The sequence below is a fragment of the Triticum urartu genome, chromosome 4A (genome assembly GCF_056163025.1).
Source record: "Triticum urartu cultivar PI428250 chromosome 4A, HENAU_Tu73, whole genome shotgun sequence".
NCBI classification, from domain to species: domain Eukaryota; kingdom Viridiplantae; phylum Streptophyta; class Magnoliopsida; order Poales; family Poaceae; genus Triticum; species Triticum urartu.
Genome location: NC_141876.1, coordinates 365,314,901 through 365,386,989, shown reverse-complemented (window position 1 = coordinate 365,386,989; position 72,089 = coordinate 365,314,901).

Here is a 72,089-nt window from a genome sequence, read left to right as displayed (position 1 = left end):
AGGCTCTGGTGGTGACGCCGTCTCGGGATCAATGGTGACCTCCGTCTTGCCGTCCTGCTGGTCTTGGTCTCGTTGCATCGATATGGAAACCTTTCCTTGATGCCTCAGAACTCCGCGCCTGTGCTTGTCCCCTTGGAACCAAAGAGGAAACAAGGACGCTGCGCGCGCTGGTGCCCGCCTGGTCTCGATCGTCATGGCTCACGTCACGAGGACCTCGCGAGGTTTGCCTTGCTTGATCTCTCCGCCCCTCGTGAGCCTGCCCGGCGAGGTCGCTCCTGAGGAGATCTTGCGTCGTCTGCCTCGTGAGGCTTGGCCCCTCGCGAGGGTCTTGAATACCTCGTTGATGAAGATGGGCCGTACAGTCCTGCTAGCCCAGCCACGCCGTGGGCCTTAGTGATAACCCGCAAGTATAGGGGATCGCAACAGCTTTCGAGGGTAGAGTATTCAACCCCAATTTATTGATTCGACACAAGGGGAGCCAAAGAATATTCTCAAGTATTAGCAGCTGAGTTGTCAATTCAACCACACCTGGAAACTTAATATCTGCAGCAAGGTATTTAGTAGCAAAGTAATATGATAGTACTAGTAATGGTAGCAAAAGGTAATGATAACAAAAGTAATGTTTTTGGTATTTTGTAGTGATTGTAACAATAGCAACGGAAAAGTAAATAAGTGAAGAGCAATATATGGAAAGCTCGTAAGCAATGAATTGGTGATAGAGAATTATGTCGGATGCAGTTCATCATGTAACAGTCATAACCTAGGGTGACACAGAACTAGCTCCAATTCATCAATGTAATGTAGGCATGTATTTCGAATATAGTCATACGTGCTTATGGAAAAGAACTTGCATGACATCTTTTGTCCTACCCTCCCGCGGCAGCGGGGTCCTAGCAGAAACTAACGGATATTAAGGCCTCCTTTTAATAGAGTACCGAACCAAAGCATTAACACATAGTGAATACATGAACTCCTCAAACTACGGTCATCATCGGGAGTGGTCCTGATTATTGTCACTTCGGGGTTGCCGGATCATAACACATAGTAGGTGACTATAGACTTGCAAGATAGGATCAAGAACTCACACATATTCATGAAAACATAATAGGTTCAGATCTGAAATCATGGCACTCGGGCCCTAGTGACAAGCATTAAGCATAGCAAAGTCATGGCAACATCAATCTCAGAACATAGTGGATACTAGGGATCAAACCCTAACAAAATTAACATGATTACATGATAAATCTCATCCAACCCATCACCGTCTAGCAAGCCTACAATGGAATTACTCACGCACGGCGGTGAGCATCATGAAATTGGTGATGGAGGATGGTTGATGATGATGATGCCTACGGATTCCCCTCTCTGGAGCCCCGAACGGACTCCAGATCGGCCCTCCCGAGAGGTTTTAGGGCTTGGCGGCGGCTCCGTATCATAAAACACGATGAATCCTTCTCCTTTATTTTTTTCTCCCCGAAAGTGAATATATAGAGTTCAGGTTGAGGTCGGAGGAGCTCGAGGGGGCCCACGAGGTAGGGGGCGCGCCCCCCACCATCGTGGCTAGGGTGTGGGCCCCCTGGCCTTGATCTTTTGCCAGTATTTTTTATTATTTCCAAAAAGACGCACCTAAAGTTTCAGGTCATTCTGGGAACTTTTATTTCTGCACATAAATAACACCATGGCAATTCTGCTGAAAACAGCGTCAGTCTGGGTTAGTTCCATTCAAATCATGCAAGTTAGAGTCCAAAACAAGGGCAAAAGTGTTTGGGAAAGTAGATATGAGGGAGACGTATCAACTCCCCCAAGCTTAAACCTTTGCTTGTCCTCAAGCAATTCAGTTGACAAACTGAAAGTGATAAAGAAAAACTTTTACAAACTCTGTTTGCTCTTGTTGTTGTAAATATGTAAAGCCAGCATTCAAGTTTTCAGCAAAGATTTTGAACTAACCATATTCACAATAACACATAGGTCTCATGTTTACTCATATCAATGGCATAATCAACTAGCGAGCAATAATAATAAATCGCGGATGACAACACTTTCTCAAAACAATCATAATATGATATAACAAGATGGTATCTCGCTAGCCCTTTCTGAGACCGCAAAACATAAATGCAGAGCACCATTAAAGATCAAGGACTGACTAGACATTGTAATTCATGGTAAAAGAGATCCAGTCAAGTCATACTCAATGTTAACTAACAGTAATGAATGCAAATGACAGCGGTGCTCCCCAACTGGTGCTTTTTAATAAGAGGATGATGACTCAACATAAAGGTAAATAGATAGGCCCTTCACAGAGGGAAGCAGGGATTTGTAGAGGTGCCAGAGCTCGGTTTTGAAATAGAGGTGAATAATATTTTGAGCGGTATACTTTCATTGTCAACATAACAACCAAGAGATGGTGATATCTTCCATGCTACACACATTATAGGCGGTTCCCAAACAGAATGGTAAAGTTTATACTCCCCCTCCACCAACAAGCATCAATCCATGGCTTGCTCGAAACAACGAGTGCCTCCAACTAACAAGAGTCCCAGGGGGAGTTTTGTTTGCAATTATTTTTATTTGATTTGCATAAAGCATAGGACTGGGCATCCCGGTGACCAGCCATTTTCTCGTGAGTGAGGAGCGGAGTCCACTCCTCTTGAGAATAACCCACGTAACATGGAAGATACGGACAACCCTAGTTGATACATGAGCTATTCGAGCATACAAAACAGGATACTTATTTGAAGGTTTAGAGTGTTGCACATATAAATTTACTTGGAATGGTAGGTAGATACCGTATATAGGTAGGTATGGTGGACTCATATGGAACAACTTTGGGGTTTATGGAGTTGGATGCACAAGCAGTATTCCCGCTTAGTACAGGTGAAGGCTAGAAAAAGACTGGGAAGCGACCAGCTAGAGAGCGACAACAGTCATGAACATGCATTAAAATTAATCAACACCGAATGCAAGCATGAGTAGGATATAATGCACCATGAACATAAATATCGTAGAGGCTATGTTGATTTTATTTCAACTACATGCATGAACATGTGCCAAGTCAAGCCACTCGAATCGTTCAAAAGAGGATACCACCCTATCATACCACATCACAACCATTTTAATAGCATGTTGGCACGCAAGGTAAACCATTATAAGCTCCTAGCTAATTAAGCATGGCATAAGCAACTACAATCTCTAATTGTCATTGCAAACATGTTTATTCATTATAGGCTGAATCAGGAACAATGATCTAATCATATTTACAAAAACAAGAGAGGTCGAGTTCATACCAGCTTTTCTCATCTCAGTCAGTCCATCATATATCATCATAATTGCCTTTCACTTGCACGACCGAACGATGTGGATAATAATAATAGTGCACGTGCATTGGACTAAGCTGGAATCTGCAAGCATTCAATAAACAGGAGAAGCAAGGCAATATGGGCTCTTTTGTCAGATCAACAATAATGCATATAAGAGCCACTTCAACAATTTAATTATGGTCTTCTCCTATCGACCCCCAAAGAAAAGATAAGGAATAAAACTATTTACACGGGAAAGCTCCCAACAAGCAAAAGAAGAACAGGAAATCTTTTTGGGTTTTCTTTTTAATTACTACTAAAAGCATGGAAATTAAAACTAGCTAAAAGCTACAGCTAATTTTTTGGTTTTTCTTAAGGTTTATTAAACACACAAGAAGAAAGCATAAAAAGAGAAAATAAACAAGCATGGATATTACAAAGAAAAAGTATGAGCACCGACATCTAGCAATGAGTGTGTGAACATGAATGTAATGTCGGTGAGAGATACGTACTCCCCCAAGCTTAGGCTTTTGGCCTAAGTTGGTCTATGGCCACGGTTGGCCTGGCGGATATCCATAGTAATAGTTGGGCTCGTATTGCGAAGAAGAAGACTCTGATTGCCACTGGTTGGCAATCATCTCCGGATCCCACTGGTAATTAGACTGTCGTGGAGGATCAATATGTGGTTTCTGACTCAGGCTCTGTGGCTGATGTAGGGTTCCAGTAATCATGAATGTCCTCCCGCGAGACGAGGTACTGCCCTATAGATAAATCAAACAAGGAAGGAGCAGGCAATGTGATAGTCTCAGGATGACGTTTATCAAAGAACAATTTGTATTTAAGCTCCCCTTCCCTATTCTTTATAATAAAATCATGCGCTACCATACTCTTATAATCTAAATAAACAGTAGGCAGCAAAATGAGCTTGGAATCGGGATTGAACTGGATAATGGTGTTTGTGGGAGGAAGAAGGAGTGTGTGGGTGCAGGAATAAGTGGAGGAGGCCTACCGTGGGCCCACGAGGCAGGGGGCGCGCCCAGGGGGTAGGATGTGCCCTCCACCCTCGTGGCCAGGTGGATGCCCCCCTGCTGTGTTCTCAGTGCCAAATATTCTCAAATATTCCAGAAAAAATCATATTTAAATTTCAGGGCATTTGGAGAACTTTTATTTTCGGGGTATTTTTATATTGCCTGGATAATTCAGATAACAGACAGAAAATACTATTTTTACTTTATTTAATATGAATAACAGAAAGTAAAAGGAGGGTACAGGGGGTTGTGTTTTCTAAATTCATCCATCTCATGATCATCAAAAGGAATCCATTAACAAGGTTGATCAAGTCTTGTTAACAAACTCATTCCGCATAACATGGAACCGGAGAATTTTCGAATAACACTAGGTTACCTCAACGAGGATATGCACATCCCCAACAATAAGAATATCATATTTCTTCTTGACAGTAGGAAGAGGAAATTCAAAACCTCCAAAAATAATCGATGGAATTTTTCCAATAGAATTGATATTGTGGACTTGAGGTTGTTTCCTCGGAAAGTGTACCATATTCTCATTACCATTAACATGAAAAGTGACATTGCCTTTGTTGCAATCAATAACAACCCTGTAGTATTCAAAAAGGGTCTTCCAAGAATAATGGACATACTATCGTCCTCGGGAATATCAATAATAACAAAGTCTGTTAAAATAGTAACGTTTGCAACCACAACAGGCACATCCTCACAAATACTGACAGGTATAGCAGTTGATTTATCAGCCATTTGTAAAGATATTTCAGTAGGTGTCAACTTATTCAAATCAAGTCTACTATATAAAGAGAGAGGCATAACACTAACACCGGCTCCAAGATCACATAAAGCAATTTTAACATAGTTTCTTTCAATGGAGCATGGTATAATGGGTACTCCTGGATCTCCAAGTTTCTTTGGTATTCCACCCTTAAAAGTATAATTAGCAAGCATGGTGAAAATTTCAGCTTCTGGTATCTTTCTTTTATTAGTAACAATTTCTTTCATGTAATTAGCATAAGGATTCATTTTAAGCATATCAGTTAATCGCATACGCAAAAAGATAGGTCTAATCATTTCAGCAAAGCGCTCAAAATCCTCATCATCCTTTTTCTTGGATGGTTTGGGAGGAAAAGGCATGGGTTTCTGAACCCATGGTTCTCTTTCTTTACCATGTTTCCTAGCAACAAAGTCTCTCTTATCATAACGTTGATTCTTTGATTGTGGGTTATCAAGATCAACAGCAGGTTCCATTTCTATATCATTATCATTGCTAGGTTGAGCATCAACATGAACATTATCATTAACATTATCACTAGTTTTAGGTTCATTACCAGATTGTGTTTCAGCATTAGAAATAGAAATATCATTTGGATTCTCAGGAGTTTCAGTAATAGGTTCACTAGAAGCATGCAAAGTCCTATCATTTTTCTTTTTCTTCCTTTTAGAAGGACTAGGTGCATCTATATTATTTCTCTGAGAATCTTGCTCAATTCTCTTAGGGTGGTCTTCAGGATACAAAGGTTCCTGAGTCATTTTACCAGTTCTAGTAGCCACTCTAACAACAAAATCATTATTCTTACTATTCAATTCATTGAGCAAATCATTTTCAGCTTTAAATAGTTGTTCTACTTGAGTGGTAACCATAGAAGCATGTTTACTAATAAGTTTAAGTTCACCTTTAACATTAGCCATATATTCACCCAAGTGTTCAAGCATATCAGCACTGCGTTTTAATTCTCTACCAAAATAAGCATTGAAGTCTTCATGCTTAACCATAAATTTATCAAACTCATCTAAGCATGGGCTAGCAAACTTAGTAAATGGGATTTCAACTTTATCATATCTATAGAGAGAATTTACCTTTACTACCTGTGTCGGGTTATCAAGACCATGTATTTCTTAAATAGGAGATGGATTAAGATTATGCATTTCTTTGACACGCGGTAAACTAAGACCATGTATTTCTTCAATAGGAGGTAATTCTTAACATCTTCAGCTTTCATACCCTTTTCTTTCATGGATTTCTTTGCCTCTTGCATATCTTCAGGACTGAGAAATAGAACACCTCTCTTCTTCGGAGTTGGCTCAGGAACTGTCCAATTATTTTCATTTGTCAACATATTATTCAATAGAATTTCAGCTTCATCTGGTGTTCTTTCCCTGAAAACAGAACCAGCACAACTATCCAGGTAATCTCTGGAAGCATCGGTTAGTCCATTATAAAAGATATCAAGTATTTCATTTTTCTTAAGAGGATGATCGGGCAAAGCATTAAGTAATTGGAGAAGCCACCCCCAAGCTTGTGGGAGACTCTCTTCTTCAATTTGCAAAAAATTATATATATCCCTTAAGGCAGCTTGTTTCTTATGAGCAGGGAAATATTTAGCAGAGAAGTAATAAATCATATCATGGGAACTACGCACACAACCAAGATCAAGAGAATTAAACCATATCTTAGCATCACCATTTAATGAGAACGGAAATATTTTAAGGATATAAAAGTAGCGAGTTCTGTCATCGTTAGTGAACAGGGTGGCTATATCATTTAATTTAGTAAGATGTGCCACAACAGTTTCAGATTCATAGCCATAAAAAGGATCAGATTCAACCAAAGTAATTATATCAGGATCAACAGAGAATTCATAATCCTTATCAGTAACACAGATAGGTGAAGTAGAAAAAGCAGGGTCAGGTTTCATTCCAGCATTAAGAGATTGCTGCTTCCATTTAGCTAATAACCTCTTTAGCTCATATCTATCATTGCAAGCAAGAATAGCTCTAGCAGATTCTTCATCCAGAACATAACCCTCAGGAACAACAGGAAATTCATATTTATTAGGGGGAGAGTCTTCATCATCACTTTCATCAATATTATTAGTTTTAATAATTTCATTCTCTCTAACCCTAGCAAGTTGTTCATCAAGAAATTCACCAAGTGGCGCAGTAGTATCAAGCATAGAAGTAGTTTCATCATAAGTATCATGCATAGCAGAAGTGGAATCATCAATAACATGCGACATATCAGAATGAATAGCAGAAGCAGGTTTAGGTGTCGCAAGCTTACTCAAAACAGAAGGTGAATCAAGTGCAGAGCTAGATGGCAGTTCCTTACCTCCCCTCGTAGTTGAGGGATAAATCTTGGTTTTTGGATCTCTCAAGTTCTTCATAATGATAAACAGATATAAATCCCAAGTGACTCAAAGAATAGAGCTATGCTCCCCGGCAACGGTGCCGGAAAATAGTCTTGATAACCCACACGAATAGGGGATCGCAACAGTTTTCGAGGGTAGAGTATTCAACCCAAATTTATTGATTCGTCACAAAGGGAGCCAAAGAACATTCTCAAGAATTAGCAGCTGAGTTGTCAATTCAACCACACCTGGAAACTTAATATCTGTAGCAAGGTATTTAGTAGAAAAGTAATATGATAGTAGTGGTAACGGTAGCAAAAGGTAATGATAACAAAAGTAATGTTTTTGGTATTTTGTAGTGATTGTAACAATAGCAACGGAAAAGTAAATAAGCGAACATCAATATATGGAAAGTTCACAGGCAATGGATCGGTGATAGAGAATTATGCCGGATGCGGTTCATCATGTAACAGTCATAACCTAGGGTGACACAGAACTAGCTCCAATTCATGAATGTAATGTAGGCATGTATTTCGAATATAGCCATATGTGCTTATGGAAAAGAACTTGCATGACATCTTTTGTCCTACCCTCCCGTGGCAGCGGGGTCCTAGCAGAAACTAAGGGATATTAAGGCCTCCTTTTAATAGAGTACCAGACCAAAGCATTAACACATAGTGAATACATGAACTCCTCAAACTACGGTCATTACCGGGAGTGGTCCTGATTATTGTCACTTCGGGGTTGCCGGATCATAACACATAGTAGGTGACTATAGACTTGCAAGATAGGATCAAGAACTCACATATATTCATGAAAACATAATAGGTTCAGATCTGAAATCATGGCACTCGGGCCCTAGTGACAAGTATTAAGCATAGCAAAGTCATAGCAACATCAATCTCAGAACATAGTGGATACTAGGGATCAAACCCTAACAAAACTAACTCGATTACATGATAAATCTCATCCAACCCACCGTCCAGCAAGCCTACGATGGAATTACTCACGCACGGCGGTGAGCATCAAAAAATTGGTAATGGAGATGGTTGATGATGACGATGGCGATGGATTCCCCTCTCCGGAACCCCGAACGGACTCCAGATCAGCCCTTCCAAGAGGTTTTAGGGCTTGGCGGCGGCTTCGTATCGTAAAACATGATGAATCCTTCTCCTTTATTTTTTCTCCCCGAAAGTGAATATATAGAGTTGGAGTTGAGGTCGGAGGAGCTCCAGGGGGCCCATGAGGTAGGGGGCGCCCAGGGGGGCAGGCGCGCCCCCCACCCTCGTGGCTAGGGTGTGGGCCCCCTGGCCTTGATCTTTTGCCAATATTTTTTATTCCCAAAAAGACGCTCCGTGAAGTATTAGGTCATTCCGAGAACTTTTGTTTCTGCACATAAGTAACACCATGGCAATTCTGCTGAAAACAACGTCAGTCCGGGTTAGTTCCATTCAAATCATGCAAGTTAGAGTCCAAAACAAGGGCAAAAGTGTTTGGAAAAGTAGATACGACGGAGACGTATCACGCAGGCAGGCAAGTCTGGGGACCCCCGTTCCCGGAACACCGACAGTAGCCCCGGGGCCCAAGGCGCGCTCGGGCTTGGCTTCGAGGCGAAGCCAAAGGTCAAGTACACAGTGCCGCGGGCCCCAAAAGCCTACAGCCTCGGTCGACACGTGGCGGTTGATTGGACGTGGGCGTCTCTGCTTCCCCATGCTGCCTCGGCAAGTGCCCGACTTGACAAAAAGGCTGACGCAGACAGTGCTTGCCTTCATTGCTTCTTCCTCGCCTTGCTCCAGATCCCCTTTCTCGCTCCTTGCTACTGAAACCTCCAGATCCGCTCCAATCCTTGCTCCGCATCTGCGACCAATGGCGCCACGCAAGGTCAAGTCCTCCTCGGCGCTAGCTTGGTTCGAGCCAGCCCTCGATGCGCCCAATGTCACGGAGAAGAACCTAGCTGCCACGCGCTTGCTAACGGCGGGGGAGAGCAACGAGAGGGGAAAGACGGAGCTCTGGCTTGCCTCCGACGAGCCGGAGCTAGAGGGAAGCACCTTCATCCCTTTCTTCACGAGCAGCAGCGCCGCCGGGTTGGTTCCCCCCTTTTCTGATTTCTTTTTCGAGGTCCTCGACCACTTCAGGCTGTAGGCGCTGCATCTCCACCCCAACTCCATTCTTCTCTTGTCTATCTTCGCCTACTATTGTGAGGCATACCTGGGCGTGATGTCGTCCGTGGCACTGCTGCGCCACTTCTTCTTCCTCCGCCTCACCGTCGGCCATATCTCCGGGTGCGCCAACTTCATCGCGGCCAGCCAGGCCAACTCGATCTCGAAAACTGGGAAGAGGGTTGACAATACCATGGCCAAATGGGTCATGCTGAGTGCCAAGTGCGTCCATCCACGCTTGGAACTACCGACGGAGGCGCCCCAGTCTGACAAGGGGTGGTCTCATGTAAAGCTCACCGACGAGCGGGCGTCGTCGGTGTTGGAGCAGATGAAGATTGATTTGAAGCCGGGCAATGCCAAGGCGGCCAAGGTGATGGGGGCCATGCTCCTGAAGGAATTGTTGACGATGCGTGTTGCTCCACTTCAGGCGCGTGCGCGCCCTTTGTGAAGCTTGGAGATGAAGAAGGCAAGATTCGTCTGAGCCCGGTGGCCTTGCCTGATGACGAGCTGACTGCAGTTCTGCGCCTCTTGGTTGGGGATAACTAAGAGTACCCGCCGAGCGCCTTTGTTCCTTTGTTCCATCGCAAGGACTGGGAGCAACTCGTTGCCTCCAGGCCGACCTTTGACGCGTGCGGGCTGGCGCCGCTGGCGCTCGCTGGGGCCTCTGGAACACCGAAGCCGGTGGAGGTGTCTTCTGACGAGTCCCAAGGGGAGGAAGAGGGGGAGGAAGACTCGGAGGAGACCCCGAGGAGATGGGGGAGAACTCCCCCTTGTGCAAGGCTGACATCATCCGCACTCTGCCAGACGACGCCAAGGTCGACGCTCGCCAGGAGGATAGGGAGCTGCCCCTCTTCCCGACAAGGGGTAGATCGTCGCTGGTCTCTCGAGATGCTGCCTCCGACTTGGCACCGCCTGAGGCCGGCTTCGGCCCTTCTGTTGCGCCGTCTTCTGCCCCCAGAGCCCGTGTGCCCACTCCTATGGCCCTGATGCTTTTGGGTTTCATGCTCGTCAAGCGGAAGGTGGACTATGTCGCAGTGGATCAGTAAGTGCTTCGAGCTTCGTCTTGTTCCTGCTTGTACTTGCTATTTTATGACATTCGCCCTTGGTTGATCAGGCCGGTGTCTTCAGCGAAGAAGAGGAAGGAGGATGCCGTGGCCGTGCCCCCCTCTGCGGAGAAGAGAGGCGACAGCACCCGCACCTCCCTAGCCCGATCACCCTCGCGAGGCCAGGAGGAGCATCGGCAGGATGAATCAGCCCCGTGGCCCCGCTAGCTCCGGAAGTGCCGGCACCCGACTCGGCTGATGAGGTCCCAAGGGCTCTGGAGCCCTCGATCTTCCAGACTCTGGTAACGACTTCGCCTCCTCCTCCTGCTGCGCCTCTGGCCCCGAATTCTTCTGCTTCCTCCGTAGTCTTGGAGCGTGTCTTCTCGGGGATGGCCAAGCTGCGGGAAGACCCCCTAGGTGCGGACCCGCACCTAGTCGCCGGGCGCCTGGAGCTGGCCTCAGGCTGGCTTCACTCCGACTCGGTAGTTCGAGTGTCTCTGAGCCAGGCCACGGCAGCCTCCGAGAAGGAGAAGCAGGCCGCCACCAGAGCTGCGGCCAATCGCGAGGCGGCACTGAAGGACATCGAGGCCGCCCGCGGCCGCTGCCAAAAGCTGGAGGGTGAGCTGAAGAGCCTGTGCGACGAGCGCGCAAAAGATGCACGTGACGGCAAAGCGAAGGAGGAGGAGATGAAGGCTCAGAAGGATGCCATCAAGGGCCGCGATGCCGAGCTGGGGAAGCTGTCGAAGGCACAGGCCACGGAGCGCAGCCGACTAGAGGAGCTGGAGCAGAAGGCGAAGGTGAGGGAGGCCAAGCTCGACGCCAAGGCGAAGCTCCTGGCCGAAGACCGCATGGCCTTCTCGCTTCTTGAGAAGAGGTCCAGTGTGGCGCTGAAGTCACTATACGAGAAGGGCCTGGAGAAGCTGTTGACCACCGACGATGATGGCCCTGCTCAGCTGTTTCCCCACTTGGTGAAGGCGCTTGAGGAAGTCATGGAGGGCATTGGTCCCATGGCTAAGGCAGAGGCTCATGTCCTTTCTTCAGCTGCGCTGACGTGTGTCTTCAGCCATCTGTACATTCGCAACCCCAATGCTCGTCTCGACGAGCTACTGGAGCCTGTAGCTGATGAACATTGTCCGGCCATCGCCGCAGCCATGAAAGGTCAGGTGGAGGCCCTGCTGAAGAAGTTCCGCGTCTTCGTCCTCGCGCCCTTGACCGGCGATGCCACCGATCCTACAGCTGGCGGTGCAGGCGAAGACGATGCTACCAAGGGAGGAGCACCTTCCGTAGGCGATGGCGGTGTCCATGGGTGACCTGCGGCTGCTTTCCTGTTTCATTCCTGTAATACGCATTAGGCCTCGTGGAGGCGTTAAAACTTTCATTTGATATTGTGAGGACAATATGTCTTGTAATATTTGCTTCGAGATTTTGTGGTTTTCCTCCTATTTGCTTTGTGTTTTGCGTCGGCCTCAACCGCCGTTGGGCCGGCTGGAGACCAGGACGGACCAAGGAGTGAGGGGCTACGTGACCAGTTAGGCTCCTGAGTCGCGATGCTCAGGAGTCCCCCTTGACGCGCAAACAGCTTATAGGGAGAGTACGCGAGGATAGGTTAGTGTTCTACATCCACAGAGCCCGGCCCCACGCATACCTCAACCGCCGCTGGGCCGACCGGAGACCAGGACGGACCAAGGACTGAGGGGCTACGTGACCAGTTAGGCTCCTGAGTCATGATGCTTAGGAGTACCCCTTGACGTGCAAACCATCTCTATACCTTTGCCCTCGCCGAGGCTCGGCTCGGGAGCGTGCTACCTCTTGAGCACTGCGTTGGTTTTCCCTTGAAGAGGAAAGGGTGATGTAGCAAAGTAGCATAAGTATTTCCCACGGTTTTTGAGAACCAAGGTATCAATCCAGTAGGAGATCACGCTCAAGTCCCACGCACCTACACAAACAAATAAGAACCTCGCAACCAACGCGATAAAGGGGTTGTCAATCCCTTCACGGTCACTTACGAGAGTGAGATCTGATAGATATGATAAGGTAACATTTTTGGTATTTTTATGATGAAGATGCAAAGTAAAATAAACAGCAAAAGAAATAACTAAGTATTGGAAGATTAATATGATGGAAGATAGACCCAGGGGCCATAGGTTTCACTAGTGGCTTCTCTCAAGAGCATAAGTATTACGGTGGGTAAACGAATTACTGTCGAGCAATTGATAGAATTGAGCATAGTTAGGAGAATATCTTGGTATGATCATGTATATAGGCATCACATCCGCGAAAAGTAGACCGAAACGATTCTGCATCTACTACTATTACTCCACACATCGACCGCTATCCAGCATGCATCTAGAGTATCAAGTTCATAAGAACAGAGTAATGATTTAAGTAAGATGACATGATGTAGAGGGATATACTTATGCAATATGATATAAACCCAATCTTTTTATCCTCGATGGCAACAATACAATACGTGTCGGTTCCCTTTCTGTCACTGGGATCGAGCACCCCAAGATTGAACCCAAAGCTAAGCACTTCTCCCATTGCAAGAAAGATCAATCTAGTAGGCCAAACCAAACTGATAATTCAAAGAGACTTGAAAAGATAAACCAATCATAAAGAATTCAGAGGAGAATCAAATATTGTTCATAGATAAACTGGATCATAAACCCACAATTCATCCGATCTTGACAAACACATCGCAAAAGAAGATTACATCGAATAGATCTCCAAGAAGATCGAGGAGAACTTTGTATTGAGATCCAAAGAGAGAGAAGAAGCCATCTAGCTAATAACTATGGACCCGTAGGTCTGAAATAAACTACTCACATATCACGGGAGAGGCCATGGAGTTGATGTAGAGGCCCTCCGTGATCAATGCCCCCTCCGGCAGAGCTCCGGAAAAGGCCCCAAGATGGGATCTCTCGGGTACAGAAGGTTGCAGCGGTGGAATTAGGTTTTCATGGTGCTCCTGGATGTTTGGGGGGGGGGTACGTGGACTTGTATAGGAGGAAGAAGTGCGTCAGTGGAGCGACGAGGGGCCCACGAGGGTGGAAGGCGCGCCCCCTGCCTCGTGGCTTCCTCGGTTGTTTCTTGACGCCTACTCCAAGTCTCCTGGATCATGTTTGTTGAGAAAATCACGTTCCCGAAGGTTTCATTCCGTTTGGACTCCGTTTGATATTCCTTTTCTTTGAAACCCTAAAATAGGCAAAAAAAAACAGCGATTTGGGCTGGGCCTCCGGTTAGTAGGTTAGTCCCAAAAATGATATAGAAGTGTAAAATAAAGCCCATTAACATCCGAAATAGATAATATAATAGCATGGAGCAATCAAAAATTATAGATACGTTGGAGACGTATCAAGCATCCCCAAGCATAATTCCTGCTCGTCCTCGAGTAGGTAAGTGATAAAAGAAGAATTTTTGATGTGGAATACTTTCTAACATATTTCTCAATGTAATTTTTCTTTATTGTGGCATGAATGTTCAGATCCGAAAGATTCAAGATAAAAGTTTAATATTGACATAGAAATTATAATACTTCAAGCATACTAACTAAGCAATCATGTCTTCTCAAAATAACATGGCCAAAGAAAGTTATCCCTACAAAATCATAAAGTCTGGCTATGCTCTATCTTCACCACACAAAATATTTAAATCATGAATAACCCCGATGACAAGCCAAGAAATTGTTTCATACTTTTGATGTTCTCAAACTCTTTCAATCTTCACACAGTATATGAGCGTGAGCCATGGATATAGCACTATATGTGGAATAGATGTGTGGTTGTGGAGAAGACAAAAAGGAGAAGATAGTCTCACATCAACTAGGCATATCAACGGGCTATGGAGATGCCCATTAATAGATATCAATGTGAGTGAGTACGGATTGCCATGCAATGGATGCACTAGAGCTATAAGTATATGAAAGCTCAACAAAAGAAACTAAGTGGGTGTGCATCCAACTTGCTTGCTCATGAAGACCTAGGGCATTTTGAGGAAGCCCATCAATGGAATATACAAGCCAAGTTCTATAATGAAAAATTCCCACTAGTATATGAAAGTGATATCATAGGAGACTCTCTATCATGAAGATCATGGTGCTACTTTGAAGCACAAGTGTGGAAAAAGGATAGTAACATTATCCCTTCTCTCTTTTTCTCTCATTATTTTTTTTATTTGGGCCTTCTTTCTTTTTTGGCCTCTTTTTTTCTTTTTTTTTGTCCGGAGTCTCATCCTGACTTGTGGGGGAATCATAGTCTCCATCATCCTTTCCTCACTTGGGACAATGCTCTAATAATGATGATCATCACACATTAATTTCATACAACTCAATACTTAGAACAAAATATGACTCTATGTGAATTCCTCTGGCGGTGTACCGGGATGTGCAATGATGCATGAGTGACATGTATGAAGAATTATGAACGGTGGCTTTGCCACAAATACGATGTCAACTACATGATCATGCAAGCAATATGACAATGATGAAGTGTGTCATAATAATGGAATGGTGGAAAGTTGCATGGCAATATATCTCGGAATGGCTATGGAAATGCCATAATAGGTAGGTATGGTGGCTGTTTTGAGGAAGGTATATGGTGGGTTTATGGTACCGGCGAAAGTTGCGCGATACTAGAGAGGCTAGCAATGGTGGAAGGGTGAGAGTGCGCATAATCCATGGACTCAACATTAGTCATAAAGAACTCACATACTTATTGCAAAAATCTATTAGTTATCAAAACAAAGTATTACACGCATGCTCCTAGGGGGATAGATTGGTAGGAAAAGACCATCGCTCGTCCCCGACCGCCACTCATAAGGAAGATAATCAATAAATAAATCATGCTCCGACTTGATCACATAACGGTTCACCATACGTGCATGCTACAGGAATCACAAACTTCAACACAAGTATTTCTCAAATTCACAACTACTCAACTAGCATGACTCTAATATCACCATCTCCATATCTAAAAACAATTATCAAGTATCAAACTTCTCATAGTATTCAATGCACTTCTATGAAAGTTTTTATATTATAGAAAATTTCCATGTTGTTCTAAAGGACTCTAAAAATAATATAAGTGAAGCATGAGAGATCAATTATTTCTATAAAATAAAACCACCGCCGTGCTCTAAAAGATATAAGTGAAGCACTAGAGCAAAAACTATATAGCTCAAAAGATATAAGTGAACCACATAGAGTATTCTAATAAATTTCAAATCATGTGAGTCTCTCTCAAAAGGTGTGTACAGAAATGATGATTGTGTTAAACTAAAAAGCAAAGTCTCAAATCATACAAGATGCTCCAAGCAAAACACATATCACGTGGTGAATAAAAATATAGCTCCAAGTAAAGTTACCGATAGACGAAGACAAAAGAGGGGATGCCTTCCGGGGCATCCCCAAGCTTAGGCTTTTTCGTGTCCTTGCATTTTACCTTGGGGTGCCATGGGCATCCCCAAGCTTAGGATCTTGCCACTCTTTGTTCCATAACCCATCAAATATTTACCCAAAACTTGAAAACTTCACAACACAAAACTTAAAATAGAAAATCTTGTGAGCTCCGTTAGCGAAAGAAAACAAAACACCACTTCAAGGTACTGTAATGAACTCGTTATTTATTTATATTGGTGTTAAACCTACTGTATTCCAACTTCTCTATGTTTTATAAACTCTTTTACTAGCCATAGATTCATCAAACTGAGCAAACAACACACGAAAAACAGAATCTGTCAAAAACAGAATAGTCTGTAGTAATATGTAGCTAACGCAACTTCTGGAACCCCAAAAATTTTAAAATAAATTTCTGGACGTGAGTAATTTATCTATTAATCATCTACAAAAATAATTAACTGAATAGTACTTTCCAAATAAAAATGGCAGCAATGCTTGTGAGCGCTAAAGTTTCTGTTTTTTACAGCAAGATCAAAAAGACTTTCCCCAAGTCTTCCCAACGGTTCTACTTGGCACAAGCACTAATTAAACACAAAAAACACAACGAAAACAGAGTCTAGATAAATTATTTATTACTAAACAGGAGCAAAAAGCAAGGAATAAAAATAAAATTGGGTTGCCTCCCAACAAGCGCTATCGTTCAACGCCCCTAGCTAGGCATAAAAGCAAGGATAGATCTAGGTATTGCCATCTTTGGTAGGAAATACATAAGTGGCTCTCATAATAGATTCATATGGTAATTTAACTTTATTTCTAGGAAAGTGTTCCATGACTTTCTTTAATGGAAATTTTAATTTAATATTCCCTTCCTTCATATCAGTAATTGCACCAATCGTTCTAAGGAAAGGTCTACCAAGAATAATAGGACATGAAGGATTGCAATCTATATCAAGAACAATGAAATCTACGGGCACATAGTTCCTATTTGCAACAATAAGAACATAATTAATTATTACCATAGGTTTCTTAATAGTGGAATCCGCAAGGTGTAAGTTCAAAGAACAATCATCAAAATCACGGAAACCTAGCGAATCACACAAAGTTTTTGGAATCATGGAAACACTAGCACCAAAATCACACAAAGCATAACACTCATGATCTTTAATTTTAATTTTTATTGTAGGTTCCCACTCATCATAAAGCTTTCTAGGGATAGAAACTTCCAACTCAAGTTTTTCTTCATAAGATTGCATCAAAGCATCAACGATATGTTTAGTGAAAGCTTTATTTTGACTATAAGCATGAGGAGAATTTAGCACGGATTGCAACAAGGAAATAAAATCTATCAAAGAGCAATTATAATAATTAAATTCCTTGAAATCCAAAATAGTGGGTTCATTGCAACTTAAAGTTTTAACCTCTTCAATCCCACTTTAAACAATTTTTGCATCAAGATCTAAAAACTCCGAATTTTTGGAATGCCTTCTAGGTAAAGGTGGCTCATATTCAGTCCCATCATTATCAAGATTCATATTGCAAAATCAAGATTTAATAGGGGACACATCAAGAAAATTTAGATCTTCATCTTTATTATCATGAAAACTAGAAGAACACGCCTTCACAAAGCAATCTTTCTTAGCACGCATCCTAGCGGTTCATTCTTTGCACTCATCAATGGAAATTCTCATATCTTTGAGAGACTAATTGATATCATGCTTAGGTGGAATAGATCTAAGTTTCAAAGAATCAACATCAAGAGAAATTATATCAACGTTCCTAACCAATTCATCAATCTTAAGCAATTTTTCTTCAATCAAAGCATTGAAATTCTTTTGCAAAGTAATAAATTCTTTAATATTAGATTCAAAATGAGAGGGCATCTTATTATAATTTCCATAAGAATTGTTGTAGGAATTACCATAATTATTAGAGGAATTACTAGGAAACGGCCTAGGATTAAAATTACCTCTATACGCGTTATTACCAAAATTGTTCCTACCAACAAAATTCACATCCTGAGATTCATTATTATTCTCAATCAAAGTAAACAAAGGAATATCATTAGGACAAGTAGGAGCACTCTTATTAGCAAACAATTTCATAAGTTCATCCACCTTTCCACTCAAAACATTAATGTCTTCTATCGCATGCACTTTTTTACTAGTAGATCTTTCGGTGTGCCATTGAGAATAATTAACCATAATATTATCTAGGAGTTTAGTAGCTTCTCCTAAAGTGATTTCCATAAAAGTGCCTCCCGCGGCCGAATCTAAAAGATTTCTAGAAGCAAAATTCAATCTGGCATAAAATTTTTGTATAATCATCCATAAATTCAAACCATGTGTAGGGCAATTACGTATCATTAATTTCATCCTCTCCCAAGCTTGTGCAACATGTTCATGATCAAGTGGCTTAAAATTCATAATATCGTTTCTAAGAGATATGATTTTAGCGGGAGGAAAATACTTAGAGATAAAAGCATCTTTGCACTTATTCTATGAATCAATACTATTTTTAGGCAAAGACAAAAACCAAGCTTTAGCACGATCTCTAAGGAAAAAAGGAAATAGCTTCAATTTAACAATATCATTGTCCAAATCTTTCTTCTTTTGCATATCACACAAATCAACAAAGCTATTTAGATGGGTAGCGGCATCTTCACTAGGAAGGCCGGCGAATTGATCTTTCATGACAAGATTCATCAAAGCAGCATTAATTTCACAAGATTCAGCATCGGTAAGAGGAGCAATCGGAGTGCGAAGAAAATCATTGTTTTTGGTATTGGTAAAGTCACACAATTTAGTATTATCTTGAGCCATCGTGACAAGCAAGCAATCCAACACACAAGCAAACAAGAACGGACCAAGGAGTGAGGGGCTACGTGACTAGTTAGGATCCTGAGTCGCGATGCTCAGGAGTCCCCCTTGACGCGCAAACATCTTATAGGGAGAGTACTTGAGGATAGGTTAATGTTCTACGTCAGCAGAGCCCGGCCCCGCGCATACCTTAACCGCCGTTGGGCTGACTGGGGACTAGGACGGACCAAGGAGTGAGGGGCTACGTGACTAGTTAGGCTCCTGAGTCGTGATGCTCAGGAGTGCCCCTTGACATGCAAACCATCTCTATACCTTTTCCCTCGCCGAGGCTCGGCTCGGGAGGGTGCTACCCCTTGATCACTGCATTGGTTTTCCCTTGAAGAGGAAAGGGTGATGCAGCAAAGTAGCGTAAGTATTTCCCTCAGTTTTTGAGAACCAAGGTATCAATCCAGTAGGAGATCACGCTCAAGTCCCACGCACCTACACAAACAAATAAGAACCTCGCAACCAACGCGATAAAGGGGTTGTCAATCCCTTCACGGTCACTTACGAGAGTGAGATCTGATAGATATGATAAAATAACATTTTTGGTATTTTTATGATAAAGATGCAAAGTAAAATAAATGGCAAAAGAAATAACTAAGTATTGGAAGATTAATATGATGGAAGATAGACCCAGGGGCCATAGGTTTCACTAGTGGCTTCTCTCAAGAGCATAAGTATTACGGTGGGTAAACGAATTGCTGTCGAGCAATTGATAGAATTGAGCATAGTTATGAGAATATCTAGGTATGATCATGTATATAGGCATCACGTCCGCGACAAGTAGACTGAAACGATTTTCCATCTACTACTATTACTCCACACATCGACCGCTATCCAGCATGCATCTAGAGTATTAAGTTCATAAGAATAGAGTAATGCTTTACGTAAGATGACATGATGTAGAGGCATAAACTCATGCAATATGATATAAACCCCATCTTTTTATCCTCGATGGCAACAATACAATACGTGTCGGTTCCCTTTCTGTCACTGGGATCGAGCACCGCAAGATTGAACCCAAAGCTAAGCACTTCTCCCATTGCAAGAAAGATCAATCTAGTAGGCCAAACCAAACTGATAATTCTAAGAGACTTGCAAAGATAAAGCAATCATACATAAAAGAATTCAGAGGAGAATCAAATATTGTTCATAGATAAACTCGATCATAAACCCACAATTCATCGGATCACGACAAACACACCGTAAAAGAAGATTACATCGAATAGATCTCCAAGAAGATCGAGAAGAACTTGGTATTGAGATCCAAAGAGAGAGAAGAAGCCATCTAGCTAATAACTATGGACCCGTAGGTCTGAAATAAACTACTCACACATCACTAGTGAGGCCATGGAGTTGATGTAGAGGCCCTCCGTGATCAATGCCCCCTCCGATGGAGCTCCGGAAAAGGCCCCAAGATGGGATCTCTCAGGTACAGAAGGTTGCGGCGGTGGAATTAGGTTTTCGTGGTGCTCCTGGATGTTTGGGGGGTACGTGGACTTATATAGGAGGAAGAAGTACATCGGTGGAGTGACAAGGGGCCCACGAGGGTGGAAGGCGCGCCCAGGGGGGTAGGCGTGCCCCCCTGCCTCATGGCTTCCTCGTTTGTTTCTTGACACCTACTCCAAGTCTCCTGGATCACGTTTGTTGAGAAAATCACGTTCCCAAAGGTTTCATTCCGTTTGGACACCGTTTGATATTCCTTTTCTTCGAAGCCCTAAAATAGGCAAAAAACAGCAATTTGGGCTGGGCCTCCGGTTAGTAGGTTAGTCCCAAAAATGATATAAAAGTGTAAAATAAATCCCATTAACATCCAAAATAGATAATATAATAGCTCTCCCGAGGGGAGGCGTTGCGGTGAGGCCGGACGCTGAGCTCTGGGGCTCCCTGAGGTTGGTACGACCGTGAAGCTGCCATCAGTTGTTTATCACCAGCGCGGAGCATAGTGCTTCCGCTTGTGCACGGGCATAGCCGCTCCTCGGCAGTGTCGACGGCCAGCACGGAGCATGGTGCTTCCACTTGTGTGTGGGAGGGGGGCTCCCTCTGCGGAGAGCCCCCGGGGCGTGTACAGCCCCGCTCTGACATGTCGCTTGCATGGCAGGGTTAGATGAGGTGTATCTGGGCACTCGTGAGCCAGCGCGGGACTCACGGGGCCCTACCTCAAAGCGGGTTGCGCCTGGTCTTAGTTCTTGTTTGTTGTGCTGGTCCTGCGAGGTGGTCAGACAACCTGCGCCGAACGAATCTCCTGAGGTTATCACGTGAGAAAGCCAAGCACCAACGGCCCCAGGAGGTGACGTAAGCGGGGCCGGCCTGCCAGACAGAGCTCAGCCGTTGGATTTATCAACGCTGCAGGGAAGGGCCCGAGCACAGACGTCGTGCTCAACTTACTCACGCGAAGGATCCTGAAGAAAGATGGCCGGCGCGCGGTCCCCATGATGGGTGGCGATCGAACAAGTAGTAATCATAGGTAGATTAAACATGAGAGTAGCAGGCTTAAGTAAGTGCATGGGAGATACGTGCCACTTGGTCAGGCCAGAGCGGCTTGGGGATGATGCAGCCCGAGGGGCGCTCCCAACAAGGTAAATTGAAGACATAAAAAGGGATACATGCCACAGGGACGGATCCACGCGGCCTGGGAATGATGCAGCCTGAGGGGCGCTCCCAGCTAAATGAACTTGGAAAATGTCACCTGGTTATGTTGACGAAGGAGAGTTGGGGCAGCTGAAGGTGCGAAGCGAAGGGGTTGCTCCTCACAAGCCACTGGGGCCCTGAGCCTTAGGAGGCTCTGGGGGCTCAGGTGGTTCCTTGAGAACCATCTCCATCTCCATCAGGACGGCGTGGTGCCAGGCCTCCTGAGCTGCTAGGATGCGCCGCAAGTTGCATTGGTAGGCGGACGACACGCTCGACAGGCCGAAGGGCATGCGAATGTAGCTGTGCGGTGGGCCCTCGCAGCGTCCCACACGCGAAGGCCAAAAAAGCTCCTGAGAAGCGGCCGTTTTGAGCCCTGGAACGTCGATGAAGATGCGCAGCCCGGCATCCTCGCCTGGATGGGAAGCTGCGCCTCCTGAGCGGCGGTCGCCGCGCATGGCCCTTGCATCTTGAAATTCCTAGGTGGTCTTGGTGATGAACTCCTGAACGGTGGGCGATCCTTGCCCTGTGCCCTCCTGAGGGAAACGTGCCGTGAAGCACGCCTCCAAGTGGTGCCTAGGCACCTCCCTCGTGATGCGGGCAAGGTCTGAGGCCTTCCAAAAGAAAGCCCCCGAGCCCTGCCCGAGAAGAGCGCCGGGCGCGCCTTTCTATGCGATGGAGGGAGTGATAACCCTCAAGTATAGGGGATCGCAACAGGTTTCGAGGGTAGAGTATTCAACCCAAATTTATTGATTCGACACAAGGGGAGCCAAAGAATATTCTCAAGTATTAGCAGCTGAGTTGTCAATTCAACCACACCTGGAAACTTAATATCTGCAGCAAGGTATTTAGTTGCAAAGTAATATGATAGTAATGGTAACGGTGATAAAAGGTAACGATAGCAAAAGTAATATTTTTGTTGTTTTGTAGTGATTATAACAATAGCAATGGAAAAGTAAATAAGCGAAGAACAATATATGGAAAGCTCGTAGGCATTGTATTGGTGATGGAGAATTATGCCGGATGCGGTTCATCATGTAACAGTCATAACATAGGGTGACACAAACTAGCTCCAATTCATCAATGTAATGTAGGAATGTATTCCGAATATAGTCATACGTGCTTATGGAAAAGAACTTACATGACATCTTTTGTCCTACCCTCCCGTGGAAGCGGGGTCCTATTGGAAACTAAGGGATATCAAGGCCTCCTTTTAATAGACTACTGGACCAAAGCATTAACACATAGTGAATACATGAACTACTCACACTACGGTCATCACCGGGAGTGGTCCCGACTATTGTCACTTCGGGGTTGCCGGTTCATAACACATAGTAGGTGACTATAGACACTACAAAAAAAACACTTCTGTGATGATACATGTTTGTCACGGTAGGTCGCGTTTTTGTCATGCATGTACATCCATGACAAATTTATGACAGAATCAAGATAGTCATACCTGTGCTGTCGTAGAAGTGTTCCATGACATTACCAAAATTATCATCACGGAAGTGTCCACTTCCATGACGATAAATCGCGCGTCACAGAAGTGCTTTCGTCAAGGGTGACCGACACATGGCATCCACCGTAACGGAACACCGTTAAGCTATCGGGTCGGGTTTTGGATCCGATAACCCGTTAACAGCCCTGACCAATGGGAAATTTCCACCTGTAAAATTCTTATTGGCCGGACGAAACACGTGTCAGCTCGTCAGTGGGTCAGATAGGCGCCTATGATATGTCGACACGTGGCACGGCCCAACAGAGGCCCATTCCTATGAAAAGGCCAGCCCGTTTGACTTGGTCAAAAGGTGGCGGGCCGGGCCATGTAAAGCATATTAACGGCATGTTCGCATATAGCCCATTTACAGCCCGCTAACCCAAGGCATGTTACGCCCTATCCGAATTAGGCCCAGTAGCGTCATCTGGGCCATCCAATATGATTCCAGCCCGTTTTCAATTCTGGCCCATGTATGGCCCATGATGTCTTTCGTCCCATATGAGGCCCTATGTAACTCTTGGCCTATTAACGGTCTGTGGTGAAACTGGCCCGTAATGAACAGTGTATCACTTTACACCCATTAACGACCCGTGGTGAAACTGGCCCGTAATGAACAGTGTATCACTTTATACCCATTAACGGCCTGTTATTCCATTGGGCCGTTTCCAGCCCATGTTATCTTTCGGCCTTCTCAGAGCCCATTAATGCTTGGGCTCATTTCCAGCATTCGTTACTTACGGCCCGTTACTGTCATTTTCTGCTTGTGGGCCAAATTCAGCCCGTGGTTATAGTCGGCCCGTTTGTGGTCCGTTAATACGTTGGGCCGTTTTCATAGCGTCATCAAATACGGCCAATTAGCGATGGCCCATTACGGTCGGCCCATGAATGGATGATTCCAACTCTAGCCCGTTTACAGCCATAATGCGGCCTGTTATTGGCCCATGTTTGGCCAATCGATCATACGGCCCGTATAAGGCCCATTGATGATACGACCCGTAGAAGGCCCATTGTTTCTACGGCCCGTAGAAGGCCTACTATTTCTACGGCCAGTAGAAGGCCCACTGTTTCTACGGCCCGTAGGAGGCCCAGTGTCACTACAGTAAATATTAGCCCATGGTTATTGTGGCCTAGTTTTAAAAAATAGGTTATTGCAACCACTAGTTAACCGCAGAAAAAGAACTGCAATGACTACAAGCAAACAAATAAACAGGACAACAAGGAAATAAATAAGCAAGCAACTAACGCTAGGCTATCATGGCTATTACACATATTACATCCACTGGGCATCAAAGTTCGCCACCGGTGAAAATATAGGGAACAAAGCAGCATATCATATACACTGGCCGTCAAAATTGGCCACCAGTGCAAATAAACGCAGCAGCAAAACAAGAGCATAACTGAAACAACTTCAGAAGAGCTCAAGAAACGTTATCCTGGGTATCCACCATGCTGGCAATAAGCTTAGCAAGCTGATTAGCTTTGTCCTGTTTGGCGCTAAAATCCTCCAACGCTTGCTGTTGCACTAGAAAGTATGCATCTGAATGCTCCAGGGACTTCCGCAGTCCTTCTGCTTCTTGTCGCAGCACAGCTGATCGATGTCTTTCAGCTTGTAGTTGAGACTCAAGAAACCGAACTGATTCAGACAGTGAGTTTGAATAGCTTGTGCAAGCCGTAGTGGCCAGTAACTCCAACACTAAACCAAGACAGGATGTGTCACTATCCTCAACCTTATCTGCATTACTTCCTTTACCGTTGCTTAATAAGGCACTCTTCCCCTATATTCTGTCAGCATTCTAAAAGAAGAAACAAGCAGACACATAACAAGCTTAGCATGTACTAGTATATGAAACTCATTTCGGTGAACCAGTTCATTAGTAAGGTGGACAGGATTAAACTACCAAGTCTTCTATTGCCAAGTACTAGTACATAATAAAAGCATCAAACAAACATATATCTATGTCCTATGGTAACAACGGAATCTTAAATTAGAATAGTTGTTCTTCAGGTTTAGGCACTTGTTCTACATGAACAGAGTACAGTAAGACGCAAGAATATAATACTTAAAAATAGAAAATGAGCTCATAGACCTTACGACATTCTTGGTTTGGGACCAGTACAGAACAAGGCGTTCCCAGTCATCGTCCAGTAAATGTGTCTCGGGAGAACGTAAGGGAATTTGATGAGTTTCTTTGCCGGTGAAGTATGTTTTCTTCAGGTAATTTCGATACTGCCACCAAGCATTCTTGAAGATAGCAGAGGTATTAGCACAGGTTACCTCATCCTGAGTTTCCAAATCGGTCCTTCTCTATAGTGAAAAATGGGAAAATTTGATGTATTATAACCATCATGGAGGTAGGATGTATGGGACGAAGCAAAGTAATTGCCATGAATAACATTACTTACACATAACTCCTGGACAAACACTAGCAAATAGCATTTTCCTTCATCTTCGGTATAATATTTCCAAGATGGGAAGATACGCACATACGATTTAACAACATCAAATGCGATAGATGCTAAACTACGACTAGCTGGTTGTGCTTCCTCCACAGGAATAGGTGTACTAACTAGTGGAGTTGGGGTTCGCCATGATAGTACTGGCCCTTTGGGCACTGGAGCTTCCTTACTAACTACTCTTGTTTGGGAGCTCTGTGGTGGAGATGGTGTTGTGTCAACAGGAACTGGGTTACTATCAGCTGGGGTTGGGGTTAGATTGGGTGAAGCTGGTTCTCTGTCCATCGTAGTAGGGGTACAATCTGCGAGAGTTTGGGTTATGTGTGGTAGGGCTGGTTCTTGTGCATGTGCAACTGGGGTGCTATCTCCACCAAGAGGTAGCACTGTTTTATTTGAAGACCATGTTTTTAGTCCGCTAGATACTAGCATCACCCGCTCCAATTCAAATGGCTGATAAACAGGAAACATAGTTGAATGTACAAACATTGTATGAGAGACAGATGCAATAGATAGTGTGGAAAAAAGAGGGCATGAAATAGTTGACATGTATATTGTTTAACTAAAATGGATAGCATGACATAATTTCACATATATGATGTCTATCTAAACTGGATAGCATAGCATAACATAATTCAAAGATATGATGAATAACTAAACAGGATCGCATGACATAATTCACCTACATGTTATCTAAGTAATCAGGATCGCATCATTTAATTCACATATGTGATTTATATGCTAAACAGAGGGCATTCGATATGATGTCTGAACTAAGAACATGGTGTTGAATATTGTGTATATGATGTCTAAACTATGCAATGCAAGACACGGTATGCATGATATGAGCAGTATAACCGTGCCAAGTTAGAGCATACACCTCAGTGGGGGAATAGGACTGGTCATCTGTCTCTGAATCCATCTCTGAGGAGCTATCAGGACCCAACAAGAGATCTGCTTCAATAGGTAGCACTGTCTGCTCTGAAGGCCTTGTTTTCACTCCAGATTTTTCCATCTCCCACCCAAATGGCTGATTCACAGGAAGAGTAGTTTAATGTACAAACATTGTTGACAAATGGAAATTTAATGAAGAAAAGGATGGGAAATATATCATTCAAATATATGATGCCTTGTTAAACAGGATGGCATTACACATTTCACATGTATTATGGCTGGCTAAAAGACATGAGACTGCATAATTCCCAAATATGGTATAGAAACTAAATAGGTGGCATTACAGAACATGTCTAAACTAAGCAGATGACATATATGATGTCAAAAGTAGGCACTGCAAGGCAACATATGCATGATATGACTAACATTATCATGGCAAGGAAGTCCTGGATTAGGGGGTCTCCGGACAGCCGGACTATATCCTTTTGCCGGACTGTTAGACTATGAAGATACAAAATTGAAGACTTCGTCTCGTGTCCGGATGGGACTCTACTTGGCGTGGAAGGCAACCTAGGGAGTACGGATATGGATATCTCCTCCTTTGTAACCGACCTTGTGTAACCCTAACCCTCTCTGGTGTCTATATAAACCGGAGGGTTTTAGTCCGTAGGACAACATACAATCATACCATAGGCTAGCTTCTAGGGTTTAGCCTCTCCGATCTCGTGGTAGATCAACTCTTGTAATACTCATATCATCAAGAATAAATCAACCAGGACGTAGGGTTTTACCTCCATCAAGAGGGCCTGAACCTGGGTAAAACATCGTGTCCCCTGCCTCCTATTACCATCCGCCTTAGACGCACAGTTCGGGACCCCCTACCCGAGATCTGCCGGTTTTGACACCGACATTGGTGCTTTCAGTGAGAGTTCCTCTGTGTCGTCGCCGTTAGGATTGATGGCTCCTACGATCATCGATAGCGATGCAGTCCAGGGTGAGACTTTTCTCCCCGGATAGATCTTTGTGTTCGGCGGCTTCGCACTGCGGGCCAACTCGCTTGGCCATCTGGAGCAGATCGAAAGTTACGCCCCTGGCCACCAGGTCAGGTTTGGAAGCTTAAACTACACAGCCGATATCTGCGAAGACTTGATCTTCGACGGATTTGAGCCTCTGCCTTGTGCATCACGCGGTCATGATGAGTACGATTTAGCTCTACCATCAGACAGTGTTTAGGAGATCGCACCGGCAGACGCTCCGACCCTCAATTCAGAGCCAGTTGCGCCGTCCATGGACGGGTGGATGGACCCCGCCACGGAGGCCTTACCCTCAGCGGCGATCGAGCCGAACATCGACCTTACCATGTACGACAACCGTGTTGTCAGACTGCCGGATCCTTCTCCGGCCACGGACTCCCGACTGCCTGCGCCCATTCCTGGAGAATCCGATTGGGCGTCGATCATGGAGTTTAACTCCACGGATATTTTTCAGCACTCGCCCTTTGGCGACATACTAAACTCATTAAGGTCTCTCTCCTTGTCTGGACGATCCTAGCCGAACTATGTCCGGCAGGATTGGGATGCGGATGATGAAGAAATTCGCTGCCCACCCACCACCCACTTGGTAGCCACTGTCGATGACTTAACCGACATGCTCGACTTCGACTCCGAATACATCGACGGCATGGACGACGATGCGGGAGACGAAGAGGAACCACTGCCCACAGGGCACTGGACAGCCACCTCATCATATGATATATACATGGTGGACACACCCAAAGAAGTCAATGGCGATGAGACAGCGGAGGATGACCCCTCCAAGAAGCAACCCAAGCGCCGACGTCAGCGGCACCGCTCTAAGTCCCGCCAAAGCAAAAGTGGTGATACCAACACAGGAGATAATAACACTCCGGATAGTGCCGAAGATGGCAACAATCCCCTCCAGCATGATCTAGGACAGGAGGATGGAGAGGCCAGCCCTCCAGAGAGAGCGGCAGATGGAGAGGCGGAGGATGATAATTACATGCCCCCCTCCGAAGACGAGAAAGCCTCGACGATGATGAATTCGTCGTGCCAGAGGATCCCGTCGAAAAAGAGCGCTTCAAGCGCCGACTTATAGCCACGACAAATAGCCTTAAGAAAAAGCAGCAGCAGCTTCAAGCTTATCAAGATCTGCTAGCTGACAGATGGACTGAAGTCCTCGCGGCCGAGGAATACAAAATCGAACGCCCCTCCAAGAGTTCCGAAAATGCAGGTTGCTACCCCGACTGGAGGAAGAAGCGTATGACGCGGCTGATCGGCCACCTCGTGGCTGCGATAGAGAGGCTTCCAGCCAAAAGCTCAGCCTGCACCCCGACGCCATTCGAATAAAAAGGCATGGGGAAATACGCCAGACCTGTGAGACGTATTGGAGGACAAAGCAAAACATGCAAGATCGATCTACGGATCACGAGGGCGCGCCACTATGCGAGACGATAAACGTCACGCCGGATACAGTAAAAGTAAATCCGGCCGGGCCGAACACAGCTGGCAAGACTCATTGGATCTGCATCGCGGTATAACCCAGTACAGAGGTGCCGCACACCCCTTATGCTTCACAGATGAAGTAATGGATCATCAAATTCCAGAGGGTTTCAAACCCGTAAACATAGAATCATACGATGGCACGACAGATCCTGCGGTATGGATCGAGGATTTCCTCCTGCACATCCACATGGCCCGCGGTGATGACCTACATGCAATCAAATACCTCCCACTCAAACTTAAAGGACCAGCTCGGCATTGGCTCAACAGCTTGCCAGCAAAGTCCATTGGCTGTTGGGAAGATCTGGAAGCCGCATTCCTCGACAACTTTCAGGGCACTTATGTGCGACCACCAGATGACGATGACTTGAGCCACATAATTCAGCAGCCAGAGGAATCGGCTAGGCAATTCTGGACACAGTTCCTAACAAAGAAAAATCAAATCGTCGACTATCCGGATGAAGAGGCTCAAGCAGCTTTCAAGCACAACATCCGTGACGAGTGGCTAGCCCGGCACCATGGTCAGGAAAAGCCGAAATCAGCTGGCTGGCTCACAGTAACAACATATCAAAGAACCATGGTACTTCAGATACCAAGGACGGCAGTAGCAGGTCACGTCACAACAAACATAAGTGCCGCATTAACAGCGACAATACCGAGGATACGAAAGTCAATGTCGGATTCAAAGGCTCTAAACCCGGTCAGCGGAAAAGGCCATTCAAAAGAAGCACTCCGGGCCCGTCCAGTTTGGACCGTATACTCGATCGCTCGTGTCAAATACACGGCACCCCCGACAAGCCAGCCAACCACACCAATAGGGATTGTTGGGTGTTCAAGCAGGCCGGCAAGTTAATTGCCGAAAACAAAGATAAGGGGCCACATAGCGATGACGAGGAGGAGCCCCGGCAGCCGAATACCGGAGGACAGAAGAGGTTCCCCCCACAAGTGCGGACGGTGAACATGATATACGCAACCCACATCGCCAAGAGGGAGCGGAAGCGTGCGCTCAGGGACGTATATGCATTGGAGCCAGTCGTCCCAAAGTTCAACCCATGGTCCTCCTGTCCGATCACCTTCGATCGCAGGGACCACCCCACTAGTATCCGTCATGGAGGATTCTCCACACTGGTCTTAGACCCAATTATTGATGGATTTCACCTCATTCCAGTCCTTATGGATGGCGGCAGCAGCCTGAACTTGCTTTACCAGGACACGATGCGTAAAGTGGGTATAGACCCCTCAAGGATCAAACCCACAAAAACGACCTCTAAAGGCGTCATACCAGGTGTAGAGGCCCATTGCACAGGCTCAGTCACATTGGAAGTGGTCTTCGGATCCCCGGATAACTTCCAAAGTGAAGAGTTAATCTTCGATATAGTCCCGTTCCGCAATGGTTATCATGCACTGCTCGGGCGAACCGCATTCGCAAGATTCAATGCGGTACCGCATTATGCATACCTCAATCTCAATATGCCAGGACCTCAGGGGGTCATTACAGTTGATGGAAACACAGAGCGCTATCTCCGAACGGAGGAGCACACTGCGGCCCTAGCAAGGGAAGCGCAAAGCAACCTCTTAAGGCAATCCACTAGTTCGGCAATTAAGGACCCGAACACCTTCAAGCGCGCTGGGGTAATCGACAACAGGACCGCCTGGCACGTTCCGAGCTCACATAGCAATGCGGCCCCCACCCCGGCCCAAGCCAAATGGCGAAACTCATGCCACGCGTACATAATTACGCTTTAAAAATACCATAGGCACAGGAAGGGAGGGGGCACGACTATGGCACGCCCCAAGACGTGGCTTAAACCGCACTAGGGGAATCCTGCTTTGTTATTTTTCTCTTTCAGGACATTAATCTCTGGAAACCCTGTCCGGCAGCATGATTGCCGAACACATGATGCAGCAAACAAGGAGGAAGAAAGCTACATCACACCATGGAACTCCCAGGTGGATTACGATAACGAGTGAAATACTTGCTTTAATATTATTCCTCAGCTTGCCCTTGGAGGGGACATAGTCCTACTTTTTGCTCATCGCACTGCATGTATCATTCTGCTCTAACGCATGTTTTTAAATAAACAATGCATTGCATTAAAGCTTTTATTGCATTATTCTTTATATATATATATTCATTCGTGACATCCAGCACCCGTACACTCTGGTATGGCCAATACGCTAGGGGCTTAAGCATACCCCACAATACAGCGTGAGAAGTCCGAACACTTTCGACAGTGCGGCACCTCGAACTTATAGCATTATATGCATCAGCTCCGAATCATGTCTTGGGTCAATAGTTGGGTTTTCCCGGCTCCCATGTTTTGGTACCTTACGTTCTGCTATATCGGCTAAGGTAGCACTGGGAGAACTACTGCGATTGTGCCTCGGTCCTGCTGGGCTAAGCACCTCAGTAGAGAAAGCTAAAACTGACTGTCATGATAAGGCGAGAGACTGGTCGCTGTTTGAGAGGTTTTCGAGTCCTTAAAGACTTATGCCGCTTAGAGCGAGGAGTCGGCCCTGTCCGGCTTAAGGCGTGTACCGCGCCCCAGATTCGACCTTCCGAATACTAGGGGCTTCGCTAAAATTTAAAATTATAGAATTCTATGGCTAAGTGAGAGTGATAACGCATTATAGTCCGATTGCCTTGTTCGTTGTGTTGATCACCTCCCTCAAAGGACCCAAAAATGGGAACAAGAGTGCTCAGGTTTATCCCGAACACCCCAGCACTCATGGCATGGGGGCAGAAGCCGATGACTAGCCATCTCTCAGATTTGATAAACAGCCGAACAGAAGGTAATATTTTAAATTCGAACAAGCGTTGCATAGCGCATATGAACAAGTTTTCATGAATACAGGATTACACGAGCGGGTTCACTCAAATATTATATCTTTCGTACACTCGCCCGCTACGAGATGGGCACCCTTCAGGACACCCTCATAGTACATCTCGGGGTGGCGATGCTCCTTGCCCTCCGGCGGCCCTTCCTTGATCAGCTTCACGGCGTCTAGCTTGGCCCATTGCACCTTCACACGGGCGAAAGCCCGGCGTGCACCTTCGATGCAGACGGACCGCTTGATGACTTCCAGCCATGGGCAGGCATCCACAAGCCGCCTCACCAGGACGAAGTAGCTATTCGGAAGGGCATCGCCAGGCCACGGCCGGACTATAAAGCCCTTCATGGCCTATTCGGCCGCCTTGTGTAGCTCGACCAGCTGCTTTAGCTGGTCGCTCATAGGCACCGGGTGTTCGGTCCCAGTATATTGGGCCTAGAACAACTTCTCCGTTGAGCTTTCCTCCTCGGCATGGTAAAACGTTGCGGCATCCGACACGCTGCGGGGCAAATCTGCGAATGCTCCTGGAGAGCTCCGGATTCGGGTAAGTAACAAGTAATTTACTTTCACATGCTTGCTTTCCATATTGAATGCCGTACCCGCCGCTATCTTCTTCATCGCATCAATCTCCTGGAGGGCCTTTTGGGCTTCGGCCTTGGCATTCTTTGCGCTCTCAAGGGCCGCGACAAGCTCGGACTCTCGCGTCTTCAAGTCAAGCTCCAACGCCTTGTGCTTCGTCACGAGAGCGTGGAGCTCTTGCTGCACCTCGCCCACCCGTGCCTCATGCCTTTCCCGCTCGGTGTGCTCCTTGGCCGCTTTGTTTTCAGCCTCAGATAGCGCTTGCTTCAGGGTCGCCACCTCGGTCGTGGCCCCTGACAAATTTACGATGATCCTGTCATTTTGCAATCGCATTCTTTTTATACATATCCATAGACTAGGTACTACTTACCTTTGTTCTCCTCGAGCTGCCTCTTGGCAAGGCCGAGCTCGTCCTTGGACCCTTTAAGGTCCTGCTTTAGTGCGGCGACCTCCGCAGTCAGTGCGGCAGATGCCAGCAGCGAAGCCTGCATATGCATATTGACATACTTATATTAGACTCCTGCGATATTGTTTGATCCTCTGTTCGGCTTTTCTTTGTGAACATCGAACAGAGCATCAGGGGCTACTGTCTATGCGGCAATATTTTCCCCATATTTCAATAACTTACCTCAAAGCCTGTTAGAAGGCTGGCACAGGCTTCAGTCAGTCTGCTCTTGGCGGACTGAACCTTCTGGACCACCGCACTCATAATAGTGCGGTGCTCTTCTTCAATCGAAGCGCTGCGAAGCGCTCCCAGCAGATTGTCCGGTGCCTCTGGATGGGCAGAGGTCACCGGCACAGGCATCTTGCCCCTCTTGGAAGGAGGCCGCCTGCCCGAGTCCGGAACCACATGGAGAGAATGACAGTAGGGACCCGCCAAGGTCATGACAGTACGCAAGCAAGTGCCTCCTTATTTCAAGCCAATAAAAGAATGGTTCCTCCTAGTGGATTTCTGACATATGGGTCCCATGTCATTGTCAACGTAGTCAATAAATGAGAGAATTGCACAACGAGCGACTAACACCAGGGACCCAGCAGCTCGCCCAGTTATTTTTGTTTTGGGAAAATTTGATAAATGCCACTCCAAATCTGGTGTATCTGAGAAATGCCACTGCAATTTCCAAACTTTGAAAAATGCAATTTCATGCCATTTCTAGTGGCATTTTTCGAAGTCTGGAGTGGCGTTTTTCAAAGTTTGCAAACTGCAGTGGCGTTTTTATGAATCGCCATAATTGGAGTGGAATTTATCTAATTTGTTTTTGAGATGGAAGCAGGGTGTCAACTGGGCTGTGCGGGACACTCTGGCCTGTCTAGAAAACCTTTTCTTTTATGTTTACCACACAACAGCCCAGTAGTTTTTTTCTTTCTGAAAATGGCTAGCCCAGTTCTTTTGTGATTTGTCAAGTAAGTCGCTTTATCAGGCCTGCTGGGCTGCAAATCTTTCAAGACGAGGAGAGCTTCATTCGGCTAGCCGAGAAAATGGCCTATCAGTAATGAGAAATGAGCTGTACATTTTTAAAACACATCAAACCGGCAATTATTTTCAAATATCTTTTTTTCATTTCGAGATTTTAAATTGCATTGATTTTTATGCGTGGAAAATTTATTGGATTTTATATTGATATACATTTATTTTTAAAATCAGTCTGAATGTGACTCGAAATTTCGGGATTAAAAATAGTTCAGACCGCACCGACATATGCAAAATTTCATATAATTTTTTAACCGTGGCCACAATATGGGCCGTAATGCTAGCTGGGACCCAGTATAGTGGGCCTACTAAGATGATGGGGACGAAGGGCTTTGTCAACTTAGTCAATATGCATGATTCTAGCTCGACTGACCGTATGATGTCCATCCAACGGCCGTAGTGCTTCTTCAACCTCTGGTCTTCTTGCTCCAGCCACCCAAAGCAGCACCGGTCGTGCCGCCTGCTCCTTCCTCCCGTGGCCGGCTATGCTGCCGCGGAGGCCTCACCGCCCCCATACTACTCCCACCGCTGGCCAGGCCATCCCTCCACTCCACTCACCCACACCCCTTGTTATTCTGCGGCGATGGCAGCGCAGCCGAACCAGTGAACCCTCGTACTCCTCTCCGCGTGGGCATCCACTGCCGCGTCTTCCCCGGCTCCGCGGCGTCCCCTTCCTAGGCCTCGCCGTCGTCCACCGCCGTGGTGATGTCGGCGCGGCGTGGTCAATGTGGTCAACGGCCGAATTCCATCGGAATAATATTGTACATGGAGAGGCTGACAGCTGGGTCCACGGCAGCCGCAAGGAAGTGTCTCCTTATTATGCAGAAAATAATTATTCCTCCACCTCACAGCAGGGACCCACCAGATGCCCACCAGTATATCGCGAAAAAAACGTTTGCCCCTGACTGCTGGGACCCACCCGACGGGCCACCATATTTCACAAAAAAACGCCCCCCCTGCTGTCAGCTCGGACCCACTGGAAGTGCCTGGTTATTATGCACAAAAAAATGAATACCCCCCTTCTAGCTGGGACCCACCTTAGTGGCAGGCTGACTTGTGGGCCTACTAAGTTGATGGGGAGAGAGGGCTTTGTCAACTTAGTCAATATGCACGATTCTAGCTCCAGTGACTGTACGATGTCCATCCAACAGCCGTAGTGCTTCTTCAACCTCTGGTCTTCTTGCTCTAGCCACCCAAACCAGCGCTGGTCGTGCCTCGTGCTCCTGCCTCCCGTGGCCGGCTGCGATGCGGCGGAGGCCTCACCGCCCCCTACTACTCCCACCGCTGGCCAGGACATCCCTCTACTCACCCACACCCCCTGTTATTCTGCGGCGACGGTAGCCTCACACCGCAGCGAACCAGTGAACCCTCATACTCCTCTACGTGTGGGCATCCACTGCCGCGTCTTCCCCGGCTCCGCCTCATCCCCTTCCTAGGACTCGCCGTCATCCACCGCCCCGGTGCTCTCGGCGCGGCGTGGTCAACGTGATCAATGAACGGCTTCCATCGGAGGTGGACTGTACATGGAGAGGCTGACAGCTGGGTCCACGGCCGCAGCAAGGAAGTGCCTCCTTATTATGTGCAAAATAATTATTCCTCCACCTGATAGCGGGGAGCCACCGGACGGGCCACCAGTATTTTGCGAAAAAAATCATTTCCCCCTGACTGTTGGGACCCACCGAACGGGCCACCGTATTTCATGAAAAAAAAGTCCGCCCCACTGTCAGCTCGGACCCACCGGAAGTGCCTCCTTATTACGCACAAAAAAATGAATACTCCCCCGGCTAGCTGGGACCCACCTTGCTGGGAGGCTGACTTGTGGGCCTACTAAGTTGACGGGGACGAAGGGCTTTGTCAACTTAGTCAATATGAACAATTCTAGCTCCAGTGACCGTACGATGTCCATCCAACAGCCGTAGTGCTTCTTCAACCTCTGGTCTTCTTGCTCCAGCCACCCAAAGCAGCGCCGGTCGTGTCGCATGCTCCTGCCTCCCGTGGCCGGCTGTGCTGCCGCAGAGGCCTCACCGCCCTCTACTATTCCCACCGCTGGCCAGGCCATGCGGCGACGGCAGCCTCACACCGCAGCCGAACCAGTGAACCCTCGTAGTCCTATCCGCGCGGGCTTCCACTGTCGCGTCGTCCCCTTCCTAGGCCTCGTCGTCGTCCACTGTCGTGGTGCTCTCCGCGCGGCGTGGTCAACGTGGTCAAGGAACGACTTCCATCGGAAGAGTACTATACGTGGAGAGGCTGACAGCTGGGTCCACGGCCACAGCCCAGTTTTTTTGTGATTTGCCAAGTAAGTCGCTTTGTCAGGCCTGTTGGGCTGCAAATCTTTCAAGACGGGGAGAGCTTTCATTTGGCTGGCCGAGAAAATGGCCCATCAATAATGAGAAATAGGTTGTACATTTTTAAAACACATCAAACCGGAAATTAGTTTCAAATATCTATTTTTTCATTTCAAGATTTTAAATTACATTAATTTTTATGCGTGGAGAATTTGTTGGATTTTATATTGATATACATTTATTTTTAAAATCAGTTTGAATGTGAGTCAAAATTTCAGGATCAAAAACAGTTCGGACCGCACCGAAATATGCAAAATTTCGTATAATTTTTTAACCGTTGCCACAATATGGGCTGTAATGCTAACAAAAAGAATACGGGCTCAAAAAAACCTTAAGAATTAGCAAATGGGCTGTAAATTATTAGAAATAATGGCAGATGGGTTGTATGCTGTTTTCCACAGATTTGAGGCTTTCCTAAAAAAAAGGTTGACACACAAGCACTGACTGTTGGATGTCCATCCAAAGGCCGTCGTGCTTCTTCAATCTCTGCTCTTCCTGCTCCAGCCGCTCAAACAAGCGTCGGCGGGACTGCCTGCTCCCTCCTCCTCATGGCCGGATGTGCTGCCGTGCAGGCCTCACCGCCCGACTGTACTCCCATCGCTGGCCTAGCCATCCCTCTACTCACCCACACCTGCTGTTATTCTCCGGCGACGGCAGACGAACCAGTAAACCCTCGTACAGTCGTACTCCCCTCCGCGTGGGAAACAACTGTCGAGTCTTCCCTGCCTCCGTGTCGTCCCCTTCCTAGGCCTCGCCGTCGTCCACCGCCCTGGTGCTCTCGGCACGGCGTGGTCAACGTGGTCAAGGAACGACTTCCATCGGACGTGGACTGTACATGGAGAGGCTGACAGCTGGGTCCACGGCCGCAGCAAGGAAGTGCCTCCTTATTACGTGGAAAATAATGATTCCTCCACCTGACAGCTGGGACCCACCGGACGGGCCACTATATTTCGTGAAAAAAACGTTTCCCCCTGGCTGCTGGGACCCACCAGCTACATCTTCGCATGTAAGGAAGTGCGTCCGGGCAAAAAAAACGATTCGCCCCCTGACTGCTGGGACCCACCAGCTACATCTTCATAGGCAAGGAAGTGCCTGACAGTCGGGACCCACCTGGTCGAAGCGTACGTAGCTTTATCATTCTGGTCGCGAACGTGTACGTATATACTGGTCGATGTAGAGGCGCGCACGTGTCATAGTAGAGGCGCGCACGTGTCGTAGTAGAGGCGCGCACGTAGCATGTACACGTACGTACAGCGGCCAAGGTGCAAGAAAGAAAATACGGCCACGTATGTGTACATACAGGCGGGGTCTCAAACGCCTACTCGCGCATACGTACGGCCAGGGCTCGTGTACACGGCCGGGTCGGAACGGAGAAACAGCGTCGCCATCGTGTTCATGGGGAGGCAACGGAATGCGTTGTGTTCATGGGGAGGCAACGGAATGCGTCGTGTTCATCGGGAGGCAACGGAACGCGTGGGAGCCAACCGGCTAGGTCAGAACAGAATGCGTGGTCGTGTTCATCGGGAGGGCTTGGACGGAACAGGCGATGGAGATGAGGCCTGGCGTACCGCACAATGGAGGAAATGGACCTCCTATGTTCGGAACAGGGTCCTGTTGATCGGGAGGGGTCTGGCGTACCGCAAAACGGAGGAAACGGACCTCCTACGGTCGAAACGGGGGTCCTATTCATCGGGAGGGGTGTGGCGTACCGCAAAACGGAGGAAACGGACTTGTGTTGGAGCGCTACGGTCGAAACGGGGGTCCTGTTCATCGGGAGGGGTGTGGCGTACCGCAAAATGGGACTCCACGGGATACTGTTCATCTCCACTGTCGACCCCCTCCAGCCTCCATGAGCTATTGTTCATCCACCGTCGACCTCCTCCAGCCTCCACCTGCGACTGTTCATCCAGCCTCCATGGCGTGCTACTCCACCGGCTACTGTTCAACCAACCCTCTCCACGGGCTCCTGTTCAACCACCCCTCCACGGGCTACTGTTTATCCTGCCCTCGACGGGGTGGTCCTATTCATCCAGCCCTCCACAGGGTCCTGTTCATCCAGCCCCAACCGGCTCAATCGATCAGGGTCCTATTCATCCAGAGGCAACACCACGGGGTCCTGTTCATCCACCCCCATCGGGAACTGTTCATCCACCCCCCCCCCCACAATGCTCACTGTTCATCCAGAGGCAGCATCGATCGGCTTCAGTTAGCAAGAGTAGCGAAGGAATCGCTCGATCGGGTTCAGTTAACAGCCATCGATCGATTGCTCGGGTTCAGTAACGTGTAGCCTGTAGTGCAATCGCTCGGGTTCAGTTAGAGCCCAATGCCTCGCTCGGGTTCAGTTAGAGCCAACGCCTCTCACACACGCGCGTACGTGTACGAGAGAAGCGCACATCGCTCGGCCCCCGACCTCCCACCATAACCGGGAACTCCCCAAAATTTTCCTCGCCCTCGCTTCTACCATGGTTTTTCTGTCATGGACGGCCCAAAGAATGTCATGCAGCTGCGTCTCTGGCCCGCCCAGGACGAAAAGCCCATTTTCTATCATGATTTTTTGGCATAGAAGTAGGAGCCCACCACATCTATGATGATACCGGGTTTTGTCACAATTATCGTCATAGAAGTGTCATATGTATGACAGAAAAAAATTTCGTTCGGCCCAAAATGTCACAGATGTGTCTTTTTTTTGTAGTGAGACTTGCAAGATAGGATCAAGAACTCACATATATTCATGAAAACCTAATAGGTTCAGATCTGAAATCATGGCACTCGGGCCCTAGTGACAAGCATTAAGCATAGCAAAGTCATAGCAACATCAATCTCAGAACATAGTGGATACTAGGGATCAAACCCTAACAAAACTAACTTGATTACATGATAAATCTCATCCAACCCATCACCGTCCAGCAAAGCCTACAATGGAATTACTCACGCACGGCGGTCAGCATCATGAAATTGGTGATGGAGGATGGTTGATGATGACGACAACGACGGATTCCCCTCTCCGGAGCTCCAAATGGACTCCAGATCAGCCCTCCCGAGAGAGTTTAGGGCTTGGCGGTGGCTCCGTATCATAAAACGCGATGAATCCTTCTTCCTGATTTTTTTTCTCCCCGAACACGAATATATGGAGTTGGAGTTGAGGTCGGTGGAGCTCCAGGGGGCCACAAGGCAGGGCGCGCCCCCCACCCTCGTGGCTAGGGTGTGGGCCCCCTGGCCTTGATTCTTTGCTAGTATTTTTTATTATTTCCAAAAAATAATCTCCGTGGAGTTTCAGGTCATTCCGAGAACTTTTATTTCTGCACATAAATAACACCATGGTAATTCTGCTGAAAACAGCGTCAGTCCGGGTTAGTTCCATTCAAATCATGCAAGTTAGAGTCTAAAACAAGGGCAAAAGTGTTTGGAAAAGTAGATACGGCGGAGACGTATCAACTCCCCCAAGCTTAAACCTTTGCTTATCCTCAAGCAATTCAATTAACAAACTGAAAGTGATAAAGAAAAACTTTTACAAACTATGTTTGCTCTTGTTGTTGTAAATATGTAAAGTTAGCATTCAAGTTTTCAGCAAGGATTATGAACTAACCACATTCACAATAACACTTAGGTCTCATGTTTACTCATATCAATGGCATAATCAACTAGCAAGCAATAATAATAAATCTCGGATGACAACACTTTCTCAAAACAATCATGATATGATATAACAGGATGGTATCTCGCTAGCCCTTTCTGAGACCGCAAAACATAAATGCAGAGCACCTTTAAAGATGAAGGACCGACTAGACATTGTAATTCATGGTAAAAGAGATCCGGTCAAGTCATACTCAATGTAAACTAACAGTAATGAATGCAAATGACAGCGGTGCTCTCCAGCTGGTGCTTGTTAATAAGAGGGTGATGACTCAACATAAAAGTAAATAGATAGGCCCTTCGCAGAGGGAAGCAGGGATTTGTAGAGGTGCCAGAGCTCAATTTTAAAGCAAAGATAAATAATATTTTGATCGGCATACTTTCATTGTCAACATAACAACCAAGAGATGGTGATATCTTCCATGCTACACACATTATAGGCGGTTCCCAAATAGAATGGTAAAGTTTATACTCCCCCTCCACCAACAAGCATCAATCCATGGCTTGCTTGAAACAACGAATGCCTCCAACTAACAATAGTCCCGGGGGTGTTTTGTTTGCAATTATTTTGATTTCATTTGCATAAAGCATGGGACTGGGCATCCCGGTGACCAGCCATTTTCTCATGAGTGAGGAGCGGAGTCCACTGCTCTTGAGAATAACCCGCCTAACATGGAAGATATAGACAGCCCTAGTTGATACATGAGCTATTCGAGCATACATAATAGAAAGTTTATTTGAAGGTTTAGAGTTTGGCACATAAAAATTTACTTGAAACGGCAGGTAGATACCGTATATAGGTAGGTATGGTGGACTCATATGGAATAACTTTGGGGTTTATGGGATTGGATGCACAAGAAGTATTCCCGCTTAGTACAGGTGAAGGCTAGAAAAAGACTGGGAAGCGACCAGCTAGAGAGCGAAAACAGTCATGAACATGCATTAAAATTAATCAACACCGAATGCAAGCATGAGTAGGATATAATGCACCATGAACATAAATATCATAGAGGCTATGTTGCTTTTGTTTCAACTACATGCGTGAACATGTGCCATGTCAAGCCACTCGAATCGTTCAAAAGAGGACACCACCATATCATACCACATCACAACCATCTTAATAGCATGTTGGCACGCAAGGTAAACCATTATAAGCTCCTAGCTAATTAAGCATGGCATGAGCAACTATAATCTCTAATTGTCATTGCAAACATGTTCATTCATAATAGGCTGAATCATGAACGATGAACTAATCATATTTACAAAAACAAGAGAGGTCGAGTTCATACCAGCTTCTCACATCTCAATCAGTCCATCATATATCGTCATAATTGCCTATCACTTGCACGAACGAATGATGTGAATAATAGTAACAGTGCACGTGCATTGGACTAAGATGGAATCTGCAAGCATTCAATAATCGGGTTAAATCAATAATAATAATGCTTATAGGAGTCACTTCAACAATTTAATCATGGTCTTCTCCTATCGACCCCCAAAGAAAAGAAAAGAAATAAATTATTTACACGGGAAAGCTCCCAACAAGCAAAAGAAGAAAGGGAATCCTTTTGAGTTTTCTTTTTAATTACTACTACAAGCATGGAAATTAAAACTAGCTAAAAGCTACAACTAATTTTTTCGGTTTTCTTAAGGTTTATTTCAAACACACAAGAAGAAAGCATAAAAAGAGAAAATAAGCTAACATGGATATTACAGTGAAAGAGTATGAGCACCGACATCTAGCAATGAGTGTGTGAACATGAATGCAATGTTGGTGAGAAATATGTACTCCCCCAAGCTTAGGCTTTTGGCCTAAGTGGGTTTATTGCCACGGATGGCCTGGCGGATATCCAAAGTTGTAGTTGGGGTCGTACTGAGATGCAGTAGTCATTGCATCATGGGCTGCAGCTTGGAGGCGAGCTATCTCAGCCCTCCTCTTATACTCTTCCGCCTCCTGTCTGGTTATAAAATATCTGCTTTTTGCCTGAAAGTCAAAGAAAGTAGAAGCAGGGAGAGCGACGTGATAGGTGCGTCGTTTGTCAAAGATTAGTCGATACTGGAGGAACTGGTCGTTCCTCTCAACAAAATGATGACGAACCATAGCCTCGTAATCCAAATAAGTAGGAGGCAACTCAATATCATCCTCACGTATGGTTATGCCAAGAAAATTAGCTATACGAGTTGCATAAATTCCACCAAAGAAATCTCCATTAAATCTATTATGATGCAACCTACGTGCAACAATGGCTCCCAAATTATATTGTTTATCTCCTAACACAGCACTCCTAAGAATACTGAGGTCAGGGACACACATATGACATGCTTCATCTTTACCATTTATGCACCTACCTATGAAGAGAGCAAAATAATGTATAGCAGGAAAATGAATGCTCCCTGTGGTAGCTTGTGCTATATCTCTAGATTCCCCCACAGTTATACTAGCAAGAAAATCTCTAAACTCAGATTTGCGAGGTTCACTAGTACTGCCCCTTTGTGGAAGTTTGCAAGCAGTGGTAAGGTCCTCTAAGTCCATAGTATAAGAATTTTCATAGAGATCAAACAGGACAGTTTGAGAATTGCGTGAAGATGAAAATTCAAACCTCCTCACAAAGGAACTAGTGAGATAGTGGTACTGACGGCACTTTTCTGCCTCAAAGCTCACATGATCAGCGTTACGCAAATATGCGTTAAATTCTTCCTTAATTCCTGCTCGATCCATGAAGTCCTCTTAAGGCCATTCACAAGGCCGCACCGGGGCGTCCCTTGGTGGTTCATCATCAGCATCACGCATTGCAAGCATGGGTCCTTGCTTCCTTGAAGGACCACCTTGGTACATTTTCCTAAACATATTCCTTCTTCTGAAAAATTTCTGAAATTTTTAGTAACTTCAAATAAAAGTGAACCAAGCTCAACAAAATTGATAACAACTACTCCTACAAGTGCCTAGGACCTATATCGTGCATTAGAACTACTTGGAACCATACAAATTTGACATGCAAGATCAAGAACATGGTCACCTAGGCAGCACAAATTTGCAATGAACAAGGTACTAGAACAAAAACTAATTGGACCAATGGAGGAGTCACATACCAAGGAACAATCCCCCAAAGCAGTTTTGTGAGGGGTGCTTTGAGCAAGGAGATCGAAAATCGCAGCAAAATGAGCTAGAACTCATGCTTGAGCTGGCTGATGATTTTTTGGGAGGAAGAAGAAGTGTGTGGGTGTAGGAATAAGTGGAGGGGAGCCACCATTGGCCCACGAGATAGGGGGCGCGCCCAGGGGTTGGGCGCGCCCTGGACCCTCGTGGCCAGGTGCTTGCTCCCCCTGATGTGTTCTTAGTGCCAGATATTCTCAAATATTCCAGAAAAAATCATATTAAATTGGCAGGGCATTCAGAGAACTTTTATTTTCGGGGTATTTTTATATTGCACGGATAAATCAGAAAACTGACAGAAAATACTATTTTTACTTTATTTCAACTAAATAATAGAAAGTAAAAGGAGGGTACAGAAGGTTGTGCTTTCTAACTTCATCCATCTCATGCTCATCAAAAGGAATCCACTAACAAGGTTGATCAAGTCTTGTTAACAAACTCATTTCAAGTAACATGAAACCGGAGAAATTTCGAATGACACTATGTTACCTCAATGGGGATATGCACATCCCCAATAATAAGAATATCATATTTCTTCCTGACATCAAGAAGAGGAAATTCAACACCTCCAAAAATAATCGATGGAATTTTTCCAATAGAATTGATACTGTGGACTTGAGGTTGTTTCCTCAGAAAGTGTATTGTATGCTCATTACCATTAACATGAAAAGTGACATTGCCTTTGTTGCAATCAATAACAGCCCCTGCAGTATTCAAAAAAGGTCTTCCAAGAATAATAGACATACTATCGTCCTCGGGAATGTCAAGGATAATAAAGTTCGTTAAAATAGTAACGTTTGCAACTACAACAGGCACATCCTCACAAATACCGACAGGTATAGCAGTTGATTTATCAGCCATTTGCAAGGATATTTCAGTAGGTGTTAAATTATTCAAATCAAGTCTACGATATAAAGAGAGAGGCATAACACTAACACCGGCCCCAAGATCACATAAAGCGGTTCTAACATAGTTTCTTTTAATGGAGCATGGTATAGTTGGTACTCCTGGATCTCCTAGTTTCTTAGGTATTCCACCCTTAAAAGTATAATTAGCAAGCATGTGGAAATTTCAGCTTCTGGTATCTTTCTTTTATTAGTAACAATATATTTCATGCAATTAGCATAAGGATTCATTTTAAGCATATCAGTCAAACGCATACGCAAAAAGATAGGTCTAATCATTTCAGCAAAGCGCTCAAAATCCTCATCATCCTTTTTCTTGGATGGCTTACAAGGAAAAGGCATGGGTTTCTGAACCCAAGGCTCTCTTTCCTTACCGTGTTTCCTAGCAACAAAGTCTCTCTTATCATAACGTTGATTCTTTGATTGTGGATTATCAAGATCAACAGCAGGTTTAATCTCTACATCATTGCCATTACTAGGTTGAGCATGTAACACCCTCGATGCGGCTATATCTCCCATGTGTCGGAGCACGACTTAGAGGCATAACCGCATTGAAGGCAATGCCGCAAGAGGGGTAATCTTTACACATCCCATGTACTGAATAAGAAAGAGATACAAGGTTGGCTTACAATCGCCACTTCACACAATACATGAATAAAACATTACAACATCCAGATACAAACAAGGTCCGACTACGGAACCATAATAAAAGAAGACTACCCCTAATTCTACAGATCCCCGATCGCCCCAACTGGGCTCCACTGCTGATCAATTGGAAACAAAACAACACAAAGGACACGATCTTCATCGAGCTCCTCCTTGAGCTTGGTTGCATCACCTGCACGGTATCAACGGCACCTGCAAACTGGGTTTGGAAGTAATCTGTGAGTCACGGGGACTCAGCAATCTCACACCCTCGCAATCAAGACTATTTAAGCTTATAGGTAGGGAAAAGGTATGAGGTGGAGCTGCAGCAAGGACTAGCATATATGGTGGCTAACATACGCAAATGAGAGCGAGAAGATAAGGCAAGGCACGGTCGAGAAACCATGATCAAGAATTGATCCAAGACTACTTACGTTCAAGCATAACTCCAACACCGTGTTCACTTCTCGGACCCCGCCAAGAGGAGACCATCACGGCTACACACGCGGTTGATGCATTTTAATTAAGTTAAGTTTCAGGTTTTCTACAACCGGACATTAACAAAATTCCATCTGCCCATAACTGCAGGCACGGCTTTCGAAAGTTCAAAACCCTGCAGGGGTGTCCCAACTTAGCCCATTACAACCTCTCACGGTCAACGAAGGATATTCCTTCTCCAAGGAAGACCCGATCAGACTCGGAATCTCAGTTACAAGACATCTTGACAATGGTAAAACAAGACCAGCAAAGCCACCCGGATGTGCCGACAAATCCCGATTGGAGCTGCACATATCTCGTTCTCAGGGCACACCGGATTGCCCAAACTTCCGGTAGGCCAGCCCAGAGTTGCCCCTGGTGGCCACCGGCGGCTAACAAGTTGGACCAACACTCAGAGGAGCACTGGCCCGGGGGTTTAAATAAAGATGACCCTTGAGTCTGCAGAACCAAAGGAAAAAAAGGCTTAGGTGGCAAATGGTAAAACCAAGGTTGGGCCTTGCTGGAGGAGTTTTATTCAAGGCGAACTGTCAAGGGGTTCCCATTATAACCCAACCGCGTAAGGAACGCACAATCAAGGAGCATAACAGCGGTATGATGGAAACTAGGGCGGCAAGAGTGGAACAAAACACCAGGCATAAGGCCGAGCCTTCCACCCTTTACCAACTATATAGATGCATTAATTAAAATAAGAGATATTGTGATATCCCAACAAATATCCATGTTCCAACATGGAACAAACTCCAATCTTCACCTGCAACTAACAATGCTATAAGAGGGGCTGAGCAAAGTGGTAACATAGCCAAACAATGGTTTGCTAGGACAAGGTGAGTTAGAGGCTTGACATGGCAATATGGGAGGCATGATATAGCAAGTGGTATGTAACACGATAGAGCATAGCAATAGAGCGAGCAACTAGCAAGCAAAGATAGAAGTGATTTCGAGGGTATGGTCATCTTGCCTAAGATCCCGCAAGGAAGAAGAACGGGTCCACGAAGAAGACAAACGGACGTAGATGAATGGATCCTCACAACTACGGAATGAAACCGAAGCTAACGCGAGAAGTAACCCGGAAAGAAGCAAACAACATAGTAAACAACCATCACATAATCATGGCATGATGCACAACAAGTATGATGCATGTCCGGTTTCATGAGGCATGGCATGGCAAAGTGCACAAACAATACTACAAATTAAGTGGAGCTCAATATGCAACGAGTTTCATATTGACGAAACACCATGTCAATTATTTAGTTCCTCTTGTTTAGGTACCTAACAATATTAAAGGTTGGTTAACATGGCAAGAGGTGAAGCATAAAAAAACTATACCATCTAAAAAATTTAAATGGGGCCGGATATAGCAAACAACAAATCCGGTAAATCCCCACGTGCATTTAGTAATTAAGGCAAACAAAATTTTTAAACATTTTAATTGTTGTTATCATGATGCGGATGACTTGTGCAAGTTTTATGCAATATTTATGAAAAAGTTGATAAGAGCATTTTTTTTGAAGCATTTGTCACTGTGGTAGAAAGAAAGGGGTGCCACGGCGACGAAACGGAAATGGTGCCATGGCAACATTCCGGTTCCGGTAACTCGATTGAGATGCCGGTGAAAAGAAAGTGTGACGGGAGTGAGTCACGCAAGGATGGTGGGGTGATCCCGGATACCGGGTTCCCACGGGTCGACGGCATGGCAAACGAGGGGAGACGTGTAATGACAACTCGGACACGGTGCAAACGCGAACATCACATACAACATGCATTTGTCCACGGTCGTAGGTCCGGCAGTTATACCTTCCAAGGGTGCATTTCGTGGCGGAGCGAGTCGGTGCAAAGTAGAGGAAGTAGACGTTCTCGCGGCGGTAGAGGAAGTAGTGGTACACGTCTCGGAGAAGGACTTGACGCATTTGATGTTTCCGAGGGCGACGGTAGGGGAACTTGGCTTTAGTGCTACACAGGTCTTCGGTGACGGCCGATGTACATGGCAAACGTAGAGGTATTATGCTTCGGTCGTCGTGGTACTTGGCGATAGTAGTGGTACAAGGGTTGTGGCCGGCCTTGGCGGTTCATCGCATAGTCGTAAACGTTACGTAGATGTTCATGTCGTCGTAGCCGTTCGGATCTTGGAGCGATGGTAGTCGTTCACTTGACAGTCTTGAAGGATTCGCAGGGGTACTGGGCGGTCTGTCGTGGTACTCGTTCGGGCATCCGTGTGTCGTGGTACGTGGTATCCCTGTAGTTGACCTTGCCGGTCTTGATGGTATGAAAAGAGGTAGCACAAGGACCTCGGGAGAACTACGAAGCCGCATGGAGGCTTGCAACAGGGAAGTCAGCACAGGCACGGGACCCCGTCCCGTCGCTCGAAAGCAGGGGTACTTGACGCGGCGGAGCTCTACAGCAAAGCAACAACAGCAACAGGACACGGCATGGCGGCGAGAGCTACAGGGGAGGTCGAAGGCTGGGCTGGCACGCTGGAGAGGAAGCAAGAGCATGGCGAGGTGGATGTCTAGCCTGGACCGTGCAATAGCGGCGAGGGACTCCGGGATGGCATGGAGGTCGAGGAAGACGAGCTCGAAGCGGTGCTGGAGCATGGCGACGCGGCGGCCGGACGAAGCAGGGTAACGAGGTGGTGCTTGGGGCTCGAGGTCGCGGGGAAGCAGCAGCTCCGGTGGTGCGGCGCCAGAGATGTAGCAGAGAAGAAGGAGGAGTAGCAGAGGAAGGGGGGCCGCACGGAGGGCGTCATGCTCGCCGGCGTGAGGAAGGAGATCCGGCGAGGCGCGAGGGAACCAGGCGGCGGCCTGCAGGATCCGGCGAGGGGCGACTGCAGGGAGCGGGCGGCTTCCATGGCGCTCGGGAAAGCGCTGGGAGGAGAGGGCCAGGCGCGGGGAGGACGAGAGGAGAGGTTGGGGAATCGGGCAGAGGGGAGAGGTCGAGGGATATCTCGATCCCTCTGGCGGCTCTAGGAGGGACCGAGGGCGATCGGCTAGGGTTGAGGGCGGCTGGGCCAATGGGCCGGCCTAGCTAGGAGGTCCAAGTGACCAGCTGGGCTCTACTCACTCTCACTCTATATATATATTCCCTTTAACACAAAGCATAGAGAGGAGAAAAAGGAAGAGGGGGGAGTTAGAGAAAGAATTTGGGCATGCGGTTAAATTTCCCGGACTCATAAAATGAGTACGATCCAAGAAAAATGGAGTGGGCATATCTCAAAGTTTAAATTCAAACTCATTTGATTTGAATTCAAAAGGTTCGAATAGGAAGTGAGGGTTAGGAAGGTCCAAAAATGTTCGGATTTTTGTGGAGCTCCGGAAAATGATGAAAGAAAAATATGACAAAGTTAGAGACCAAGAGTTGAGAAGGAAAAAGGCATGGGATATTTTCAAGTGTGTTATGGTTAATTCTAAATAAATGAGATAATTTTACCATAGCTCCCTAATAGTATTGAGAGGCTTTAATATGTTATAAAGAGAAATCACAAGTGAATTCCCTCAATTTAAATGGATCAAAGGTCCATGCCATTTATTTAGATGAGTTAAGAAAAGAAATGACATGATGGCATGCTGCAATGCACATGATGCAATGATGAATGCAAAGAACCAAACAAATCACATGACGAAACCCGAAAACCCTGGAAGGCATCTGAAGCTCCGGTCTTGGGGCGTCACAACACTCCACCACTACAAGAGGATCTCGTCCCGAGATCTAGAATGGCACCGGAGGGAAAACGGAAGAGAAAGAGAAGAGGTAAAACTAAGTTGCTTCTTTGACAAACGAGTGAGACCAAAGAACCTTGAGGGGTTGAACAAATTCGATAAAAGAAAACAACAAAGATGAGCGAAGTTGAAAGCACTCCGTTAGAGAAAGAGGAATAAGAAAGAACCGATTTGGGTAGCACTCCGGTTGAAAAGAGATGAAAGACTTGATAAAATGAAAGAACTTGATCGGCGGGCACACACTCCGGTTAAAAAGGATAAGCATGAAAAGATCATGATCTTCACAATTCGAGATGATGACTGAAAAGAGCAATATCTCAAAGCCTCCGGAAGAAATGAAAGAATGGAATGGAATGGGCGGAGGGGAACAAGATCTTGAGAGAGCATGCTAACAACAAATGTTAGACTTGATTAGTTGGATTAACAACAACAAAAGAACAAGGTTGTAGTGGGCTTATGGAGAACATCTCAAAATTTATGAGGTGAAAATTCTGCCACTAACGAAAACAATGGATTTGGATTGATATGAACAAGGATACGAGAAAATTATTCACCGGGAGGATAAATGAAGAACTTGGATCATTTATAAGCACCATAGATAGCAACAATCGTTAGGGAAGGCTTTAGGTGAAAAATGACACAAGATAACTCAAATGAAGAGATTGATGGGATTCAATATCTCATTCCTGACAACTTTTGAATCATGAAACATGAAGGGAAATTGTCAACAATGACATAACACCATCTCAAAAGATAAGGTAAAAAGAATTGCACTCCGTATTGCAAGATGAAGAATACTTGAGCTCCTTTGAAAAGAATCTCGATGAATACTTCGAGAAGGAATTAAATCCTTTATGAACCATCATGTAGAACCTCCATGAAGAACTCTGGTAACAAAATGATGATAAAAAGAAAGAGAAGTTGACAACACAAGGTGAAGCCTTATAATGATTTAGATGGATCTTCGTGATGATCTAATGCGGAAAAACACGGAACTCCGGAAAAGAAAGATGAAACAATTGAAACTGAGAATTTGATGAACCTCCGGAATAAGGAATTAATCATTTGGATGAAACAAGAATAAGAATTACATTATGCTTATCCTTCACCAATTTAAATTGATGACAAGCAACGGATTTGGCATACTACTTATTCTCATAGAAAGGATTAAGATAGGTATAGCGCAACTTGATAAGGTCTTCAACGAACCACCGGTAGGATTGAAACAACGAATGAATTGATATGAAAACGAAGGAAGAAGAATCTTGAATAGCCACCGTAAGAATTAGAAATGAATGAAGTAAAGGGATGAATCAGCGGTAAGAATTAGAGAACAAATGAAGATACTTGAGGGGGTTTTGATACAAGTGAACGAAAAGATCATGAGCTGATTAGAGAAAACTTGAATGATGCATCGGTAAGATTTAGAGAATGATAGCTGAAAGCTAGAATGGAAAATCCCGAAATGATGGCCTTCGGAGAATCAAACTGAAAAATACTCCTGAATTGTTCTAGATGGGTGAAAAGAATTCTCTCAATCGAAAACAATTATAAGAGGATGGCATCAAGCTTGAATTACGCATCTTCGAGAGAACGGACCAAGATTTGAGAGAAACTCCTCTACGGTCTTCAAATGTTGAAAATGACGATGCGATACATCAACATGAGTTATTGAGGCACTCCGGAATAATGAAAAGCGAAGAGGTTGAGCCAACAATGAAAAGAATTTAAAAGATCTTGGAGCAATACGAATGACTGATGATAATTCATTCTTACGTCAAACTTTAGAAGATTTGAGAATAACTCCGGGAGAATAAGAAGAGTCAGGTAAGATCCTGGAAAAAGACCTGTGGGTTAGGGCCCACTCAAAAGATACACCATTGAACAATTACTTGAAAAGAAGATTGCACCAGTTGAGTTAAACGGCTTGAATGAGATAACAACCTCGAAATAGGTTGAACGGATCTTGAATGACAAGATGAGCCTTCTGAGATATCTTCAGCACTCCGGAAAAATGAGTAGCGAGAAGTGAATGATTATGAGGTGCACCGGTCATGGGAAAAGCATTTGCAACGAGGAAAAGATATGATCAACACTGAAAAATTGCATTGAAAACACCGGGAAAGATAAGAGAAACAAAGAATGATAAACTTGAAGCTTCCTTTATCATCTTCATGAGAATCACCGGATAAGAACATGAAGGAAAAGAATGGAGAGATTTCCATAGATAAAATGGATACTTGATTAAGAAATATGAGTCCTTGAAGAAAAAGGGTGGGTGGGTGGGCGGGAAAAACAAAGGCAACACGAGGACAGATGAAACGAACAACGTTGAGAAGAGCTGATAATTGATCTTGCTGATGTGGAAATAATCAGATCCACTTGAAGAGAAACACGCCGGTTGAAAAGGATTGACATGACAATCTCGATTATCAAGAAGGGTTAGTATTGACATAGTAGTGTGAGAACACCGCTTAGGAAAGGTATGGAATCAACACTTGACATTGAAGCAACTCGAATACCACAACTGAGAACAAAAACAAAGGATTGGCTTGCAAAATAAGCCGGAACAAACATATGCTAGAGATTTCGTCCGAAGTTTTCATGGTGGGGCCCACACGGGCTCGATCGTACAGCACCATCATGTACAAGGCAGTGCACATGACATACAAAGCGTCCCCGAGTTAGCATAGCCAAGGACTCTTTAAGACACAACGAGACCACTGTAAAAACCAACCGTGGATAGACGGACCACTAGACGTCGAACCCCAATCTCATATCATGCATCTGTCGAAAAGATATCCTAAGGACTACTTGAATTCCCACTTATAAACTCCTGAAATTTTCTGGTTATGCAATCATGTGTTGGGGATACAGGGGAAGCATAATATATCACCCAAACTAACAATTCCTACATCCAGCTGTATCCATCCTTCAACACATAACCGAGAAACCTTCGAAAATCATTTACCTCAACCTTTGAAAAGCATCCTTTATACGAGTTATGGCAATACTCCCAAACTCCCACCCCAGTACTGGGTGGCAACGAGGTTATCTCACCAACAACTGCATAAAAGAGATTTTCGATGTCGGCGAAACTCAGGTATTCCAGAACTGCAACGATAAAATTGTGACGACAACACCTCGGAGCTCAACTCCCCGGGACACTGCCACAACCCCTAAATGTCAGGAGGCACCAAGAATAATGTTCTCGTCACAAAACCATCGGAACGATTCCAAGATACCGGCGTGATCCTAAAAAAATTTAGTGAAAATTTGAGAAGAGAAGAGTCAAAACTCTACGTCAGGATGCCTCACCAGAGCGACGAAGGGACTGAGGAATAAAAAGAATCCTACTCTCCGATATACATAATCCTAAAAGACTCAAAACATTTTTCTAGACTCAACAACGCCAACGATTCGATCAACCAGGGGGCTCCTAAGTCGGGGAAGGCTCTGATTACCAACTTGTAACACCCTTGATGCTGCTATATCTCCCACGTGTCGGAGCACGACTTAGAGGCATAACCGCATTAAAGGCAATATCGCAAGAGGGGTAATCTTTACACATCCCATGTAATGAATAAGAAAGAGATGCAGGGTTGGCTTACAATCGCCACTTCACAAAATACATGAATAAAACATTACAACATCCAGATACAAACAAGGTCCGACTACGGAACCAAAATAAAAGAAGACTACGCCTAATGCTACAGATCCCCGGTCGCCCCAACTGGGCTCCACTGCTGATCAACTGGAAACGAAACAACACAAGGGACACGATCTTCATCGAGCTCCTCCTTGAGCTTGGTTGCATCACCTGCACGGCATCAACGGCACCTGCAAACTGGGTTTGGAAGTAATCTATGAGTCATGGGGACTCAGCAATCTCGCACCCCCGCGATCAAGACTATTTAAGCTTATGGGTAGGGAAAAGGTATGAGGTAGTGCTGCAGCAAGCACTAGCATATATGGTGGCTAACATACGCAAATGAGAGCGAGAAGAGAAGGCAAGGCACGATCGAGAAACTATGATCAAGAAGTGATCCAAGACTACTTACGTTCAAGCATAACTCCAACACCGTGTTCACTTCCCGGACCCCGCCGAGAGGAGACCATCACGGCTACACACGCGGTTGATGCATTTTAATTAAGTTAAGTTTCAGGTTTTCTACAACCGGACATTAACAAATTCCCATCTGCCCATAACCGCGGGCACGGCTTTCGAAAGTTCAAAACCCTGCAAGGGTGTCCCAACTTAGCCCATCACAAGTTCTCACGGTCAACGAAGGATATTCCTTCTCCCAAGAAGACCCGATTAGACTCGGAATCCCGGTTACAAGACATCTCGACAATGGTAAAACAAGACCAGCAAAGCCACCCGGATGTGCCAACAAATCCCGATAGGAGCTGCACATATCTCGTTCTCAGGGCACACCGGATTGTCCAAAGTTCCGGTAGGCCAGCCCAAAGTTGCCCCTGGTGGCCACCGGCGGCTGACAAGTTGGACCAACACTCAGAGGAGCACTGGACCGGGGGTTTAAATAAAGATGACCCTTGAGTCTGCAGAACCCAAGGGGAAAAAGGCTTAGGTGGCAAATGGTAAAACCAAGGTTGGGCCTTGCTGGAGGAGTTTTATTCAAGGCGAACTGTCAATGGGTTCCCATTATAACCCAACCGCGTAAGGAACGCAAAATCAAGGAACATAACACCGGTATGACGGAAACCAGGGCGGCAAGAGTGGAACAAAACACCAGGCATAAGGCCGAGCCTTCCACCCTTTACCAACTATATAGATGCATTAATTAAAATAAGAGATATTGTGATATCCCAACAAATATCCATGTTCCAACATGGAACAAACTCCAATCTTCACCTGCAACTAACAACACTATAAGAGGGCCTGAGAAAAGCGGTAACATAGCCAAACAACGGTTTGCTAGGACAAGGTAGGTTAGAGGCTTGACATGGAAATATGGGAGGCATGATATAGCAAGTGGTAGGTAACGTGGCATAGACATAGCAATAGAGCGAGCAACTAGCAAGTAAAGATAGAAGTGATTTCGAGGGTATGGTCATCTTGCCTGAGATCCCGCAAGGAAGAAGAACGGGTCCATGAAGAAGACAAATGGACATAGATGAACGGATCCTCACAACTCCGGAACGGAACCGAAGCTAACGCGAGAAGTAACCCGGAAAGAAACAAACAACATAGTAAACAACCATCACATAATCATGGCATGATGCACAACAAGTATGATGCATGTCCGGTTTAATGAGGCATGGCATGGCAAAGTTCACAAACAATACTACAAATTAAGTGGAGCTCAATATGCAACGAGTTGCATATTGATGAAACACCATGTCAATTATTTAGTTCCTCTCGTTTAGGTACCCAACAATATTAAAGGTTGGTTAACATGGCAAGAGGTGAAGCATAACAAAACTATACCATCAAAACAATTTAAATGGGGCCGGATATAGCAGACAACAAATCCGGTAAACCCCCACGTGCATTTAGTAATTAATGCAAACAACAATTTTAAACATTTGAATTTTTGTTATCATGATGCAGATGACATGTGCAAGTTTTATGCAATATTTATGAAAAAGTTGATAAGAGCATTTTATGAAGCATTTGTCACCGTGGTAGAAAGAAAGGGGTGTCATGGCGACGAAACGGAAATGGTGCCATGGCAACATTCCGGTTCCGGTAACTCGATTGAGATACCGGTGAAAAGAAAGTGTGAAGGGAGTGACTCACGCAAGGATGGTGGGGTGATCCCGGATACCGGGTTCCCACGGGTCGACGGCATGGCAAACAAGGGGAGACGTGTAATGACAACTTGGACACGATGCAAACGTAGACATCACATACAACATGCATTTGTCGACGATCGTTGGTCCGGTAGTTATACCTTCCAAGGGTGCATTTCAAGGCGGAACGAGTCGGTGCAAAGTAGAGGAAGTAGACGTTCTCGCGACGGTAGAGGAGGTAGTGGTACACGTCTCGGAGAAGGACTTGACACATTCGATGTTTCCGAGGGCGACGGTAGGGGAACTTGGCGTTAGTGCTACACGGGTCTTCGGTGACGGCCGATGTACATGGCAAATGTAGAGGTACTATGCTTCGGTCGTCGTGGTACTTGGCGATAGTAGTGGTACAAGGGTTGTGGCCGGCCTTGGCGGTTCATCGTGTAGTCGTAAACGTTCCGTAGATGTTCATGTCGTCGTAGCCGTTCGGATCTTGGAGCGATGGTAGTCGTTCACTTGAAAGTCTTGAAGGATTCGAAGGGGTACTGGGCGGTCTGTCGTGGTACTCATTCGGGCATCCGTGTGTCGTGGTACGTGGTATCCCTGTATTTGACCTTGCCGGTCTTGATGGTCTGAAAATAAGTAGCACAAGGACATCGGGAGAACGATGAAGCCACATGGAGGCTTGCGACTGGGAAGTCAGCGCAGGCACGGGACCCCGTCCTGTCGCTCGAAAGCAGGGGTACTTGACGCTGCGGAGCTCTACAGCGAAGCAATAGCAACAGCAGGACTCCGCATGGCGGCGGGAGCTGCGGGGGAGGTCGAAGGCTGGGCTGGCACGCTGGAGAGGAAGCAAGAGCATGGCGAGGTGGATGTCTAGGCTGGACCGTGCAGCAACGACGAGGGACTCCCGGATGGCATGGAGATCGAGGAAGACGAGCTTGAAGCGGTGCTGGAGCATGGCGACGCGGCGACCGGACGAAGCAGGGTGACGAGGTGGTGCTTGGGGCTCGAGGTCGCGGGGAAGCAGCAGCTCCGGTGGTGCGGCGCCGGAGAGCAGCAGAGAAGAAGGAGGAGTAGCAGAGGAAGGGGGGCCGCGCGGAGGTCATCATGCTCACCGGCGTGAGGAAGGAGATCCGGCGGGGCGCGAGGGAACCAGACGGCAGCCTGCTGTATCCGGCGAGGGGCGACTGCAGGGAGCGGGCGGCGTCCATGGCGCTCGGGAAGGCGCTGGGAGGAGAGGGCGAGGCGCGGGGAGGACGAGAGGAGAGGTTGGGGAGTCGGGCATAGTGGAGAGGTCGAGGGATCTCTTGATCCCTCTGGCGGCGCTAGGAGGGACCGAGGGCGATCGTCTAGGGTTGAGGGCGGCTGGGCCAATGGGCCGGCCTAGCTAGGAGGCCCAAGTGACCAGATGGGCTCTGCTCTCTCTCACTCTATATATATTCCCTTTAACACAAAGCATAGAGAGGAGAAAAAGGAAGAGGGGGGAGTTAGAGAAAGAATTTGGGCATCCGGTTAAATTTCCCGGACTCATAAAATGAGTACGATCCAAGAAAAATGGAGTGGGCATATCTCAAAGTTTAAATTCAAATTCATTTGATTTGAATTCAAAAGGTTTGAATAGGAAGTGAGGGTTAGGAAGGTCCAAAAATGTTCGGATTTTGGTGGAGCTCCGGAAAATGATGAAAGAAAAATATGACAAAGTTAGAGACCAATAGTTGAGAAGGAAAAATGCATGGGATATTTGCAACTGTGTTATGGTTAATTCTAAATAAATGGAATAATTTTTATCATAGCTCCCTAATAGTATTGAGAGGCTTTAATATGTTATAAAGAGAAATCACAAGTGAATTCCCTCGATTTAAATGGATCAAAGGTCCATGCCATTTATTTAGATGAGTTAAGAAAAGAAATGACATGATGGCATGCTGCAATGCACATGATGCAATGATGAATGCAAAGAACCAAACAAATCACATGACGAAACCCGAAAACCCTAGAAGGCATCTGAAGTTCCGGTCTTGGGGCGTCACAGAGCATCAACATGAACATCATTATTAACATTATCACTAGGTTCATGATCATTACCAGATTGTGTTTCAGCATCATAAATAGAGATATCATTGGGATTCTCAGGGGTGTTAATAACAGGTTCACCAGAAGCATGCAAAGTCCTATCATTTTTCTATTTCTTCCTCTTGGAAGGACTAGGTGCATCAATATCATTTCTTTGAGAATCTTGCTCTATTCTCTTAGGATGGCCCTCAGGATACAAAGGTTCCTTGGTCATTTTACCACCTCTAGTCATAACTCTAACAACATTATCATTTTTCTTACTATTTAATACATTGAGCAAATCATTTTGAGCTTTAAGTACTTGTTCTACTTGAGTGGTAACCATAGAAGCATGTTTACTAATGAGTTTAAGTTCACCTTTAACTCTAGACATATAATCACCCAAGTGTTCAATCATATAAGCATTTTGTTTCAATTGTCTACAAAAATAAGCATTGAAGTCTTCTTTCTTAACCATAAAGTTATCAAACTCATCCAAACATTGGCTAGCAAACTTAGTAGGAGGGATTTCAGCTTTATCATATCTATAGAGAGAATTTACCTTTACTGCCTGTGTCAGGTTATCAAGACCATTTGTTTCTTCAATAGGTGATGGATTAAAACCATATAACATGCGGTAAATTAAGACCATGTATTTCTTCAATAGGAGGTAAATTCTTAACATCTTCAGCTTTAATACCGTTTTCTTTCATGGATTTCTTTGCCTCCTGCATATCTTCAGGACTGAGAAATAGAAAACCCCTTTTCTTTGGAGTTGGTTTAGGAATAGGCTCAGGAGTTGGATCAGGAAGTGTCCAATTATTTTCATTTGTCAACATATTATGCAATAGAATTTCAGCTTCATCCGGTGTTCTTTCCCTAAAAACAGAACCAACACAACTATCCAGGTAATCTCTGGAAGCTTCGGTTAGTCCATTATAAAAGATATCAAGTATTTCATTTTTCTTAAGAGGGTGATCAGGCAAAGCATTAAGTAATTGGAGAAGCCTCCCCCAAGCTTGTGGGAGACTCTCTTCTTCAATTTGCACAAAATTATATATATATCCCTTAAGGCAGCTTGTTCCTTATGAGCAGGGAAATATTTAGCAGAGAAGTAATAAATCATATCCTAGGGACTACGCACACAACCAGGATAAAGAGAATTAAACCATATCTTAGCATCACCCTTTAATGAGAACGGAAATATTTGAAGGATATAAAAGTAGTGAGTTCTCTCATCATTACTGAACAGGGTGGCTATATCATTTAATTTAGTAAGATGTGCCACAACAGTTTCAGATTCATAGCCATAAAAAGGATCAGATTCAACCAAAGTAATTATATCAGGATCAATAAAGAATTCATAATCCTTATCAGTAACAAAGATAGGTGAAGTAGCATAAGCAGGATCATATTTCATTCTAGCATTCAGAGTTTTTGTTTAATCTTAGCTAATAATTTCTTAAGATCACTTCTATCATTGCATGCAAGAAAGTCTCTTTTAGTTTCTTCATCCATAACATAGCCCTCAGGCACAACAGGCAATTCACATTTATTAGGAGAGCCTTCATCATCACTTTCATCAATATTATCAGTTTCAATAATTTCATTCTCTCTAGCCCTAGCAAGTTGTTCATCAAGAAATTCACCAAGTGGCGCAGTAGTATCAAGCATAGAAGTAGGTTCATCATAAGTATCATGCATAGTAGAAGTGGCATCATCAATAATATGCGACATATCAGAATTAATAGCAGAAGCGGGTTTTGGTGTCGCAAGCTTACTCAAAACAGAAGGTGAACCAAGTGCAGAGCTAGATGGCAGTTCCTTACCTCCCCTCGTAGTTGAGGGATAAATTTTAGTTTTCACGTCTTTCAAGTTCTTCATAGTGACCAGCAGATATAAATCCCAAGTGACTCAAAGAATAGAGCTATGCTCCCCGGCAATGGCGCCAAAAAATAGTCTTGATAACCCACAAGTATAGCGGATCGCAACAGTTTTCGAGGGTAGAGAATTCAACCCAAATTTATTGATTCGACACAAGGGGAGCCAAAGAATTTTCTCAAGTATTAGCAGCTGAGTTGTCAATTCAACCACACCTGGAAACTTAATATCTGCAGCAAGGTATTTAGTAGGAAAGTAATATGATAGTAATGGTAACGGTGATAAAAGGTAACGATAGCAAAAGGAATATTTTTGGTGTTTTGTAGTGAGTATAACAATAGCAACGGAAAAGTAAATAAGCAAAGAACAATATATGGAAAGCTCGTAGGCATTGGATCGGTGATGGAGAATTATGTCGGATGCGGTTCATCATGTAACAGTCATAACATAGGGTGACACAGGACTAGCTCCAATTCATCAATGTAATGTAGGCATGTATTCCGAATATAGTCATACGTGCTTATGGAAAAGAATTTGCATGACATCTTTTGTCCTACCCTCCCGTGGCAGCGGGGTCCTATTGGAAACTAAGGGATATTATGGCCTCCTTTTAATAGAGTACCGGACCAAAGCATTAACACATAGTGAATACATGAACTCCTGAAGCTACGGTCATCACCGGGAGTGGTCCCGACTATTGTCACTTCGGGGTTGCCGGATCATAAAACATAGTAGGTGACTATAGACTTGCAAGATAGGATCAAGAACTCACATATATTCATGAAAACATAATAGGTTCAGATCTGAAATCATGGCACTCGGGCCCTAGTGAAAAGCATTAAGCATAACAAAGTCATAGCAACATCAATCTCAGAAGATAGTGGATACTAGGGATCAAACCCTAACAAAACTAACTCGATTACATGATAAATCTCATCCAACCCATCACCGTCCAGCAAGCCTACGATGGAATTACTCACACACGGCGGTGAGCATCATGAAATTGGTGGAGGATGGTTGATGATGACGACGGCGACGGATTCCCCTCTCCGGAGCCCCGAACGGACTCCAGATCAGCCCTCCTGAGAGAGTTTAGGGCTTGGCGGCGGCTCCGTATCGTAAAACGAGATGAATCCTTCTCCATGATTTTTTCTCCCCGAACACGAATATATGGAGTTGGAGTTGAGGTCGGTGGAGCTCCAGGGGGGCCATGAGGCAGGGGCGCGCCCAGGGGGGCAGGCGCGCGCCCCACCCTCGTGGCTAGGGTGTGGCTCCCCGGCCTTGATTCTTTGCCAGTATTTTTTATTATTTCCAAAAATAATCTCCGTGGAGTTTCAGGTCATTCCGAGAACTTTTGTTTCCGGACATAAATAACACCATGGCAATTCTGCTAAAAACAGCGTCAGTCCGGGTTAGTTCCATTCAAATCATGCAAGTTAGAGTCCAAAACAAGGGCAAAAGTGTTTGGAAGAGTAGATACGATGGAGACGTATCAGGGAGGCGCCCCGGGAGCGGGCGCTGATCCTGACGAGGTTCCGGCTGTGAGGCCACCCTCCTGAGGTCCTGCACGGCGCAGCTGCTTCCACTTCTGGGGGATGACCTCAGGAAGGCCTTCGCCCTTGCTGTCGGGGTCGTCGATTGGTGCAGCTTGGAAGGCACGCTCGAGGGAGCACACCGCATCTCTTTCTTCACATGGGACCGTGACTATCCCGCTGCTTCCCGGCATCTTGAGGACATTGTAGCCGTGATGGGTCACCGCAATGAACTTGGCCAGGGCTAGATACCCGAGGATGGCATTGTACGGCAGACGGATGTGCGCGACGTCGAAGTTGATGAGCTCGGTGCGGTAGTTCTTGCGTTCCCCGAAGGTGACAGGGAGGTGGGCCTGCCCTATCGGTGTGGTGGAACCGTCGTTCACTCCCGAGAAAGGTTTGGTAGTCTAAAGCTGGTCATATGGCACTTGGAGGTTGTCGAACGTGTCGACGGACAGGACGTTGAGCCCTGCGCCGCCGTCGATGAGAGTCTTGGTAACTTGCACGTTGCTGATGACTGGGGAGCAAAGCATCGGGAGGGCGCCAGTGGTAGCTACGCACTTGAGCTGATCTGCCGAGGTGAATGTGATGGGGCACTGGGACCATCTGAGCGGGCGTGTGGCTTCGAGCTTGGGGAGGACTGCATTCACTTCACAAGCAAACTGCTTGAAGATACGCTGCGAGGCTGGGGCATGGGCTCCACCCAAGATGCAGGCGATAGTACGCGGTTCCTGGAAGCCCCCAGCCCCCTCGTCTTGATGGTGTTCGTCATTCCTTCTTGGCGGCGGCAGCAGAGGGATTCCGGCGTTGCCTTGAGGACGATCCTCATGAGGCTGATCCCTCCAGGCGCCCTCACGAGGCTGATCCTGCCAGCGGTTCTCACGAGGCCAGTCGTGCCACTCCTGGGCATCCTCCACCACGTCCTCCTCCTCGGCCGTAGCCCCGGTCGCCGCGCTCGGGACATCGACCGAAGCATCCTTCGCGAATGGCTCTAAGCTCTTGGCAGTCGGTGGTGTTGTGGGTATTCAGGTTGTGGAAGGCGCAGAACGGAGGGCTGCTCTTGGATGACTCTGGTTGGTCTCTGCCACGCTTGGTGTCTAGTTCCGCCGCGAGCACAGCTGCTCCCTTGCGTTTCACGTCCTTGGCCTTGGCTTTCTTCTCCTCCGGGTCTATGGCTGGGAGCTCAAGGAGGGAGAGGTGCCCCTCCTCAGCTCTTGCACACTTGGTCGCCAGGTTGAACAACTCTAGGGATGTGCACAGCTCCTCATGGATAGTGAGCGCTTCCTTCATCTTGACATCACGGACGCCATCAGAGAACGCAGAGATGATGGCCTCGTCCGTCACCTTGGGGATCTTGAGGTGGACATTGTTGAGGCACTGGATGTAGTTCTGGAGGGTCTCTCCCGGTTGCTGCCTGACGCGGCGCAGGTCACCCGCAGCCGGCGGGCAGTCGCGAGTGCCCTAGAAGTTGGCGACGAAGCGGTTGCGCATCTCGTCCCAGGAGGAGATCGAGCCCGGTGGCAGGTTCAGGATCCAGGAGCGGGCACCGTCCTTGAGAGCCATGGGAAAATAATTCACCATGACTTTCTCGTCGCTGTTGGCCACTTCGAGAACTCCACGAGGTTGGGGGTGCCGTCATAGCGAGGAGGCAGATCCGTCTTGAACTTGCCCGGCCAGGCGACGCTACGCAGCTCGGCGGTGAAAGCACGGCAGCCGGCTGTGGTCACCGGGGCCTGCCTTGGCGGTGGAGCTTGGTCTTGATGGGGTCCGCGCCCTGCCGCTACAGGTGGCGCGCGGTCTTGCTGCCGTAGCCGGTCCTGGCGCGGTGGCACGAGGAGCGGCGGAGCATTTTCTTGCGGTCGAGGGACTTCTTGACAGCTTCTGTATTCACGCGCGGGCGCGGGACACGGCAGGTCGTGTTGTGGAGCCGCGCGCCTTGGCGCCAGGGCGCTGTTTTGGGGCAGAGGTGGTGGAGGCGCTCTATGAGCTACGTCGCCCGTAGCTGGCGGAGGGCGCGGCGGAGAAAGGGACGGCGCGGGGGAGCCCCCTGCGGCACGGACCAGCTCGGCGATGCGGTCGAGCCAGTCCTCGTAGAGGTCGTCGACCAGTCGGTAGCGCACGAGCTCGTGCGCCATGAGGAGCGCAGCCTGTGCGTCCATGGGAGGGCAACATGCATGGGAAGAAGAACCGGCCGGGGTCAGCGATGGAGTGGCGGTGCGGCCGTCCCGCCGCACCAAGGGATGCAGCGAGGATGCTTGCTGCTCGTTTCCTGCCGGGCCGATGGCGGCGTTGGCGGCAGGCGACGGGGAACGACGTGGTGGCCCGCCGATGGGAGCCGTCTGAGCGATGCGGGCAGCAAGGGCAGCCCGACGCTCAGTATGAGCGTGGCGTGCGTCCGCCATGGAGATGACGGAGCAACGGGACACGGAGCGACAGAAGGAAGCTTCGGCGCACCCCTACCTGGCGTACCAAATGTCGGATCACAGGTTTCGGCAAAACCCTCGAGGTTCGAACACTGGGGTGTGTGCGAAGGTTTTCTCCCTATCGATCCACACCCTAGCTCTCTAAGATCTCGCGGACGAACTCGACGAACTCACGAGACAAAGACACAAGATTTATACTGGTTCGGACCACCGTTGTGGTGTAATACCCTACTCCAGTGTGGTGGTGGTGGATTGCCTCTTGGGCTGATGATGAACAGTACAAGGGGAAGAATAGCCTCCTGAGATTGAGGTGTTCTTGTGCTCTCTTTTCGTGTTCCCTGCTGTGGTGGTGAGTCCTACTTATATAGGCCCTGGTCCTCTCCCCAAATATTGAGCGGGAAGGGAGCCAACAACGGCCAATTTGAAAGGGGACAGCTAGTACAGATTATCCTGAAAAAAGTGGTCTTCACCTGCAAAAGGCTCTGGTGGTGACGCCGTCTTGGGCTCCATGGTGACCTCTGTCTTGCCGTCCTGCAGGTCTTGGTCTCGTTGCACCGATATGGAAACCTTTCCTTGATGCCTCGGTACTCCGCGCTTGCGCTTGCCCCCATGGCACCAAAGTGGAAACAAGGACGCTGCACGCGCTGGCACCCGCCTGGTCTCGATCGTCATGGCTTGCGTCACGAGGACCTCGCGAGGTTTGCCTTTCCTTGATCTCTCCGCCCCTCGTGAGCCTGCTTGGTGAGGCCGCTCCTGCGGAGGTTTTGCATCATCCGCCTCGCGAGGCTTGGCCCCTCGCGAGGGTCTTGAACACCTCGTTGATGAAGATGGGCCGTACAGACCTGCTAGCCTAGCAACGCCGTGGGCCGCAGGTAGGCAAGTCTGGGGACCCCCGTTCCCAGAACACTAACAAAACTTTTTTATGTCATTCGCATCATGATAACAACATTTAATTCCTTAAAATTGTTGTTGCATTAATTTGCTTAATGCATGTGGGGGTTTACCGGAATTGTTGTTGTTTCCGGCCTCATTTAAATTGCCTAAAATGTGTAGTTTACTTATGCTTCACCTCTTGCCATGCTTAACAACATTTAATTTTGTTGGGTACCTAAACGGGAGTGAACTAAATAATCAAATGTCGTGTTTCGTCAATATGCAACTCGTTGCATATTGAGCTCCACTTAATTTGTAGTATTGTTTGTTGCATATTGCCATGTCTTGCCCCATTAAACCGGACATGCATCATACTTGGTTGTGCATCATGCCATGTTTATGTGATGGTTTTTTACTATGTTGCTTGCTTTGTTCCGGGTTGCTTCTCTCATTAGCTTCGGTTTCGTTCCGGAGTTGTGAGGATTCGTTTGACTACGTCCGTTTGTCTTCTTCATGGACTCGTTCTTCTTCCTTGGGGATCTCAGGCAAGATGACCATACCCTTGATATCACTTCTATCTTTGCTTGCTAGTTGTTCATTCTATCTCTATGTTGCGCTACCTACCACTTGTTTTATCATGCCTCCCATATTGCCATGTCAAGCCTCTAACCCACCTTCCTAGCAAAACGTTGTTTGGCTATGTTGCCATTTTAGCTCAGCCCCTCTTATAGCGTTGTTAGTTGCAGATGAAGTTGAAGTTTGTTCCATGTTGGAACATGGATATGTTGGGATATCACAATATCTCTTATTTTAATTAATGCATCTATATACTTGGTAAAGGGTGTAAGGCTCGGCCTTATGCCTGGTGTTTTGTTCCACTCTTGCCGCCCTAGTTTCTGTCATACCGGTGTTATGTTCCTTGATTTTGCGTCCCTAACACGATGAGGGGTATGGGACCCTCTTGACAGATCGCTTTGAATAGAACTCCTCCAGTAAGCCCCAACCTTGGTTTTACTTTTTCCTAACAACCTAAGCCTTTTTCCCTTGGGTTTCTGGAGCCCGAGGGTCATCTTTATTTTAACCCCCCCCCCCTGGGGGCCAGTGCTCCTCTGAGTGTTGGTCCGAACCGAGCTGCCTGCGGGGCCACCACAGGGAAACTCGAGGGCTGGTTTTACTCGTAGCCTGTCTAATCCGGTGTGCCCTGAGAATGAGATATGTGCAGCTCCTATCGGGATTTGTCGGCATAGTCGGGCGGTCTTGCTGGTTTAGTTTTACCACTGTCGAAATGTCTTGTGCATCGGGATTCCGAGTCTGATCGGGTGTCCCACGATGAAGGATTGTCTCCGCTAATTGTGAGCTTGTGATGGGCTAAGTTGGGACACCCCTGTGGGGTTTAAACTTTCGAAAGCCATGCCCACGGTTATGTGGTAGATGGGAATTTGTTAATGTCCGGTTGTAGAGAACTTGACACTTGACTTAATTAAAATGCATCAACTGCGTGTGTAGCCGTGATGGTCTCTTTTCGGCGGAGTCCGGGAAGTGAACACGGTTTTGGGTTATGTATGAATGTAAGTAGTTTCAGGATCACTTCTTGATCACTTCTAGCTTCTCGACCGTTGTGTTGCTTCCCTTCCCGCTCTTATGTGCGTATGTTGGCCACCATATTTTGCGTAGCGCTTGCTGCAGCTCCACCTCATTACCTTATACTACCCATAAGCATAAATAGTCTTGATCTCGCGGGTGTGAGATTGTTGAGTCCTCGTGACTCACAGATACTTCCAAACAGTTGCAAGTGCCGATGATACCAGTGCAGGTGACGCTACCGAGCTCAAGCAGGAGCTCGATGAAGATCTTGGTCGTTGTTATGTGTCTTTTCCGGTTGATCAGTAGTGGTGCCCAGTTGGGACGGTCGGGGATCTAGCATTTGGGGTTGTCTTCCTTTATTTTGGTTCTGTAGTCGGACCTTGATTGTACTCTGGATGATGTATGTTTAACTTGTTATTTGTGTGAAGTGTCGATTGTAAGCCAACTCTTTATCCCTTTCTTATTCAGTACATGGGATTGTGTGAAGATTACCCCTCTTGTGACTAAACCACCATGCGGTTATGCCTCTAAGTCATGCCTCGACACGTGGGAGATATATCCGCATTGTGGGTGTTACAACGTGCAACTTGTGTGGTTGTTGCACGGGCTCCAACACACTCTTTGAGCAAAAAAGGTGGCACAGCTTTAGATATAGGTGACGTGGCGGCATCATACAGTAGCATGGTTCGCTATAGTTGTAGTATACTCCTAGTAGGACGACAACTCCTATAAAACCTTGCGCTTGGCTCTTTGCCTCTTCGGGAGGTTCAACAGTTCGTATTCGTGTGAACCTTGCACTTGGCTCTTTGCCTCTTCTAAAGGTCCAACAATGATGATACTACAGTACAATATGCTTCTGGCAATCTGACACCGATTGAACTGTTGCACGTCCACCGCGAGGGCGAGGGAGAGAGAGATGGAGAGGGCGTTCTAGTCAAAACCCTCTCCTCGTCCCGCGAGCCACCGCGCGCGTGGGCGAGGAAGAGGCGTACTAAGAGCAAGTATAATAGGTCCTAATCAGTAGGCTATAAGCCATTCCAAGTCAGCAAATTCCAATCTGGAAGAGAGAGAAGGGAGGAAAGAGAGTACAGCCGGTGTTTCGCTAATCGCCCGGCTATAGCGCAATGTACGAGAGAAAGGAGCTACATGCAGCCCTTAAAAGCTGGCACTCGTTCTCCCCTCCAATCAGGTGTGTCTCCCTCCTTCTTCATGCATGCAAAAATTAGTTACTATATCTGATGAGCCACTCCTCTACAGCCATCCCTATTATATCAAACTTTTTCTTTGAAGACTATAGGTGAGATGGCACTAGTATAGAGCCCGTTGCCGGCTCTTCTATTAGCCATGCTCTAAGCAAGCTTCTCCTCGTTCGGCGAGTTGACAGGACACAACAAAGCAGTACTAGCACTAGTGCATACTGCGTCCTTTCCGGTTAATATGTCTTAATTTGAAACGAGAAAAATACACAGGCGGTCAACGTATGTAACAATACGCTCTTTACGGTCACTATATAGTTTTGCGGTGATTATACGATCACTAGCTCATCGTAGAGCACCGTATTGCACCCTATTGACCGGCCACATAGTCGACATGGCACTTTGTTGACTGGTTAAATTGTCACCTGGTTTCTGGGTCCCACCTGTCAGTTAGCACAGCAAAGAAATCAGTTAAACAAAACTTTACGCAGGCGTGACAAGAGTCCAACCCTTGCGCGTGAACCACCCTGGCTGTGTATGTGAGTGCATGCATGTGTACTCCCTCGGTCTTCCAAAAAAGAGTGTACATCGGCTAAAAAAACAAAGAGTGTACATCTACACTTCCAATGCTTTTAGCCTTTAATCTAAATCGATATTGATTGACTAATGCACCAACTTGTGCTATAGCCATAGGCTACATGTCTATCCTTAATTACAGCATGCAACAACCTTCATTTAATCTTCTTCTATCAATGGTCGCATGCACACATAAGTCTGCTACTTTTGGGCGTTAATTATGCCTTGGTCAATGTGTAAATCTCTAAATGTACAGTCTTTCACGGACGTAGGGAGTAGGTTGAGCACTTGAGCGTGAGCGTGTGTGTTGCGTCGTGTGTTGTGTGCCGCATGGGTGCGTGAGTGTTGCGTGCATCCATGTGTACGTGTGATTGTTGCATGTTGCATGCATGCATGAGGCTTTTACTCCCTCCCATTGACATGTTCATATTTCAAGCTTCACTAAAATGTTGCATTCAAGAATTAAGAGATAACTCACCAATGCATGTAAAAGTTCTGGTCATTTGTTCCTCATGCATGCATTCCAATTAATACGTTTGTAAACACAATTTTCTTGAGGAAAACAAGCCCATTATTGAGTACTTTCAGAAAAAAAAAATCTTGGGGCACTCATCATTTACTACTAAATTGGTTGATGATTTTTTTATTGACCTGTATATAAACCTCCGTCCTGGTTTAATGGTCCCCTTCGTACTTAGTGTAAAATTTTGACCGTAAATTTAACTAACAAAGTGTCAATGCATGTAATAAAAAACTATACCATTAAAAACTATGTTCAAATACAAATCCAGTGATACGATTTTTGGTGAAATCTATTACCATTTTATTAGTTAAATACTCCCTCTATCTAGGTGTATAAATCACTTTAAGAAAACCAAATAATCCCAAAACACTTAGGCGTGGTGCATTAACTCCCACCTCGTTTCTTGACACATCAACTAATAAGAGATGTGGGCGTGCATGTTTTCAATGACTCGGGACTACCAAACAAGACATGCAATGGTTAGTTCATTGCATGCAATGCTATTAATTTGCAAATAAACATTAAGTTCTCTTGGTTTTTCCCTCCTTGGTCACGATGCACAACCAAAGATGACTTATTCACCTGGATGGAGAGAGTAGATGGTCAAAGTTTGACACAAAATTAATGCATTGGTAAACATATTTTTTTAGGAAAATGAGTGCATTAAATGAGTGCTTTTGCAAACTACAAAAATTATTCCAACACTCATCATCTACCTTGGTTGATGAGACTTTTTAATTGAGCCCTATAAACCGGAAAGGAGGTAGTACTAGTACTCCTACATTATTGGTGCCAGGTGCCTTGGACAATGTTTCATCTTGTTGGACAGGATGAGCGTACAGGCATAGGGATACTATAGATAGGAAGTCTTCGCGATCCATTATTCCCCATCTCGGTCAGATACAACTATTCAACTAGTCTTCACAGTGAAGTGACAATACACGCTGCAGCAGATGGGACACTTAATTAATAAGCTGAACCAGCGTGTTGGTGTTACTAAATCAGCCTTACCCAGTACTGCCATCATGTTTTCCAATGGTGCATGCTTCCGCAAATACGCCTATGCACCTCTCTCTCTCCTCCATTAACTGACATATGGGCCCTCTTGAGGTAGACCCACATGTCATCGGCGTAACTATTTACGCTCTGAAGGACGATATATCCTGGTAGTAGTACTAGTAGAATTGAGATTTAATGCACTTTCTTCCCCGTCTTTCACTCTTCTTCCTCCTCTCTTCTTCTTCCTCCTCTCTTCCCCATCGTCGGCCGCACACCATTTCCCTCCGCCCATTGCCCGCCCGCCCGCGCCATCTTCCTTGGTAGCTCGTGCATGCCATATCCCCCCTCTCACTGCTCGGCCACACACGCCATCTTCTTCGCTCGCCCGCCCGAATCCACTTCCCCACTGGCTCGCAGGCACCGAAAACCCCAATCACTCAGCACCCTAAAAAACCTATGGCAGAACCGACTGACACGCAGAGCCGCGATTGGAATTCCCTCCCCGATGTTCTCTTGGAGCAGACCTGTAATCTATGGACCTGCTCAGCACCGTCCGTCTGGCTGCATGTTCGGTGTCTTTATACCGTCTACTCATCTACAACCGACCGGCTCTTTTCAAGACACCCTGCTTGTTGATGCCCGATCCTTGCAGGTGCCCCAGACACCGATTTGACGATCCTACGGAGATTGCCCTGGTGCCCCTCGACATGCTACCACTACTCGTCCACCTGTCCTTCATGCGCGGCCACTACTGGGTGGGCATGAAGGCCAACTGGATCATCCTCATCCACCAATCCGGTAGTCTGTGGCGTCTCGTGGATATCTACACCTAGCGAGAGATCACCCTTCCATCGTTGGATACCGCCGCCATCGACCCTCGCGGCCCGCCGGACACTCCTGCCTACTATGCACGAGACACGTCGAGCTTTTGGCTCGACCTCTGTTTGCTGAAGGTTGTAATCTGCGAAGTGCCCACACCATCAGAAGACTACATGGATTACAAGCTCATCGCCTTGTTCAACATGGGATTAGTCTATCTAGAATCTGGTCGCCATACATGGTTATGGCTCATTGTCAATCATGTTGAGGCAAAATTTCTGTCTGATGCTATGGTGCACTATGGCATCGTTTATGCGGTCAACGCACAGATTGGCTGCCTATACTGGTGGAACCTATCGTCGTGTAATTGTTCTATCTCATCTCATCTTTACCTTATGAATACGACTGACTTTTCATTGTTACAAATTTATAATAGATAGTATGTCTATAACCACATCATTGCTATATGTTCCTCTCATTTCCTAGATTTTTATGACCACACATGTTATTGTTAGAGTTGATATGAGAACAATTGGCATCTAATGATTGTTAGAATAGATATTATGAGTATAACCTCATGATTGCTATATATATCAATTAGGCTTCAAGTGTGTACTTGTTGGTGAAAGTGTTGTCCAATGGGAATTATATTTTGTATTACTCATGTAGCCTACAAAGTCTGTCCCACAGCCTTGTAACTTCTTACTCCATTTCTAAATTGGTACTAGTCCTCTATACCGTATATTGTGCTACTCGTACTACTACCCCCCCCTCCTGGTTTATTGGTCCCCTTCGTAATTTGTGTCAAATTTTGACCATAAATTTCACTAACTAAATGTTAATGCATGTCACAAAAAATTATATCGTTTTATTCGTATTTGAACATTCAATGGAATAATTTTCGGTGACATGCATTGACATTTTGTTAGCTAAACATATGGTTAAAATGTGACACTAAATATGACTAGTAAGTAGTACAGTAGCAGTACTAGTATACGTCGGTCAAATTATTCACCATGTCCTCACACTGAATTGACGTGACAACACGCCGCGGGTGAGGTGACACAAGAGTCCCGGCGGCGTGTTCGGGTATTGTGGACTTCAGATTTGGAGTACCACTTATCTGTCGAAATCTTTCATCATTCACTTAAAACAGTCGATTGATCATACATTGAGTACCATATAACTGGAATTAATCGATGCAAGTCCAAGAAGGATTAGTCGGTGCTGCCGGCTAGCGTCAAGTTCGATCCCACGGATCAGGAGCTGATCGAGCACCTTGAGGCCAAAGTGAGTGCTGACAGTGCGAGATCTCACCCTCTCATCGATTTGTTCATACCAACCATCGACAGCGAGCATGGCATATGCTACACCCATCCTGAGAAACTTCCAGGTAAGACACCGATGGACCATCTACTTGCACAAACATATTCCTTTGTTTATAGCTCTATTTTTCTTTTTAGATGCAGACCTAGTGAAGAAATTACAATTTGACAGTTAATAAAAAGTGAAACAAGTGATTGCAACATACCAAAGATGTTATGAAAATGCCAACTACATACACTAAAGCCTGTATTCGACAATACTGCAGGTATCACACTGAGTGGCCTAAGCAAGCATTTCTTCCAGCGCAACTCCAGGGCGTTCAAAAGGGGCACGTGGACGCGTCGCAAGATACAGTCAGAGTGCGTCATGCACGCGATGTGGCACAAGACCGGCAATACCTTGTGGTGATGGTCAACGGTCGGCAGACGGGCAGCAAAAAGGTTCTGGTGCTGCACACTAACAAGAACTTCGACTAGCAGAGGACCAACTGGGTGATGCACTAGTACCACCTCGGGGACCTGGAGCAAGAGAAGGAGCGGGAGCTGGTCTTCTGTAAGATTTTCTACTAGACGACCACTAGGGCCAGGACTAAAAAGATTATAAGTTAGTTTGGTATTGGTACATGTACTACCTTGTTGTCCGCAAGTTGGTATTGTTGTTAACGGTCTTTTGGTATGAACTTGGCATTTTCTTCCAACCATCATGCCGAGGGTCGACGTGGATATAAAGCTGAATCATTTGTTTCAAAATGAATTTTTAGGCACCTGATTTTTATTTGATGGGTAGCATAAGCACCTGCCGTTCGAATACCCAGTTCTCCAAATTTTTTGAAACAAGTGCATGCACTTATTATCATGATGAAAGAACAATATACCTTTTGGATCCCAGTTATCAGTCTGTACTTGCAGAATTCTCTCGTTTATCGAGCAGGTATATTGTTTTTTCAGGTCGAGCAAGTTTCAACTGGGTTGTAGACTGCCATGCTTGGTTTTGTTTTTAACAGGCCCGGCCCATGAAGAGAATGGGGCACAAAGATCCAGCAGGTATCTACTGGCCTCTGGCCCGCCAGCGTTAGTTATATTTTGTCTTAGAACATCCGCAGGCAATTTTTTTACTGAATTAAACACACAACCCAGTTCTATTTTCCTCTTGAAAAGCCTTGTCCTACTTCTGTTTTCTAATCTCTACCTATAGTTTTACTAGTTTATATACACGTATCATTATATTAAAAATACATAAAGTTCCCTTTTCATATTTACATCCTTATTTTTGTTGTTGTTTTCCCTCCCAGCATTGATTTTTTTACCACTGGTTTTCCCTTAAACCAACTCAAGTGTCCCACGTCTTATTTTCTTACAAAAACAAATTAATTTTGTTGGCAAATCAATAAGTTCTTAAAAAATAAATGTTTATCATTTTGGGATTACAACAGTTCAGACTCCATTGAAATATGAAAAATAAGGTTGAAATTTTTGACCGTGGTCCTGGGAAGAAAATGGGTTGTAATGAATTACTTAAGAATTATCAAATGGGCTGCCAATTATTGAAAAAATAACAAATGGGCTCTATGTTGTCTGCCACAGATTTGGAGGCTGACTTGTGGGCCTACTAAGTTCATGCATACGCAGGGTTTCTCAAAAAAGGAACTTAGTCAACAATCCACTCTACCAGCGTCAGATTGTTAGATGTCAATCTAACGGCAATCATGCTTCTTCAGTCTCTAATCTTCCTGCTCCAGCCGCCCAAACCAGCGCCGGCGGAACCACCTGCTCCCGCCTCCCATGGCCGCGTGTGCTGTCGGGCAGGCCTTACGACCCCACCATACTCGCATCCCTGGCCTGGCTATCCCTCTACTCACCCACACCTCGCTTAA